The 72089-nt window shown below is 37.4% G+C and overlaps 1 protein-coding gene and 1 non-coding gene across 3 annotated transcripts; both read right to left on the bottom strand.

Moving 5' to 3' along the window:
* Window positions 1-34120: 34120 nt before the first annotated feature.
* On the bottom strand, window positions 34121-35179 carry LOC112320994 (E3 ubiquitin-protein ligase RNF167-like). 2 transcript variants are annotated; one of them, XM_045186182.1, is made up of 2 exons: window positions 35006-35179; window positions 34121-34888 (listed from the first exon to the last, which is right to left on the bottom strand). In XM_045186182.1, exons 1-2 carry the CDS (start codon window positions 35177-35179, stop codon window positions 34121-34123), a joined length of 942 nt encoding a protein of 313 aa, XP_045042117.1. The 2 variants fall into 2 exon arrangements, with proteins under 2 accessions (XP_045042117.1, XP_045042116.1); XM_045186181.1 differs by having other exon boundaries at window positions 34121-35179.
* A 28668-nt stretch (window positions 35180-63847) lies between these two features.
* LOC112321229 (U1 spliceosomal RNA) lies at window positions 63848-64010 on the bottom strand. The gene has a single exon (XR_002976508.2). It is a non-coding gene; the product is annotated as a U1 spliceosomal RNA (small nuclear RNA).
* Window positions 64011-72089: the final 8079 nt, after the last annotated feature.

Genomic DNA, 72089 nt, shown 5'->3' with positions numbered 1-72089 from the left:
TGAAGGAAGGGTAAAAAGGAGGATTTCAGTGTGCAATGTATGTACTCAGAAGATCTGTCAGCCCTGTCGCTTTTGAATTTTATGACAAAGTAAATCAAATATTATTGTTTTAATTGCAAGAGAGCTTGCCCCTACATTTCACAACTGCTCTTAATAATAAAGCATCACTGAAATTTCAATTCCTTACACCCTCTGAAAGCACATAGGTAAACAATTATGTATTGTAAAAGAGGAAACACAGGGAGTCATACCAAGCTACTTAAATCTCTATTTATTATAGCACTGAATAATTCCATTCACTATATCTGAAGTTACAAAGGAAAAATCTGGAGAACTAACAGGAAAGCATAAACTTCTTCTTACTATATGGGTACTTTTATGTTCCAGGCCCAGTTTCCTTTTCCAGCCTCATCTCGAAACACGCTTCCTGATTGTCAATCAACAGAACGTCAACGAAATCTACTCTGCACATGTCTGCACTTTGCATTTGCTGTTGTCTGTGTCTTAAAATGTTCTTACAGCACTGGACTCTCTGCCCAATGCTAATCCATCCCTCAAGGCTAAAATCAAACATTTTCTCTCCCCAAAGCCTTGCTTCACCTCTCCAGGAATAAATACAAACATTACACTGTTCTCCTTCTGCAAGTGATACCATCGTTTGTTTTATATCTGCCTTCTTCATCAGATTGAGCCTCCAGACCTTAAATGCAAGGACTATGTTCTATTCATTTCTCATCTTCAGGGTAGTATTTGGCTCATAGCATGACATCATAAATATTTAATAGAAGGATGGATGGATGAATGAATGAATGAATAATTGAGTGAATAAATGAATGAAATTGTGTTTTGTTGACACAAAATCTGCACAATTCTAATATATAACAAAATGTTTTTAGAATTATAATCTAAAAATCTTACTAACTTAGACAAAGTCCAATGAAATGTGCTTGTATGAATAAAGAATCAGTACTTTTTAAATGAATGGAAACTTTCCTGCAAGTGAAGTCTTAAATGCAGCTTCTCTCTTAAACCTGAATGTCACTCCATCATCCAGGCTGCTGTCCCTGCTCATTCCACCCTCAAAGCATTTCTACCAAAAACCACAGGCTTCAAAGAGCAGAGCTTGAAAATACTGGGCTAGAGTTATTACACATTTAAATTTGCCTTCCTACTTCCCAGTACATGGTCATCACATAAGCAAGTGTTTGCTGAAAATGACATTAAAATAAGAGACAGCATTAGCTTGGAAGTTCAGGTCTAGTCTTTTCTCTATTGATCTGCTTTTGAAGTCTTTCAATTATTTCCAAAGGTGACCCTTGCTGCCCTGGGATGTTTCCTTGGCAACAGGGATGACTGCATCTACCATGTAGAGAAAAGGCATCTCTGTTTGTTTTATACCCAACTACCACCCAAAGATGCTATGTTGCATCAAAGAAAGCAAATATTCCTCATTTTTAAGTAGCAGATTGGCTCTCCAGTTCATGACTGTACGTTACTCTGGAAAACAAGAGGTGGTAGTCATCATCTGGCAATAGTTTCTGCATCTTATGAAAAGGATACAACCTCTATATTGATGCATTTTTATTCTTCCCTACTTATCCCACATGCCTGCCTACGTGCACACAAACACACACATTGCTTTTTTCATTTTCTGAATTCAAGCTATTTGCTTGCTTTCAATTCTCTCCTTTCTGTATAGTAACTAGTTTACTTATTTTGTTTCTAGTAAAAGCTTCTTTGCACATCTCTGTTTCCAACATCCACCAAATTATAAATTGGAGTGAAGTGTCAACCTAGAAGACAAAAAGACTTGGTTAGAGCAACTGTCATTTGATCAACTCATATAACCCCATATTATTGCAAGATTAGATGGGAAAATAAAATAGGTCTTAAAATTAATGTTGTTTATGATCAATTCACCTTTAATTCTCATTTGCTTATATATTCTTTTAAATGGTATAGCAACATTTTATTTGTTTATGTTTTATGCCTTCCAAAAACAATTTGAGAACATTTCTCTTGCTGTCAATAAAACCTCTTTGTGCCAATTCCATACAATTGCACAGTCATATTACAAAGTAGCTGAAAACCCTAGTGTCAGACAATCCTCCATATCAGTGAAACTATTTTGTCTGGATTTATACTCACAAAAGGGGAGAAAATTAATGAGGTTGTACCAAGTTTTGCTGGGAGAAATTATTCTTATAGGATGCCTCCTGATATCATTTTTGTGCTAATTTCAGTAGTTAAGTAGCTAAATAAACTAGATTTTTAGAGTTCATAAGTGGCATATTAAAAAGATCACACTCATAACTCCATTTTTTTCAATGTAAAATGTACAGAAGCCTAAGCAGAAATTGCAAAAATACAATGACTTCTTTCATGTCCCAAGTATCCATGGAATACAACTTTTAAAATATTATTCAATGTGTAGTGTTACAAACCCATAGACTAAAATTCAGAGTGTAAATATTCAATGGAACTTAGAAATAATGTAATTCCTTATTTCATATGTGAGAAAATGAACACCAAAAAATCAGTAAGAAATATGCCCTTGCAAATTGGTTTCAAATCCTGGATGAGTATCAAAAAGCTTTTTTATTGTATTTGCTGATTGTGTTTTGTATACACAAAATGTTTATCATAAAGTTATTAAAGACAAGAATTATAGCTTGCTCTTTGTTGTTAAATATTTTATAATAAAATGCTCAACTTTCAACAATCTCTAGTATATGATTTGTGCACATGGTATCAGTCAAGAATGCTTCCAGCTAAAAGTAACAGAGAACACCATTTAGGGTGACTTAATAAATATTGACTCATTTTTCTGACATAGCCAGGAGTCTTGAGAGAGGCAGCTGGCATTGGTTTAGTGGTTTTAGCATGTTAGGTTTCGCATTTCTGAAATCCTCCTGGGAATTCCCTCATATCTGCCTCATAGTCACAACATGGCTACAATAGCTTTCAGTTTTCCAGTCTGCTTTCAAAAAAGAAGGGAGAAGTCATGCCAGCCATGTCTGTCCCTTATACCAAGTAACCAGAATCATTCATAAGTCTCTCAGCAAGCTTATACTCATGCATCAGTGTCCAGAACTAAGGAATATGGCCACTGTCATTGCAAAGGAGATTGGGAACATGAGAACTTAGTCTTTCAACTGCTATAACAGAGGTGACAATGGAGAAATGGATTTGAAATACCTGAGGGTGAGCTAGGAAGAATAGATGCTTATTTTTAGAGAGGCAGATGAAAGATAGGTAGATAGATAGATGATGATGATAGATGATAGATAGATAGATAGATAGATAATAGATAGATAATAGATAGATAGATGATAGATAGAAAGAAAGAACATTTTAAAAATCAGGAAAGGAAAAAAGAAAGAAACCAGTAAGTAGTTCAAAGAGGTACTAACAAAAAAAAATATTTCACTGCAATCTTAAAATGGAAAAAAATGAGGTATTCAAGATAAGAAACGAGGGATTCGATGCTGCAATTAAATGGCTTCCAAGTGCTTTCCATGGTGGGGTCTCTGAGGGATGCTCGGCAGACTAGTTTCACCAAAGTTTCACTAGTCACCAAAGCTGGCCCAGGGAGAGGGTAGAACAACCTCAGTGCACATTAAGAACTTGTGTGTTTTGCCAGTTGGTCTGTGAGTCGGTCAAGGGAAAGCTTAAGGAAGTTGTTGGTTTAAAAAAAAAAAAAAAAAAAACCTTAATCACTTGGAAGTGTCTAAAACTGTGAATAATTTAATTTTTGCATACTCTTCTTAACACAGAATTTGAAAGAACAATATTATTACAAACTATTTGTCCTTTGACTTTATAGTCACTTCCAAGTATTCTGAAAGTGATTATGAAGATTTATAGAAGCTATTACTTTTCCTTTGGCTCTGCGTAGTCCCATATGAAAGCCAAGTGGGTTGGATGAATTGCTACAGAATCAAGTCAGCAGGTCTAATTTCTCAGTCACTCTGGCCCATTTCCCTTCCTCAAAACAAGTGTGAAGGATTATGCTGCCTCTTCATCCTCAGTTCCTGCTGAAATGCAGTGAGATCTCTGGTGCAGGCTCTGCTATCTTCTCTACTGTTGTATCTCAAGTATCTGCAACCAGTGCCTGGTACAATACAGTCATTCAATAAATAGCTGTTCCCGAAGTAGGTAAAAATTAATTCTTTGTAGACCAATTACATACTTTGAGGTGAAATTCAAGAGATTCTGCAAAACTCTACATCAACATGAGTTGCATAGTGATAGTTAAATGACAGATCCTTCTTCAGATATAGTTCATTTATCAAAAATTTTTGACTATAAAGGTAGTAAGGGTGAGAACCACATGCTTATCTTTCTGTTCCCATTGACAAGCCCAGTGCCTACCATATTCTAAGTGTTTGTAAAATGATTTCCTGATCAGGGTTTATATTGAGTGATTACTAAAGTGATAGCAATCAATATTTTGCTTCAAGCCTTAAAATAAAACTATTTTAACACATTTCTAATGAACACGCAACCCTTCAACTTCATTATTAAGAATATTATTCACTTCAACCAGAAGGCTAAAGAAAATCTGAGAGGAAATCCATAAGACCCAAGTCAGAGTTAAACATACATGTGCACACGCATGTACCCATACACATATCATGTAGCTCTTTTATGTTCCATATTATTCCGGGCTTGTAAAATAAATTGTCCTCAAAGGGAAAAAATTGTAATTCAGCTAAGAACCTCAATGGGTTTTTCTCTAGGAACACAAGACCAAATAACCCTATGAAGAACAAGATTCCATAAAATCATATTTAATAACTTATATCTATGTTATTCCAAATACAATTTATAAAAAGTATAAATGAAGATAATATATTTCTTTATTGCTGGAGGATTAAAAGCATTGATTGGTTGAAATTAACTCCTATTTTTTAGTACCCAAATCAGCCTTAAAGCAGGGCTCACATTAACACCATAGCTCACACCATTCTACAACAGAGCAGCCGGTAAGGGACACATGGGCATTCCTAACAAATCAGATGTTGTATTGTTTAAAACTTTAAAACAGATTTACTCTTTCCGTTGTGATATTTTTACAGTTACATGCAAGCTTGGCTAGGTGAGCATGAGCCCATGTTAATATTCTGTGGCTATAAATATACACATTTCAAAGAAAGCACTATAATTTCTGCAATTCTTACTGATTTCAGCAAAGCCATGAAAAGTTCAGTATCCCTCTCACATAACTTCAAGCTCAAAGATATTTTTAGTGTAAACACTTTATTCCATAATGAAAAGGAACAACACAAAAAACAAGATCCAAAGCAAAACGTACAAAGACAGAAATATGTCAGCTGGAAAACAGAAGGCTGACTGAAGCTCTGTTATTAGGTGCATGCATATTTAAGATTGCTCTACCCTTTTGATGAATAGATGCCTTTATCATAATAAAATATCCCCATCCCTAATTTAAAAAAAGAAAAAGAAAGGAAGCAGACGGCTGGAGCATTAATTGAACATTACCTTTTTGCATAGTGAGGACAATGCATCATGGTCATTTCTGCCTTTTCTCACAGTGCTGATTTAAAACCCCCCAGCTGAGAAGGCAGCTGTGTGGAGCAAGGAACTGGTGAGCTCAGCAGGAGTCCTGTACCCTAATGCTACTCCCAGAAATTCACGCTTTCTTGCAGTCGCTGTGTTGTCATTAGTAATGCCAGAAATATGAAATGCTGTCCTCTCTTCTGCAGCAGTGGTACAAAGATCACAGCAACGTGTCTTTGAAGACTTCCAATGCCTGAAGCACCCTGTTTTTATTATTTATTTTCAATATAGCCTCCAAAGAGCAAGTATTGGCTACTTTTCAAGGTATTTGAAATTCTATAGAACTTTCATTAATCATAATGTTAATGGAACAAATGGCCAAACAGACATGAAAATGGAAGCATATGTGACAGGGAATGTTAAGATTGCTTTTTTCCACCTTCCTATGAAAAAAAAAAAAAAAAACTTCACTGTTATACTGCAATTTCTTTTCTAGCTTGCAACAATGAAACCCTTATCTTTTTTTAAAATTGTATCTTATGCATCTGATAAAAGCAGCAATACAAAATTAACTGCCACCTAAAATCAAACTACATTTCTTAAAAGCCTTGAAAACTGAATTAATTTATTATCTGTTTCCATGAGTGGTATTAAAAATGGTTTATGAAGTACTCTGGAAATCACTTCAAAATAATTACAGGGAAACTAGTGAGCAACAGAAGGGCTGAGGCTGCTGGCCATAAGACATGATTTATGTGACAAGATTGCCATAATTGAATAAAGTGTATCCCATTCAGAGCTAGAAGTTCTGGTGGGGTAACCTTCAAAATCAAAGGAAAATCAATTGCTTATGTTTCTGAAGGTATCATACATGTTAAATAATTTTTTAAAAATATATAAAAATATACATCACATACACATATATATGCCTCATATAAAATTGCATTTATATGTACACAGTATGCCCGTGTGTTGCTATGTATTTTCAGGGACATTAGGCTTCAGTAGCTAAACTAACATTTACTATGGTTCAATATTTTAAATAATTATAAAAATATTTAAAATAAAATTTGAGCACTTCCAATTTACATATTTTATTCAATTTACATTAAATATGAAAACACAATGAATGAACAAAAACCTTTACTTGAAACAGGTTCAATGAAAAGAAAAAAGAATATTCAGACATGATTTGGCTGAAAAAACTTCCATTGACACTAAGTAGTAAAATCAATATTTACGTTGTATTACTTAATAAAATTTTTATTTACAATATCTGAAAGCAACAATCAGATATCATAGTCAGTAAAAATATCTGATAAAAAGGAATACATTTTAAAAGCGTCTTTTACTTATACTGTACTTAGTTAATTTTATAAGTCCATTTTGGGAAAGATATAGAGTGGAAATAACACCATTCAGAATCAATTATCTAAAGATTATGTCATCCAATAGGTAATTATGTCAACACACTTGGTGTCTAGAATTTTATTACACTAACTTCAAATCAAGATCACATCAAGCAATATCTCAGATGCATACATCATGGACATGTGTCCTTATTTCAGAAAGTCTCCTTTGTATTTCAAATGGAGTTCCAACTAAAAATATTTGGAAAAATAGAAAACTAATGTGTTTTTATTGTTGCACAAATTAGCAACTTAAAGCAAGTCACCTCATGAAAATTTAATTGCACTAATTTTATAAATAACCGTGCCATTTAAAATGTTGCCTTAGTGTATTGTTGTATGATTATCAAAATTTTTTATTCATTATCCATTTATTTATATTACTTGTTGTTTTGGCTTCTGCTAATAGCTGAAATTTTTGCCCTGAAGAAATTAAGTATTTTGTCTACTGAAACACTATTTCTAAAGATATTAAATATTCGGTTTTAGTCTCAACAAATATGTTCAAGGCTAACCAAAGATACTACTCTGTACAGAAAAATGGACAACGCATGATGAGAAGTTGAGTATAATATGTCTACCACATTAATATCTTAAAGATGCATTTTTCACCATTCTCCAAAATAATTTCAGATACTCACAAAACACATATAAAAATTACTGACCTCACAAATAATTACAGAAACTCAAGTCAGTTAAAAATTGTATTCCATTTTTGCCTATTAAATAATTTTTAAAGTATGAAATTTATAATAACAATGGAGGTACAGTATCATATATCATTGTTGATAGTTCAAATGATGTATGACAATTTGGCAGGAAAATAATACCAATATTGAGAAATCAAATTGATACTAATGACCATGTCTGAGATCTTATTTTTATTTATACTGGTACTCAGTTGATGACATCACATTGAAAAAGTGAACATACTAAGTGCCCAGCAGTACATAAACTATTTTCTTCTCTATTTTCCTAACTTCCTTAAAGTTGAGTAAATTCTATTTCTAATAAAAGCCATTTTGTTAAAAATATGCAAAATGTGAATGTCTTAGTCCCTTCTTGCTGCTATAACAAAAATACCATAGACTGGGTGGCTTACAAACAACAGAAATCTCTTTCTCACTGTTCTGGAGACTGAGAAGTCCAAGATCAAGGTGCTGGGTGTCTGAGGAGAGCCCACTTCTTGCATCATAGACTATGGTCTTCTCGCTGTATTCTCACATGGTAGAAAGGACAAGGAAGATTTTTTTGGGTCTCTATTATAAGGACACTAATTCCATTCATGAGGGCTCTACTCTCGCAACCTAATCACCTCCCAATAGCTCCACCACCAGATATTGTCATATTGGGGACTGGACTTCAACACATAAACTTTCAGAAAACACAAATATTTAGTTTACATGAGTGAAGAAAATAAAATAACTTTCCTCAGTTAAATAGAATTAAAATATGTATTTTATGCAGTCATTTTCCTCTCTATTAAGCAAGAGAAAATGGACACATAATCATAATTAATGCTTATTATTGATTGACTTGATGGTCCTAAGTTTGATTGTTAATGATTGTTGATTGTAATGATTGTTAATTATGCACATAATTAGGTAATTGATAGTGTAATGGATTAATTTATATGCATAGGTAACTATTTGATACACTAACAGGGAAATAATTTATTTTTGTATTCATTCTTTTATTATTTCATCAATTATGTATTGAGTTTCTTTAACTTTCCAGACCTAGGGAGAGGTGTTGATGAAGCAGAGTTGAACATGATTGACTGCTTACTAGAAAGAAGCTCACTCTGCAGTGAGAAGATAAATGTGTTGTTAAACAGAGGAATACTTACTCTGCTCTCATACAGATAATGCTATGGTAGCTGTGCCAAGAGAACGCTTACTTCCTTGTGTGACAGAAGGTTAGAGTGGTCAGGGGTGACTTCAAGGAGGAGGCGATGCATACCACAAGTTCTTAATAACAATTATGTATTTGTCAGGTGAAGGAGAGAAATAAGAGTATCCCAAACTCCATATAAGAGCCTATAATTAAGAGCTAAAATGAGAAAGACAGTTAATGTTTCAAGAGATTGGAAAAGTTGAGACCAATGTGCATTTGTCATCAGTGAGGGATTTGCGAAGGAAGTGGTACTTGACCTTGACCTTAGAAAATGGAGAATGTATTGAAAGGGAGAAGGAAGATTAAACTTGGAGTGACAGCATAAGCATTTCTTCCAGTCTGTGACATGGTAAGTGACACAAACTGTGATAGGAGAGATTTCTTGTATCATAAAGAGCCATCTAATAACTTAGGAAACCAAATGTTAGTTTTGGGGAAATCACTCTCAGGGTCATTCTATGAATTACAGGTTAAATCAGAGCTCACATGTGTCAAAACTTTATTTTTATGGGAGTAAATGGTCACTTGTGGCAGTATCTTTCTTGAACCAAGGGAGGTTCACACCAAAAGTCAGCTGAAAAGCTTAGATGAGAACCTTCTGATCTAATCTAGTTATCCCACGAAGACACCACCTGTCTACTAAGATTGCCCTCACAGGACTACAGAGAGATTTCTCTGACACACTGCTACATTTTTATGTTCTCTGAACTCTGAGTCAGGCCAAAATGATAAAAGTAGGAGGAAATACTTCTTTGAAATTAACCAGCTTTAAAAAAAAATAGAGGAAAAGAGGATCAGTCAGATTTTGATGGAGAAAACGCATGCCAAGTTCTAAAGGCATAAAAATGCAAAGTGCAGGAAAGGATATATTTCAAACTTTAAATTAGGTCTGGAAATGTTGCAGGGATGGATACATATGGCAGGCAAACAGAACACATGCCAAAAGAGGCAAAAAGAGTGTGAGAAGGTGTGAAGATCGATCTGTGCATATGGGGAGCATTAGCCAAAGAGAATATCTGCACGGAAATGGACCACATTTGCACAGAAAAGAGAGCCCAGTGCAGGGAGAGGTTTTGAACATGTTGTGAATGAGGAATCAGAAAAATTACAGTTTGACATTTCACATGGTCTTAGACTCTATTTGATTTTTATATCCCCCCTCTGACTCTAAATGTCTTTCACTTCTTTATCTTAAAGCATCCCTTTCTTCTTTTCCATTCGATTAGCATAGAACATGTGAAAGAAGTCTGTTCCTCTCATAGAGTCAAAATGTAGACATAGGATGGAGTAGGGAAAAACTGAGACAACTGTTATAGAACAAACAAGGACTAAATAATAAATAAATAAATAAACTTAGACATATCTAGGAGGAATCAGAGGGCATGACCATACATTTATTTGTCTTATATCATGTTTAAAGGCACAATTTTTTCTATTAAGGGTTAGAGACTCGGCACAAACTGGGGGGAGGGAATCATGAAAATACTATAGAATGAGTCATATGTTAAGGGAAGTTTTTAAAAATGTAGTACACATTGAAAAGCATTATTATTCTGGTGGAATACTGTGCAGCAGAAAGAAAGAAGGAGCTCCTACCCTTTGTGACAGTATGGATGGATCTGGAGAGCATTATGCCAAGTGAAATAAGCCAGGCAGTGAAAGACAAATACCATATGATCTCACCTTTAAGTGGAAGCTAACCAACAAAACAAACAAGCAAGCAAAATATAACCAGAGGCATGGAAATAAAGAACAAACTGACAGTAACCAGAGGGGAGGTCAGAATGGGATACTGAGGGTATTGGGGGAAGAGTTGTCAAGGAACATGTATAAAGGACACATGGACAAATCCGAAGGACGGAGGTTCAAGGGTGGGAGGTAGAGATGGCTGGGGTTAGGGGGGGTGATGGGGGAAACTGGAGAAAACTGTACTTGAACAAAAATGTTAAAAAGGTAAAGAAAGATTTTTATAGGTTTGTGATCATAATAATCCTTTTTAAAAAAAGAAAAGTATTATCATGATGAAAGGTAGAAGGCACAGCATTCTTGTGTCTGGTTTCAAAGTGTCCTATTTATAGAGATAGCTCTATCAACATGTACTGATCCACAACAAAGCTATTTTCACAACATTTTCACATCATCTTACTTTTTTAATGTCATCTTATTTAAAAGCAAAAGCTCTTCTGGTGTATGAGTGGAGCAACAGGTTGATGCTCTGTCTCTCTTTCTCTCCCTCTAAAATTAATAAATAAAAAGTTTTTAAATGTATATGTCTGTAATAACTATGTAATGTTGTATAACAAATTATCTCAAAAGCTTACTCGCTTAAAACAACAAATATTTATTTTCTCACAGTTCCTGTGGACCAGGCACCTGCTAAGGCTGAGCTTTCTTTAGGTTCAGGGTCACTTACAAGGCTGCAGTCATGGATGGCAAGAATTGACTGAGAGAAGATATACTTCCCTGGCCACCAGTGATTTGGCTTCTGTTTCCTTACTGCTTCCTATTCCAGAATTTCATATAAATAGAATTATAAAGTACCTAGCCTTCTAAGACTGGCTTTTTTTTTTCACTTAGTAATGTTCATTCAAGATTCATCCATGTCTTTACAAGCCTTGATAGTGCATTTCTTTTCACTGGTGAATAGAATTTCATTGTATGGATATACCACAGTTTGTTTCTCCTTTCCCCTTCTGAACGAAATAAAGATTCCCTCCAGTTTGGGGCAATTCTGAATGGAACTCCTATGGACATTCATGCGCAGGTGTGCAGATGTTTGTGCAGGCACGTGTTTTCAAGTCATCTGGGTAAATACCTAGAAGCACAGTTCATGGGTTATAAAGTGAGTCTATGTTTAGCTTCAGATCAACTTTTGAACCTCATGATATATATGTGCACTAAATTATACAATTTTTAGCATGATATGGTTTATATCCTTTAATCATTCCCCCAAATGCACCTAGTAAACCATAAAAACATTGGGAGAGAATGAATTCAGCATTTCTGTAAGCCAGTATTTCCTAGATTGGCTTCTATTGGGGAGGGGAGTAGTGTGGTAGAGGATTTAAATGGAGACAGAAAATCTCACTGAAGTTGTAAAGATGAAAGGAATATTTGAGGAAGTAGCAGTCAGCAGTGGAGGGAAAACGTTTCATATCTGAATTTGGGTATCAAAATGCATGCTGGAAAGGAACAGCAGACTTTGAAAACATCAGTCCTGAGGAGAGAAAAGCATATGAGAAAAGAGAGACACAAAGTAACTAGGGAGACGCAATGAAGAGCAGGGGGAAGGGATGCATGAGAGGGTGAGCTGGACATGCACCCCACTGACTGGGGAGGCAAACCCCAGAATCATTAGAAGGATGTGCATTTCAGTGATGTGCTTCCCTGATGACAAGCCTAACAGCAATCTCAATTTCTCTGATTGACATGAGACTTCCATGGCTATGTTCATGGCCTGTTGCTCCACGTGCCTTCACCCTTTTTTATGCCAAAGTCTTTTACGAGAATGTTTAACAACTGCACTGCTCTCTGGATTGCCTCTCACTACACCCTTTTCACTTCTCATACAGGAAGAGACTTATTGTAAAAGTCACAAAAGTAATAAAGAATAAAAAGGATCCATAAAGTTACCTTACAGTCCAATCTTTAATGCAGAAATATGATGTTTAAAATGTAATTTATTATGACTTCTGAAATATTTCTTCTAGGAGCATGTGAATGAAGAGTGACTGAACAGGCGGTCACTAAAATAACCAAATATAAAAAATAGGGTGCAGAAATGCTTCATCAACAAATGCCATATCATTGTTGTAACCATCTCACACCAGGAAAAGCATGCTTCACTAAGACTTGTTGTGCTCATTTGCTACAAGGAAACCTCTTGATTTTCTCCTTTTTGATCTTGAAATAATTTGAGAACTATTTCCTTCTCAAAAATTTCTGACAGTCAGAAGGCCAAATTAGGAAGCTCATAACAAATGCATGATTAAGTACAGTCTTTGTTTCTAAAATACGTATTTTCCTTAGATACTTCTATAATATTCCAGAAGGCTTGGGTTCTGTTTTGAGTTAGCCTCACTTAAACGAGATCATAATTCCCAATTTTCACCAATATTTCTTCAGAACTCTAAAATACAATGAACAAAAATTATCAACTGCAAACATATGCATAATTGTGGTAATTTGGCATTAAAAATATATAATGAGCCATTTAACTTCATTTATAATCTTATTAAATGTCAGTAACTTTTTTATAAGGATGATAATGAGTTCTTTATAACTATTTCTTTACTTTTATCATTCCTACTCTGAGATTGTCTACATACGCTAATGTGGAGAAAAAATAGACTTTGCATCCTTTTGTGATGGCTGTCTTGTGATATATGCCTATTTGTATCAACCTGCCACTATTTCTTGATTCTAATCTGTTAGTTTCATATTCAAAAGTCTTCCAAAGTCATCATTGATATGAGAGACACAAAAGCATCCATATCTAAATTAACCAAAATTGATGAGTAGCTGAGTCTAAAGGCAGTTCTCCACTTCATCGAACAGTGAAAGTTGTAGGACATTTTAGTAAGTGGCATTCACTGCATCAGCAAAGGAGGATTCCTCTATTGTGCAGTGAAGTCACTAGATCATGGAACACAACACCACACACTTGCAAGGACCCTCAGTACAAACTCATCAGTATTTTCAAAACACATCACATTCCTCATGTGCTCTTTTGAGATACATTAGCAACATTACTAGATTCTTGGTTTTGAATTATCTCCCTGTCTTAATCCTTGACCTACTAATGTCTCAATATGCATTAAAGCAACAATTAGTTTCTTCTCTGCTTTTCTTTTTATGCTGATCAGGCATTTGGTACTCTCATAAGCATAATAAGACTCATTTTTCTTCCCCCTACCTGGTATGATAAGGTTTTTGTTTAAAATAAGTGAATAAAAATTACTGTACAAGGTTGAACAATTTTAGTGAGAAGATGATGGGAGGAGAGATGGAAGAAAAGAGGCATAGGTAAAATTTTTTAATTGGGAGACTATTGATGGTTCCAGATAATGTCATTGTTTAAACCTACTAAATAAAACAATTTTAACATTTTTTTTACATTTGGAAAACTGAAGTCTACAGTTTGCCTAATTTCCACTATTTTTCCTTATAATTGATTTTCCTGTAAATGATCTTTGTATTTTTCTGCCACCACCCATAGATTTTGCTCCTTTAAGTTTTAGGTTCTTGATTATATAAATCATTACTTCTCTATTTATTTGAATGTTCCAAAGATAGTGCCAAAAGTACATTTGTGTGGATTTCCAAATTATCTCTCAATTATTGCCAAATTGTTCCTTAATCCTGCGTTAATTTTCTTGACCCCTCATATCAGCCCATCTTTGAGTCCTATGTAATACCAGTAATATTAACTTCCAATCAGGGATGCAGTTACTAACGACAAAAATTTTCTAGAAGAATTTGGGCTCATACTAAGTAGAATCTGATTGATTATTTAAAATGAGGTATTTATTGATTTAGCTGAACCTACAAAGCCTAGAACAAAATGTTGCCACCAAGTAGTCTCTCTTTAAAGCAAGCTGCTGGATGGTTCATGGATTACTTGACAAGTTGTGGCCCCACACAGTGCTGCCGACATTGCAGAGGTTATAAAGAATATTGAGGACATTGGTTTAGATATGCAATGGCAGCCAACCAAGAGTGGCTTCAAGGGACCACCAAAGAGCTTGACCCATGCTTCTGAAAGTTTGGGGATATGGGTGGGTTCAGTGGTGATATTCGGAATATTTAACAGCTGCTACTATGCTGATGTTGATGGACACTGGAGCAGGATCCTGGGACACTGTGTGCTAGACAATATTTTTCAGTTGCTGGATGCTGGAAAAGTGAGACCTGGAAAGGAAGGGGGAGGGGCACACTGACTTGATTGGAGAACTCAGGATAACCTACCTACCAAACTTGGAAAAGTATGTTCACATGTTAACCTGTGAGGTTCTCCTGCCTTGGACAAAAAATCAGCCTTGATTAATACCTGATTGACGTGGGCCAAACAGAAGGTCAAAAGTGAACGTGATGCTGTTGACCTGAGCCAACAGCAAAAAGAGAGACAGAGACAAAGACAGAAACAGTTGGGGTGGAAGGAGAGACAGACATGGGGGTGAGGGTCTGGGGGAGAGAGAGAGAGAGAGAGAGAGATCAGGAATGTGCATCATTCTCATGCTGGAGCCAAGCAGAAAGAAGCATTAATTTCCAATCTTTGAATCTGATTATTAGTCTGATCTAGACATTTTAATGACTGAAGTGACACTGTTCTCTGACATTTTATTTGACCTCTTTATCACCTTAGTGTAGTTGAGTAAAAATCTGAAGCGAACCTGAGAGTTCATCCAGGGGCAAAGAGAAAACTATCCCACAGTCCAAATTTAAAAGATTAGTAACTTAGTGGCAGGAAATGTAGTTTGTTTTCTGTTTGCATCTTAACATTCATTCAGTAAAAGGATTACAATCACAAGGCATTCAATTTGAACTTCAACTGCCATTTGGACAAGGCTGGGCTTGTCAGATCAGTCAGGGGGAGGGGCCAGGGCATTTGCCTTGATGGTTTGTACTATTATATTTGGTTGGTTTGGGTTTCTTTGGGGAAGAGCACGAGAGAAGACAAGCGTATAGAAAACCAGAACTGCTCCATGCTAAGTTACATGTGCTCCTAACTGGAAGCTTTAGGAGAACACTTCAGACAGAAGCCTGAGATACTATTTTTATACAAGTTTTCCTGAGATGTGGAGTGTCCCCAGCATAGTTCCTGGGCAACAGACTAGCTGTAAACCCCATGAGGACAAGGGGAGTGTCTTCTCTTTACATAGAGACTGTAGTAGGTCTTGGTAGAGTGAAGATTCAGTACCACATCAGAACCTCAGACCTATACTTTGGGGGGTGTAGGAAATGTATTCCTGTCCTGAACTCGATGGTTCCAGGAGACCCTGGCAGCAGTCACTGTGAAATGTCACGTGAATGACTCTAAAAGGACAAAGAGATAGTGAACCCCCAAGGATAAGCTGAATTGGCAATTCCTAAACTTGTAGGTCTTGGGATCTCTTCACACTCTTAAAAACTATGAAGATATCAAAGAACTTTTGTTTATGTGGATTTCATCTAGTGATACTTACAATATTAGAAATAAAAATTGTGTTTTAAATATTTTATTGCTTGTTAAGTAATGATGAAAATATTATATTAATATACATAACATTTTTCATGAAAAATAACTGTATTTTCCAAGGAAAAATTAAAAAGTTGAGTGTCATTGTTTTACATTTTCACATATCTCTTTAATATGCAGCTTAATAGAGGACAGCTAGATTTTTACATATGATTATGTGTTTAGTCTGTTATGATATGTTGCTTTGGTTGAAGTATATAAAGAAAATTTGGCCCTACACAGATGTCTACATGAAAAATAATAGAGTATTTTAATAGCTGTTTTAGACAATTGATTATAGATCATCTCATTTTAAGTTATTATATTACACATTATCAAAAATTCACATTCATTAATAATAGTATTGTATTAATCAGCTCAGGCTACTATAACACAATACCACAGACTCCATGACTTAAACCAGAGAAACATTTATTTCTCTCAGGTCTGGAGGCTAGGAAGCCCAAGATCAAGGTACCAATGAGTTTGACTACTGGCGAGACCTCTCTTACTGGCTTGCCAACAGCCCTCTTCGCACTGTGTCCTCACATAAATGAGAGATAAAAAGGAGTTAGGGAAAGAGCACTCTCATCTCTCTACCACTTCTTATAAGGGCTCTATTCCCATCATGGAAGCCTCATCCCCATGACCTCATCTAAACAGACTCACCTTTAAAAGTCTCCACATTGGAGTGAGGTGAATTTTAGGGAGACAAACATTCATCCGTAACAACCACCAAGCTTATCAGATGAGCCTTTACGTATTTTGGGGCTATCAAATAATAGTGAAACAAGTTTTCCAAAATTCTTATCTTCATCTGAAATCTCCAATTTTATCTTTGCTACAAATACTGTCGTTTGTTTTCCTTGAAGTCACAGGCCCATTTAATTTATTTTTTGAGGAAATGTCTGCCAAACATTCAAGTCTGAAAATCATACTTTGTCAGCTCTTCTTTAAGGTAGAATGAGTGTTTCATAAAAAAGAACAACTAGTTCAGCTCACAACTGGAACAATTGTGTGTGTATTTTTTCTCAGAATCCATCCCACATCATCACCAGTATATTAAAAATATGTGTATTCAAGACCAGAGATTTTATAAAATTAATATTTTTTCCTGCTTCATCAAAGACATTCTCAAGTGAAACCAGCCATTTTTTAAATTTCGTTTTTACATGGCGACTGTGCCATGGTGAGGAATTGAATGACGACCACTACAGCTTGGGGCCATTGCCTTGATTCACACTAAGGTGACAGTTTTACACTCCACTGTTTTTATACCTTCACTGAAAAAGACATATTAAATCTTAATATCATTATTAAAGTAGTTTCTGACCCTGCAGTCCTCCTGAAAGAGTATTGACAATCTTCTAGGATCTACATACTACATTTAAGTTCTCCTGAGCTAGGTAATATGGCAGACAAGGGAGAAGAATTTAGTGGCTTATGTGAGGGAGAGCATCCTGGTGCCTAGAAGTGAATTGGCACAAGTAAAGTCATGTGGCTAGAAGTGACAAATCCAGCTCTAGAACCCAAGAACCCTGGTTCCAGGTACAATGCTGAATCTTCTAGACCACATTACATTCATGATTAATTGCTCTATTCCTTATCTCAGTGAGCCTTAGTTAAAGCTATGTAGACATAATCTAATAGTCCTTAAAATTGTTCAATATCTTACCCCTAAAAAGCATGTCAGATAAGAGTACTGTACTGATTTCATCCATAGAGTAAGACACCTTTTCTGTGAGCACCTGTTTGTAAGTGCATTCAAATGGAGAAAATTAATATTTTTCAGGAGAGAATTTGTGCCATTACAACCACAGTTTGGAGACATAGTCTTACTAATAGAACAAAATAGCCAAATGACTGGAAATGCTCAGAAAAATGTAATTGGTTTTTTGAAGACTAGATAAAAGAATAAAGTCACTTTGCCTTTCTAAAAGCATCCTCCTATGCCTGGAAGTGCTGGTGTTTATTTCAAAAAAGTGTGTGCCATTTATTAACTGCCCCATTGTGCACTTTGCTATGGCACCACTAAAACAAAAATACATCCTTCCCTCACCTCTTTTTGCTATAAAGGAAAAGTAGATGAAATCTAGATCAATTGGGTACTAAGAAGAGAAAATAGGGCAGAGATGTGAAGGCGGGTGTGGGGCAGAGTTGTAGTAAATTTTTGAACTCAGGAGGTGTTCAATGTTAGGGTATTAAAATTTTGCTTACAAAATGTTGCATTAGACACCCTTAGTAAGGTTTAGTAAATGAAGTGCCCAAAGCACCTCAGGACAGCTTATGCAGAAGGAGGCCTCTGTTAGCCTGATGGCTTGCTGGGAAGGTGAGGCAGCATGGCCCCAAGCCCTTGTCTAAGACACACACTTCCCTCCTCACAGTGCCAGCTTTCTCATTGTTTAGCGAATGGAACGCTTTACATGAAAAATCATGTGTCAGTTTTTGCTTTCACCCCCACCTTATTGACAAAAGAAGAAACTAATCCTTAGAGAAATTATGACTTACCTAATATTATATAACTGGTAAGTTTTAGATTCATAACCAATTAGTAAAACTTTAAATTCAGGACTATCTTCACCATACACCTAAGATTTGCATTAGCTAATGTCATCATTTGCCAAGACAATTTTAATTCACAATGGTTATCAATATGTCATAAAGATTCTTTTGAAATACAGCCTCTCTTTTATTTCTTCTCAAATAAGAGTAATTCAAAATTGATGTGCCTGCTGTGAGGATGTCGTTGTCAGTCATAGGCACATGGCAGAAAATGTACTTCCTGTTTTGATTTAACGTGGTGATTCACGAAATAACCATTGGAGAGCCCCTACATATGAATGTGTGAAGACAATGTAATTAACACTCTCAGCTAATTTATGGATAGGCAAGGTTTTCAACCTCTCTCCGCAATTCCTTATAGTGCAAGGAGATTTTTAGAATTGCTCTAAAACTGATGTGTCACATGACTCAGAGGAGTTTGTCCAGCTTCAGACTCCTCCAAGAATAATAAATGTCTCTGCCACAAGGAAATCCTTTGAACTTGTCAATTAATACATAATGTCAGTAGTATGGCCTCAACTGGGGGTCAATTGTAGTAATCCTTGTGCATTGAATTGCTGTTATTTTTAGCATTTTTTTTGTCAGTTCGACATTTTAAGCAGCAAATTACAGACATTTCTCTACCACAGTGTAACATTAAAGCCACCAGAAATTCCTTTTGCTCCTCAGAGCCTGAAAAAGCTGAATGCCCTTTACAGCAAAAAGTCTCCTTACTGGGGGACCATCAAACAGCAAGAGAAAACTTTTTGAAATTGTTGCTAATGAGCCACTACTTTAACTCATACCAACTAAAGTATCAGAATAAAAATATTTTATTATTACATTAAATGCAGTCCACAATTATTTTAGAATTTCACACAGTGGACAGAGAAATAACACCACTGAGGTTTGTGTGATAAAAGGGTAGCATATAGACACTAGCAACATAGAATCTAACTTTCTCCTTTAGATCTAACCATGTATCTGGATCCATCCTAACAAACTGTAGACTGAGGACATCCAGTGAAGACTTTAACAGAGCTTTGTGGTGAGCCGTGCAACTTTTTGCCAAAATATTTAACCTAGATTCGGGGTGACAAATGATCGCATCCACTGCAGCCACCATAAGGAGCGCAGAAGGAAATACAGCCTCCACAGCAGTCACACTGTTAGCGTTGGTAAGTGGAAAGGTTCATAAATTCCGTAAATATTGCCTGTTATGGGAAAAAGCAGCTGGCTTCTGAAAAATTTAAGAATGCTTCTAGGGGTTTGTCAACTATTATTTATTGAGCACTTACTATGTGCAGGCAATGTTCCTGACACTGGGGATACAGAAGTAAACAAAACAGTGAGTACACCTGCCCATAAGGAACTGACATCCTCAAGGATGTGAGGGGAAGAACAGATTTATTTCTTAGTTTCTGACTATGTTACCTACCATACTTATGTGTTATCAGATACTACTAAGAGCTATCCTGAAATAAGATAATCTTATAGGATCACATCTAAGGTGAGACCGGTATATTAAGAAGGGGAATTCATAATAGGGCGGGGACTGATAAACCTCCCAAGACAGAACAAATTCAAAGGCAAGCCCTAAAACGGAAATGAGCATCCAAATTTTTTGCCAATAACTTAATCTCACCTCACCCTTCCTTTGTGTGAAATGTTTTTCTATACAGAAATTTAGCAAATTCTCACGGCAACCCTAAGACGTGCATCTGGTGCCTCTTACCGACCCTCTTTTGCCTGTGAGAGAGTGGGGCAACTAAATAGGGATGTTTAGCAACTTTCTCAAGGTCATGTGAATTTAACACAGTGTAAATTTAAACGCAGTCTTTTAATCTCACATTCTGTATAACATGTTACCTTTCACAGGTGCCAGAGCTTTAATGAGTTGTTAAGGAATGTCTGAAAAAAAAGTGTTAGACCTTGATAAGAATAGTAAGACTTTCTTAATAACACTTCATTATTATTATTATCCAGGAAAGTAAACATTTCCTCTAATATCTCTATCAAAGAAAAAATAATAAGTGTGTGGACATGTTAAGAAATCAGGTGTTACAGTTAAGTACCTGGGCTAAGGAGGAGTTCCCTTGAGTATAAAGTGTAGCCAAAGCAGTTGAAATTTCATTGTATTTATCACTCATTAAAAGATAGTTTGGATTCTCTCTGTATGAATTCTCTCTTCAGTCCCATGAAGATGGGACTGAAAAAGGGGAAATAAAATAAAATTAGAGGGAAAAATCAAACACATAAAAAATGTTATTCATATAGCAAGACACTTAATTTGTACTGAGGAGTACTATTTCGTGGTATCTCTTGGGTTCTATGCAAAAAAAAATTTTCTAATTTGCTTTTTAGACATAAATCTAAAGTGAGCACACAGAAGATATACCCTCTCCTTTCTATTAGCCATCTCTGAAGTCAAGCCACCCACATGACTGTCCCGCCTTCATATGTCCTTACCTTCCCCATGGGAGCAGACTGTGGCAGTAAGATCACAGTGCCAAAGAAGAACGGTAGCCTTGGAAATCGAAAAAGGCCATTTAATTTTACATTTAAATTCTTGAAATAAAATTGAAATTTAATTCCCCTGTCATAGTAGACACATTCTAAGAGCTCGGTAGCCATAGGTGGCTCATGGCTCCTGCCCTGGGAGGCACAGAGCACCCATATCACAACCAGACAGACTGGCTTCAGCGCCATGACACCAACCTCACCTCCTCTCTATCCCAACCTCTCACGTGCCCCATGTTTTTCACTCCCAAAATCTGTTTGCCCTCGTTCTGGTCTACTTTTGATTTGCTATCTTTAATCTCTTTGCCATACTAGTCATAGAATGAGAAGTTTAGATATAAATGTGAATTTAATTGCATTTATTCTAACACTATTGTTTTACATATGAGAAAATGCCTATCTGTAGCAGTAAAATCTATCCTTTCATTCAATAACTGGTTAATTAGTGCCTGTATATTCTAGACACTGAGGACAAACCAAACCCTGACCCTCATAAAGCTTAAAATTGAATGCATGGAACATGTAATCAAAAGTAAACAAAAAAATACATATGGCTAGAAAGAAAAATAATGCGGGACAGAGGGACAGAGGAAGGGCGTGAGGGGAAAAACAAGTGAAGTGGAGGCTGTAGCTGCCCCACAGGTGGAGGACTAAGAGAGCTTCTCTGCAGAGGTGATAATTGACACAAGACCCAAAAATATGAAAGAACTGTCATGGGAAGGTATAGGGTAAGAGAATTTTAAACACAGGAAATAGCAAGCATAAAGTCCACAGAGTTGGAACAAGCTTCATGTGTCCAAGAATAAATAAGGGTGGAGTTGGAGGAGAAAACTAAGGAAGAAGAGAGTGAAGGGAGGTGAGGTCTGAGAAGTAGCCAAGGACCAGACCTAACCTCACCAAGGTCTAGTGATCATATATTAGTTGTCTATCGCTGTGCAACAACTTACCCCAAGATTTAGTGGCTTGAAACATTTGTTGTTATCTCACAGTTGCTATAGGTCAGAAATCTGGGTGCAGCTAGTCTGAATCCTCTGCTTCAAGGTTTGTCACTGTGTGCAGTCAAGGTGTTGGCCACCTGAAAGCTCAACTGGGATCACCTGAAGCCACAACTCAAGAAGGATCCACTTTCAAGGTCACTCTGAGAGAGAATCTAAACTATCTTTTAACAAGCAATAAATACAATGAAATCTCAACTGCCTCGGCTACACTTTATACTCAGGGGAACTCCTCCCTAGCCCAGGTACTCAGCTGTAATACCCGATTTCTTAATGTATTGCCAAGATTCAGTTTCTTGGGAGCTGTTGTACTGCAAGCCTCAGCTTTTCACCATGTGTTGGCCAAAAGCTTTGCTCAGTTCCTGGTCTTGTAGGAAGCCTCTCCAACATGGCAGCTTGCTTCATCATAGTAAGCAGGCTGAGAAGTAAGAGTCTGCTAGCGAGATTGAAGTCAAATTTTATTTTTAATCTAATCACACAAGTCCAGTCCCTCACTTTTTCCTTATTGTATTTGACAGAGCAAATGACTAGGTCTAGGCCACACTCTGGGGAAGGAAATACATCAGAGCATAAATACAAGGAGGCAGGAGTCCTTTAGGGACATTTTGGAAGTCTGCTCAACAAAGGTCTCCTGAACCAAGGTAATGATAGCAAGTTTGCCTTAGGGATGGTTAGGAGGCATTGAGGAGCTTCAGTCAGAAAACTGATAGGATCTTATCTTCAACTCATGACCTGGCTATTATATGAGGAAGAAACGTAGCAGGCCAACTGGGAAAATAAGGAGAGGATAAGAAGTGATTGTAATTGCTCATGTGGAAAGTGACAGAGTCAAGAAGACAGTGAGACACTGCCAATTTGCGATCTATGTTCGAGATAGAACCTACAGTATTTGCTGAAGGGCTGCATGTAAAGAGTGAGAGAAAGAGAAAGGAACCATAACAACAATAACAAAACAAAACCCTGAAATAAATGGACCAGTCTCCACAAAAAGATTTCCCTGGAACATCTTCTAAGAGAGAGAATTCATGCTTCTTTGCACTTTGCTCTTTTATTTTCCTTACATCTCCTTTAAAATTTCTCTGATGGTCTTCACAAGCCACTTCATAGTGTTGATGCTTAGAAAAATCTAGAATTTCTATACTTTGAATATGTTGCAATGATAGGGGACTTAAAAGTTGGAAAATTTTAGTTTACGTAATAGCTAATGAGCTTAGTATTCAATGCATGTAAAAGCTTTTGTTACAGGAATTGAAGGTATGACCCACCCTGACTCCAGGAGACCATAAGTGGTCCCACCTTTTTGCCTCAGGAGGACTGCAAGCAACTCAAGACATATCTGAGCCATTGTATTCCAGGGTGAGATGACCACCGCCCAGGACACAGCTAAAGATCACCGCCTGGGGCACAGCTTAAGACCACCTCCCATGGCAAGAATGCTGGAGTTGTTTTGTTTTAATCCAATTAACTCTTCCCTGAATTTCAAAACCCCTCACCACACCTTGTTTACTCCCTGCTATAAAAACCTTCTCCTGGAAAGAAAAGAGAAGATGGTCTGTTAGGGTATGAACTCACCATCTTCTCAGATCACCAGCCATCTGAATAAAGTGCCCATAAAGACTCAATCCCTGTCTCTGCTTATTGGGTTTGGTAGTGACAGGCAGCCTGAATTCCGGTGTCTTTTCTGGTTTCAGCAAGAGGAAGGCACAGTGCTAAGAGCTGTAGGGAAGTTGGGGTATAAAAATAGTTATCATTATTTATTCCTAAAAAGGTGACACTGTCTTTTTAAGTTTGTGTCCCAGTTCCTCATATTCACCAGCAGATTTAGCGTGCCCTCATCATTCCTATTTTTATGTAAAAATAGAAATATTTTTATTCTTTTAATCCAAAAAAAAACTAATAAAGAGTAAAGGAATTAATTTATGAAGAGCATTAGGAGGCTGACTGTACATTTTTAAAGTTTTGAATTTAATAACAAATTGTTGTATTCTGTGAGATCACAGCATGGATATTAGCTCTTAAAGGGAGAGTCTGCCTTACAGCACCTATTTCCCTGGAACCAGGAAATAGCCAACAGACTGAACAAGGTAATGCACATATTTTATGGGCCTTCTTGGTTCACTCAACCAATTGTCTTATGCTAACTCTGTGTGTGTCCAAATAGTAAATAAAAATCAAATAGGCCATAGTTAACATTGAACAATACATTTTTTCTTTCTCTGGTTTTAATAGCTAACCCAGATTGCTTTGTGACTAACCAGCACCTGATGATACCATCTTTGCCCTCAGCAAAATGATAAGATTTCACTTTGGAATCTGCTTACTTTCACTTCATGCCCCTTCCTTTTATTTCTCCTACCCACTCCCTGTACACAGGGTTCTAACTTAAGTGTGCATTTCTCACTGGGACTAGGATCACCCAAAGATAATTAAGGTCCATGGGAAGAAATAGCCCATAGAGCCTGAGCGTTTCCCATCATTCATCCTTGTTGTTACCAGAAGGGTAATCTCGACAGACAGCTGAAAGCATGACACCCTCCAGGTTACATGAAATATGTGCACTCATCCAATCTCTGTTACAATACTCATGTATATTCTATGAAAACTCAAATTTAACCCAATAACAAGTGAACACATTTTTCTTCACTATCATATTATATCTGTAAAAATAATGTTGGACTGCTCCTCATAATCATTTCAAATAGTTTCAAGATGTCTTAACTTTTCTGGGGTGCTGGGGAGTGGGAAGAGAGAGAGAGAGAGAAAGAAGGAGAGAGAGTGAAAAAAGAAAGAGAAGGAGGAGGAGTTGGAGGAGAAAAGAAAGGGAGGAGGTAGAAGGGTGACGGAGAGAGAGAATATGAGAGAACAAGGCTGGAACACTGAAGTAGAAAGAAGAACAGTGACTCCAGATTTAGTCTTAAAAGGGATCACAGTGAGACCTGCCAATTGGCTAAAAATTTGCCAGCTCTGGAATTATATACATACATGTTTGATTCTATGATATAGTTATGGACAAGTTGCTCAACCACAAAGAGATTGGGTGACATGCTTAAAGCCATAGTTAGAGAAAAAAATCTAAACAATAACACAGGCATCCTGAATGCCAGACTTATGTTTCCAAGGCCCTGACAGAGACCTGGAACTATCGTAGAAGGGCTACCTCAAAGATAAATACCTTCACATCAGTGCCAGAAAGGGCTCCTCAAACTATATGCATCCTTCTTTTTAAACAAAATTTAAACAAAATTCCTCCAAAGACTGTAACTTATTCCTTTAATTTTTGCTATCAATGTTGATGGTGAACAACTTGAAGTTTCCTTTAAGGAACACATAGAATGTTGGGCATGGATATACAAAAATGAATAAGACATTTTGAACTCTCCTATTTCAAACACCATCTGTGACTCAACTCTGTTTTCCATGTGCCCATCAATAGACACAACCAAGAGACCAGCTTCTCCATACTCGTTTTGGTGCCATTGTTCTCCAGCCCCCTTCACAACAGGTCAGCTCAAATATGCCATTTTTCTTTGTCATATATTAAATTTTTTCTTCTTCCCATTTTCTACATTTTCATCTCTCTCTTCTGCCACTTTTCCACGTGAACCTAAAGAACTTATATTTCTTTACCTTACCCCACACCTTCCCATGACCCTATATTGAACAGTCTCTTCTTTTTGTGTATAGAGCCATTCTACAGAGGAGCTTCCTTACAAAATTCCACTCACACTTCAAGATTCAGGCCAAATTTCACCACTCAACTGGCCTTCCTTTATATTTCCACTGACATTTAGCATGTTTACTTATCACATTATATTATAATTAACAATTTATATGTCTACGTTTCCCTCTATACCATGAACCCTTCGAGGAAAAAATAGACTCCAATTCATGTTCAACACCTACACTCACCGTCTAGCACTTTGTAGACATTCAACAGATTGCTGCAAACGAAAGAATGCACTATGTAAGTTAATGATAACAACACTATTTATTGAGTCCTTAAGTGACTCACTATAGGTACTATTATAAATACTCCAAATGATTTAATTAATCTCATTCTCATATCAGGCTTATGAAGCACTATTCCCATAGAGCAAATAAAGAAACTGAAGAACAGAGTTAGATAAATTACCCAAGGTCACAAAGCTAGGAAATGGAAAAGGTGGGATTTGAAGCCAGGCACTCTTAACCATCGAACAATATACTGACTGGAGGTGAAGGGTCAGAAAGCTTTTTTCTTATAAGACCACATAGTAAAGAATTTTGACAGTGAACTGAACATAACTTTAATTTTGCAGCAGTAGCAGGCAAATAGCTAGAGATAATATGTAAAGAATATATGCGTCTGTATTTCAATAAAGCGTTTTTGATAAAAGTGGACAATTACCTGATTTTGTCTAAGATACATGGTTTCTTGAGTCTTACTGTAGACTGCCTTATATATCCAAATACGTATGCTTAGATAAGATCTAGAAAGCACATTCAAGTACCTAAGTACTAAAAATAAACCCAGTGGGTCAAACATGGAAAAATAAGAGGCAGTCCTTGTCAGCAGCAGAGGAAAAAGAGTGGCAGCTGAAGAATAGCAATGTTCACAGCAGGCTATGGTTCTGCTGTTTGGTCTTACTTTTGGGGTGTTAATCTATTACAGTTGCTAAAACTTTCCTGGACTTCTTCATACTGTGGTTGCAGTGGCTGCCATTACTTCTCTTAGCAAATCAAACCCTATTTCTTACAGCCATACCACAGTAAAGAACTTTCCTGAAATTTCGTCTTGGGTTTAGTGCTTGGCATGGCTAAAGAGAGGGCTCCAGAGTGACTGTTGCTCAGCATTCAATGGTACATGCCTAGGAGATAAATCAGAATGTCTCAGTCTATTTTCTACCCACTCAGCAATGACTTCTCCCAATGCTGTGGTGAGTCATGCCACATGCAAACCTCCAGGCCAGGCTGGGTGGGACCCAAAGCCCACTGTCATAAAACAAAATAAATGTAAAATGTATATAACAGTATTTTTGCCAGAGGTCTCCATTTGTTTGGTTTGGAAAGGGACGTGGTATCCCTGACAGATTTCCAGAATCCTGAGGAAAAGCAATCAACTCTGCTATTACTTTGTAATTGATGCATTGTACCCACCAAATGATTAGTGGGTTTTTCTGCATAATGTTTGAATGAATCAGCCCCGCTTTCTAGCTCCCTGAGCTGTGCTGCCTGTTGACATTTCCTGTTGCACCATTCTCTGTTCTACACACTCTGGACAGCCGAAGCCCCTATTTTATTCTGATACCAAGTCTCCGCCTGTCCTCCATCGGACCAAAGGGTTTCCTTTAAGCAACTACCACTGTATTCAAGGATTTCTGTACTACTCGCCCACTTGCCTCTCTGCATTTGTAGATTTAGTTCCGGAACTGATTGGATCGATTTGCAGCATGCCTTGTTCCTCCTCACTGTGTCCCCGTCTCCTTGATCACCCAACCTTTGCTGCCTGACTTTGTGCTGCCCACTTCCTTGCTCTTCCAATTTGACATAAAATCCATTCTAACTGCACTCTTAGCTTTTACCCTTGCTTTTCTTACTTGGCTTTTTTCTTTTCTTCTGGTTTTGGTATTTTTATTTTTATTTATTATTTATTTATTTTTAGAGAAAGGGGAAGGGAAGGAGAAAGGGAGGGAGAGAAACATCAATGTGTGGTTGCCTCTCGCATGCTCCAAACTGGGGACCTGGCCTACAACCCAGGCATGTGCCCTGACTGGGAATCGAATCAGTGACACTTTGGTTTGCAGGCCTGTGTTCAATCCACTGAGCTACACCAAATAGTGAACCAAATAGTCAAACCAAAGCCAGGTCTGGTTTGGGTATTGTTATAACTATGTTGACAGCCATGCTCTCATCTCAACCTATGCCCTCCTCTTGCAGCAGGCTTCCCTGGCAGGAGCCACTTTCCATCTACCAGTTCTGACCATGAGAAAAGAACCTGGATACATCTTCTGAATGGCCCCCCACAGCCTCTTATCTTTTAGGTGTTGTTTGATCTTCCACTGGCCACATTCCACTCCATCTTCACATTTTTCTGTGCTTTACTACCTTCCATATGAATGGAAGACTCTTCAAAAGCCTTTTTTTGTTTTTTCATTTTTGGTCAGAATTCTGACCACCACCAACAAAAAATAGTCAAGTAACCCTGTTTACTCAATATTCAAAAAACCATTGGCTCAATTTGTGCAATTAAACATAAAGGAATATCTTGCTGTTTGCTGTCAGTCACTGTTTGCTGTCAATCACTATTTGCCTACAGAGATAGAAAAAAAAAATGGTTTTTTTTCCTATAAAGAACACAGGTACTTAGGTTGCTTCCAGTACTTGGCTATTGTAAATCGTGCTGCTATGAACATTGGGGTGCATAGGTTCTTTTGGATTGGTGTTTCAAGTGCCCATCAGCAAATTAGTGGATCAAAAACTATGGTACATTTACACAATGGAATTGTGTAGAGAAAGAAGGAGCAGAGAGAAAGAAGGAGCTTATACCCTTTGCAATGGCATGGATGGATCTGGAGAGCATTATGCTAAGTGAAATAAGCCAGGAGGTGAGGGATAAATACCATATGATCTCACCTTTAACTGGAACATAAACAACAGAAGAAAAAAGCAAACAAAATATAACCAGAGACATTGAAGTTAAGAACAATCTAATAATAGCCAGAGGGGAGGGGGGAAGGGATAGCAGGGAGAAGGGTTTTCAGGAACTGCTATAAAGGACACATGGACAAAACCAAGGGAGAGAGTGGAAGCAGGGGAGGGAGGTGGGTTTGGCTGGGATGGGCTAGAGAGGTGGGGAGAAAATGCAGACAACTGTAATTGAACAACTATAAAATAATTTAAAAATTGAAATAAATAAATAAATAAATAAAAATAAAAACAAAACAAAACAAAAGAACACAGGTAAAATGGGTTTAATGGTCCATTACAAGAAGACTTTGTTCAGTTACTTGCTTGTGCATTAAGGAGGAGCTCCAGAAAGTCCAAATTTTATGCCCACTAAAATTAACCCAAATATAGATTTCCCAGATATTATTTTAGTTTTTGTTGGATTTATTCTTTTTGTAACATGATCCAAAACCAGTAAGAATGTATTTGTTCTCAGTTGCTTCTCAAATCACTTCAGGAAATATCAGATATTGCATTTCTTTCTGCATTGTTCAAAGGCTGCCCCAGTGGCTGAGAGACAAAAGACATCTAGTGAGCACTGCTGCTCCTCTGGGAAAGCTCTACCCATCTACCAGCTATTTTAAGATGTTGAAGATGCATTACCACAGGCTGCAGTTACTCTCTGAACCCCAATTGGAATTGAAGTATCATCTCTCAAGGGTGTAATCCTAGGGTCCCATTTCCTTTTCCAGGCAAAGTAAACCATCTCTGACTATTAAGGCCACTGCAGGCAATCTCAAACAATCAAAGATCCTCTTCATCATTAAGTGAATAAAATTATCTTTAAAAAAAGCAATTTGAAATGTCCAAAAACAATAACCTACAGTGACAGAAAAAGCAAATCAGCCACAAATAATCACTAAATATGGTCAAATGTTGAATAAAGATCACATTTACTAATGGAGATCCTTTAAGCATCATATTTACGTAGTACTGAATGAAATATTATAGAAATATAGATATGATCTTTAGAACTGAGAATGAGATTTTATAAACTGATAGTGACAGGTCTTCATGCAGTAATTGTTATTTACTATATTTGTCTTCTTCCAAAATTAATTTCCCAAATGCCTTAATGCCTTTTTCAATCAAAAGACAATGGCTCCAGACCTGAAGTGCCCTCTCAGCTTTTAGTCCTTATTCATGGTCTCCATCCCTTTCAAAAGAGACCACTGGGGACCCTGACTGTTCAATCACATTATATTGAAAGGCCAGAGGGCATGTATAGTAAGTACAATCTGGCATTTTGTTGATTTTATTTTTAAGTTAAATAACAAACTTAGAGAAAATTATCTCCTGTATTTAAATTTCTTTTTTTTGTTTATTCTGTCTCTTGAACTGCAACAAACTTTAATCAATTTTGTTAAAGGGAAAAACTAAGCAATAGCTCTCAAAAATAAATTATTAAAGATAATCACCTTTACAAAGGTGATGTAACTGACCTGCATAGAGACAGAAGTTTTACCTATGTCTTCTGATTGTGAACATTTATTCATTTGGATCTCTTTATGTTCCTTCAGCCTCTTGGAACTAAGAGAGTTTTCTTGAATGATAACACTATCTGTCCAGTCCCACAGCCACGATCTGAGGTCAGGTGACCATCCTTTCTCACCTGGATTACTGACCTTTTCTAATTGGCCTCCCAGGCCCTAGTTTTGCCCCTTCTTCCCATGTGGTAACACATTCTTTACACTTTGCTCCTGATGTGAACTTCAAACTCTCTAACCAGTTTATTGAGCCCTTCAAGTTTTAGTCCCTACCCATACTAGCAGCCTCGTCACTCCTTACTTCCTGCTTATTATAGAATACGTCATGTTCTCTTCCTCTGTATTTAAGTCTGCCTAAATTCCCTTGACTCTTCTCATTTCTTGGCCAAACCCTTAAAAACCCCTGGGGTCTCAGCACAATTTTTATTTCCTTCCCCATGCTTTTCTAGGCCTCTCCTCTGAGAAATATTAGAGATATATTTTCTATCACAGTATTTTTCACATTTGATATCATATACTTAATATTCTCTTCACCACATGAGGGCAGGGCTATATCTGTCTTGCACACTATTTTACAACCAATACACAACTTAATGTTTACAGAGTGAAAGACTGATTGATTAGTTGAGTAGAAGGATGGATGGATGGATGGATGGATGGATGGATGGATGGATGAATGAATAGATTTTTTTAATGTGTGGAGTTAGAATGGCTATCTGAGAAAAGGTTGGATGCGAAGGGACATAAAATACCCTTGTTAACATAACTACAGCCATTCTCCCTGATCCACAGTTTTGCTTTCCATGGTTCAGTTACCCACAGTCAACAGTGGTCTGAAAATATTAAATGAAAAATTGCAGAAATAAACAACTCATAAGTTTTAAATTATGCACAATTCTGAGTAGCATGGTGAAATTTCTTACGGTCCTTCTTTCTTCCACCCAGGACATGCATCATTCATTCGTCCAGCATTTCCACACTGTATATGCTACCTGACCATTAGTCACTTAACAGCTGACTCAGTTATCAGGTGAACTGTGATGGTATCGCAGCACTTGTGTTCAAATGACCCTTATTTCACTTAATAATGGCCCTCAGGCACAATAGTAGTGATGCTGGCAACTCAGAAAAGCCAAAGTGCTTGTTATGTATTGTCAGAAGGTCAATAGAAGCCTTAACACTCCATCACAATGCTTCATCTCATCACACAGGCATTTTATTATCTTACATCCTTCATTGCTATAAGAGTGAGTACAGTTCAATAAAGTATTTTGAGTGTGTGCATGCAAGAGACCACATTCACATAATTTTCATTACAGTATATTGTTATAATTGTTCTACTTTATTATTAGTTATTGTTGTTAATCTCTTATTGTGCCTAATTTATAGATTAAATTTTATTATAGGTATGTATGTTAGGAGAAAATATAGCCTATATTGGGTTTGGTACTATCTGCAGTTTCAAGCATCCACTGGGGGTCTTGGAACATGTCTCCTCTGCATACAAGGGGACTTCTGTGTGCAGAAATATTTGATTACTTTCCAATTTAGAAAGTTGTTCATGTCACTGACAAACTAATTCTGACATAAATATTACTTAATATTTATATTTAATAACTCAAGAGGGAAAAGATGAAGATGTACATGACTTCACTCGTTCATCACAGATGTGAGGACTTATTTGCTGAATCAGATATTTCCTCAATTTTTTGTGCTAGTTCCAATATAATGGCTACAGACCATGATGCCCATTTAAGTTTAACTAGCATTGAAATTTTCTCCATTACTTTCTTAAGTCTAGGTAATGAACAAAATAATAAATCCAATCTTGATGGAGTATGGTGTGGGAGGAGCTTTTGCCCATTTCTGTGATGTAAACATTTCCTTCATGACCAACAAAAGTCTTTGCTTGCTATTTCTATCTCATCACTAACTCAGTTTAACAAAGGCCACTCTTTTGATATTAACTCACATGAAAGGAAGCTCATATAAATATTAATTAGGTACTTTCTATGTATGGCTCACATTTGGTACTAACCTTAGCATATTATATTAAAACAGAAAGGAAGCTGTGAAGTTTCTCACTTGTTATTCTTTGGACCCACCTACCTTTAGTAAGTCTGATGGTAACAGTATTCTACCCAGACCTGTCCTCATTCCTCCAGCTACTGAGGGCATTGGTAGCCAAAGGTTCTCAGCTGCATCTTCCTCCAGGAATTGTCCTTATCCAAACAAAGCTACCTAGTCCAAGATTATGCTTCTTTCTCTATAATGGCCTGTAGGAAATGACTAGTCACTTCAGGGGCTTGTGGACCCAGCCCCTTTTCCTTGACTTGGAACACACCTGTGGTGCTATTCCAACTTCAGTGCTCTCTGGGAGATCTGCTGAGGTTTCTGGTAACTCTTCTTCCTGCCCAGTCTGTTCCTCAACTCTTCAATCACCTTAAGCACACTAAACTAGAGCTCAGCGTCTGTTCCTTGGGGGTTCCAACATATTACAGCCCTCAACAGTGTGTAATGTTTATCCATTTATGAATTTTAATATAACCTCATACCAAAGGATGTATGTTCAGATATATCAAAATAAAAACACTGAAGCATAACATAGTAAATAAAAGTTAATCAATTTCAATAGTATTGACAATTGATTTAATAGGGCCATCTCAGCTCTAAAATTGTGATTTTAAATACATCTTTATAAAAAAATAAAACTATACATTAATGTAAATAGATCTCTTCTGATAACAATTGATTGTGTTTTCCAATAGAATTTTTTTTCAGTGTGTTGTGTTTATTTTAAGGATTGCATGAAACAGAACATTCTAACCTAAGTAACAGTGTTATACTGAGAGTATTTCATCATTTGTATTGTCAATGTAGTGTCTAGAAGTTTTAGGTAAGTTGAAATTGGTCATACATATGAGAACTAGCTTAGCTAACATTAACAATCATTAAAGAATGAAAATGACCTTAATTTCTAAAAAGAAAGGGCATATTTAATGACCCCCTATTAGCTAACTACCATCTCAAATAATTACACAAAGCAGTTCCAGACACAGGAAATATTTGGCATGGCCGAACAATTAATTATTACTCTCAGGTGAAAAGCATTTGATGTTGCATGTTTCCTTTATTTAAATAGGTTTTTAATTCCAAGCAATGAAAAGGCAAAGCTAGATAGCATTCTCTTTAAATTCCACCCCAATTATATTCGAATGGCTAAATAAGCACATGCTATTCAATATAAAGCAATTAAATCTATTGTATTTACACAGCCATTTAACAGAAAAAGCAGAGGAAACGTGACCCAAAACCGAGTTATTTTTTGTCATGACCTTACAGGCATTTTAATGGTTTTGCACTCTTTAGGCATCAACTGATGACAATTAAACATTTAGATAAGTGTTGATTACTTCATTCATATTCATCCCAATCAAAAATGGTTAAAGGGAATGCACTGAAATTTTTCCAGATATGAAAAATCACATTATGAAACCAAATAAAAATGTTAATCATCCCAAAGTAAATTTAAGATGCTCTAAGAATAATTTCAAATAAAGTATTGAATTATGTTGTCATTCTTGATACAAATTGTAAAAATACGCTTTTTCGAATTGTTTTTCACAGGTTTTACACTTATTTTTTTGTCCACAAAAAAATGTTGTTAACCCAGTAAGTGAAGACCTAACCTCTTTGCATCCCCAAATCCCTCAAAAGGATGGCGTTGAGTAAGGGAGAAACCCAGGAAGCAAATGTCTCCTATTCATCAACATAGACAACTGAGGGAAGAAAGAGGGGCTGTGCAAATAGGTGTGGGGTGGGGGATTATTAGACCAGGATGGCAGCTGAAGAGGAAGAGGGGATTGGAGGTGAGGGATCTGTTGAAGGCCCAAGAAAAAGGAGGGGGGCTGGGCCTAGAGAGCCAAAGGATGTAGGAGGTGAGAGGCCAGAGCCCAAAAGTGGGGTCCGTTCTGAGACAGGATGCTGGACCCTTGGCGCCCCTTCCTCATCGCCTGCTTGCCCCTGAGTTTCTTCCTCCTGCTGCTCCTCTCCAGGACCCCGACGAACAGGCTGCTTGCAGATGGGACAGGTCTTCTGGGTCCGAGTGAGCCAGGGGTCCACACAGTGGCTGTGATAGGCATGAGCACAGGGAAGTACCCTCAGCTTGTCCCCATCCACATATTCATCCAAGCAGATGGCACAGACATCAGGTTCGTCTCCATTCTGATAGTCACGTGTAGGAATCTGCTTCAGTTGCTCTTTGGTCAGTCGATTTTGCTGGAGCTGTTTCTGGTGCTGGATACAACGAACTATCATCACTGTTCCTGCCAAAATCAGCAGTACTCCAATTCCTAAGAAAGGAATGAGGTAATAGCCCATGAGGAAGCTATCATCTGGGACCAGGAGCACCTGAGCCCCGTTCTGGTAGAGGAAGAGGGCACGCAGGTACTCAGAGCTCCTCTCCCCAATAAACACAGACGGGATCCAGATCTGCTGCTGGATTGCCATACTATTCCACATCATGTTCACCAGTTGATTGGAATTCACGTTGTGTACCACAGCTGCATCATACCCAGCCTTCTGAGCATTTAGGACCTTGAGATCAAAGGTGCAGTCGAATCTTCGCAGCAGTGCAATAAAGGCTGGCCCGCTGTCCAGGGCTAAGGGCGGTGGGGCAATGGGGCTGCAGGCGTTGGCTGGGTGAGCCTCCACAAGGAAGCCCTTAAGTCCCTCCTGCCTGAGGGTGGGTCCAAAGAGAGCTGGGAGGTCTGCAAAGTCCATGCTGGCAGTGTGGTCCAAAGTCGCCCGAATGAGCCCCCAGATGGGAGCTGCTCCCCACAGCACAGTGGCCACAATCACAGGAAGCAGGCAGGCTGAAAGGTGCATGTCAGTGGGAGGGAGAGCTGAGGGGGCTGCTTCCCAGCACCAGGGGCAGAAGTGGAGTTCCGCGCACTCTCTGCCCCTCCTCCAGGATCCCCGGGGCCACTCACTCACTGCGGTGTGCCACTTTCCAGCTACATAAGGGCAGGAGGAAGGAACCCCGATTTGGGGAATGAGATAGCCGACCCTTGTAGGGGAGCTGCGACTGAGACACTAAAAGTACCCTTTTTTGTTTTTTGTTACAGGGATAAAACAGGGAAAGGGAATGGGAGCACGAACAGGTGACAAAAAACTTCCAGAAAGGTGAGGAGCTCAAGGAAGTGGGCCTTCCCTCCAGGTGGGCGTCTCCCCACCCCCTGGAAAACGGTTTTTGGTAAAGAAAGGCCCCTACCACAACTGGATGCTCAAGGAGAAGGACTTCCGATCCTCTCCTCCTCCCGCAGGTCACGGCAACAGAGTCGGTGCCTTCCGGTCTCGCGAGAGTACTCGCCACACCTCCCTCGTAGCGGCTGGAATCTTACTGGTCTGTTGCGAGAGACCTCCTGACTCAGTCTGGCCCTGCTCGCGAAAGAAGCTGGAAGTTTTCTAGACTATGGACTTTAATGTAGGTTTTGTGGCAGATGACTCTACTTTAAGAATGTGCACCATATTTATAAGTGTGAGTCCTTTATTGTCCCACCTCCCAAACAAGTATCTGAAATCTGAGATAATTCACAAGTAAATGACACATTATGATACAAATAAACAAGGATCATCTATTTTCAAAGAATTTAACATTTTAATCATTTCATCCTAGTGATCCAATACAATCTTTTAAACTCGTGTCTACTAACATTTCATTTTATTTTATTTTTAGTAGTTAATGACTTTTTTTACTGTTCAAGTACAGTTGTTTCCATTTTCCACCCGCCACTCCCCCCAGCCCCAGCCATCCCAATTTCCCACCCTTGTTCCTACCGCTATTTGGTTTTGTCCATGTGTTCTTTATAAATCTTACTGAAAACCCTTTCCCTTTTCCCCCCATTATCCCCTCCCAACTCCCTTCTGGTTACTGTCAGTTTGTTCTTAATTTCAATGTTTCTGGTTCTATTTTGCTTGCTTGTTTGTTGTGTTGATTAGTTACACTTATAGGTGAGATCATATGGTATTTGTCTTTCACTGCCTGGCTTATTTCACTTAGTATAATGCTCTCCAGGTCCATCCATGCTGTCGCAAAGGGTTCATTTCAAACACAATATGGAGATGGGAAGGAAATTTTACTTCTTCATGGGGACCAGTTAACCTGCCAGGTGTTTGGACAGCACATTTTTCTAAGCTGTTGTAGAAGTCTGAAGGTTTTGTTGTAGAATTAGACCCACATGGGCAAGGAAATAACCAGAATACAAAATTGTGGGAAACATTTTCTTGTGATCCCATTTACAACAAGAAAAGTATCCATTAGTTCTTACATTTTATATTTCAAACAACTGCCCTCTTGCTTTCTTAAATATTATACCTAGAGGTCAAAGCCTAGATTAGTAAAGGAAATTATAGATCACTTTAACTAAAGATGTAGCAGATTGGCCAAGTCAGAAATGGAAAGGCTATATTCTGAGCACACTGCAACAAATTGTCCCTCCAGACTTGGGTGGCCAGAATCTCACGTTACAGGATTACCTTGCCATTTTTGTACATTGGTTCTATTTACCAAAATATTCTCCCTCACTTATCTCCATGGTCCTGCATTTTCCGATTTGGGAGTGTCACAGGTTATTAAATGCCGCTCTGCCTGCTTCCACATAATTCTTCTGAGATTAAGCACAAAACAGTAAACTCCAAGTACACATATGTTTGAAGACAATGCTGGTCTTAACCACTCCTTCCGGATTTTCAAAGCGGTGTGGAGGACAGGAGGGAGCAGTCTCAAAGTGATCCTGTCAACATTAGCTAGTTGCCGACCTCAGCCTAAAATGATTGAAGAACTGGGAAGATTCTTTTGGAATAAGTTGTCAGCGAACTATACTGATCCACACACACACACACACACCCATGGGGAAGCAGAGGTGGTGCTTCCCCGTAGCCTCACGCTATGGGAAAGTGACTTAGAGAGACTTGTGAAAATTGAATCCGAGTAAAGGGGAATCCCAGAGTAAATGCAGCCTTGGTTCAAGCTGCATTTCCACAGCCAGAAAAGTTTCTCAGAGTCCAAATGTGGATCTTGCTATGGGAAACCCTCATATGGGACACCACAGAGGGTTTATCCGAAGGGATACCAAAACAGAGGGGTGAATACTGGAACTTAGAAACCGGGGAGTAGTCACAGGTGGCCAGCCCAGAAAAGATATTGCCCTCATCAGGTGAGCATCCTAGAAGACTCAAGAGAAAACATTGACAAGGAATTCACTAAAGTCTTGTGTAAGTGAAAATGAGTCCACTTGGGATTGTTTATTGCACTGGCAGACACCCACAGCAGTTTGCTACTGCGCCTAGGACCTGCGGCTCTGTAAGGTTGATCCCTTTGTGATCAGCCTTAGAGAGGTCATGAGTAGAGGCTAACCAGAGCAGGAGGGAGCAAAGGGAAGGGAAGCCAGCAGAGTACCCCACCCCCAAACTTTCAAAGCCTGATTTGGACCCAAGGTATGGGAATTTTGTTTTTATCTACTGCCTCCACTAGAATGAATGGCCAAGGATCATGAAGACAGAAACTGCTTTTCTGTTTTATCCAGATGTATCCTCATTCATCGGGAGTGGGTGGAGGGGGGCAGGCAACTGATTGATGTTCCCCTCTCACATTGATGTCTGTCTGTCTCTCTCTTGCTCGCTCTCTCTCTCCCCTCCCCATTCCTGTCTCTCTAAAATCAATAAAGAAATATAAAATTATTCTTGCTCGTAAGCTTAATTCTTTTTGACTTCTGTGTAACCTTAACTCAGATTTCAACTCCTTTAACAGCTATTGTGAGAAATTCAATTGCATCCAGAATATGGAATTGGGCTAGGATTATTGAAGCTTCATTTCAAAGAGATCCCTAGGATTCTACTAAAAATAAAATTTCACTCAACTGTCTCATTTCCCAAGTGCATGTTTTCTTCCCCAGCCATTGGCTGTCCTTTGACAGCCATGCCCCTAGCAATGCTGCATGCCCTTCCTGCTTTTCCCCTCTTTTATTAGGAGCCCCCTCTGCCCCCTGAAACCTGGATGTGGAAAGCATGATTTTAGCAGTTGATCCCCTTACAATAAATACTTTGAAAAGCTGCTAAAAATATTTTTCTCTGTATGTTTACACTACAGAACAAGAACATCAGATAAATTACTGATTGAAAAAATAAAAATAAAAATAATAAACATTGACCTGTCCTAAAATCACCAATGAAATTAGTGACCCCTGTACTTTAATGGTGCATTTTCTGTTTGTTTCTCAAAATGGGAGCCTGACTTTATATATCTTGCTGCTGTGTTCTTTCAGTTTTTGCCTCTACTGCACCTCTTCTGTGGTCTGGGTTTTAAACATAAGGCCTATGACATAGCACTGGTTCCACTGATTGGCTTGCTTATATATGTAAACCATACAAACTTCAGTAGTCATCAAAAAATTAGAGTAACGTTTTTTACTATTACTAAATTGTGTTTAAAAACTTGGCACTGAAACATACAACATTAGGAATTTATAGGAATGTGTTAGTTTAGATTTGTAGAACTAATGTAAAATGTGTTAAAATGGTATTATTCTAAGAATGAAATTACAGTGAAAGATTAATTTAAAACCTAGATTTATCTTTAGGAATTAGTCATTATAGGGAAAAAAAAGTATTGGTCCTGAACCAAAAACTTAATCTAATGTACAAAAATTGTGTGAATATCACTTATTATTTGAAAGAATGATCCCTGGGGAAAAATAGTGTTTCTTTATTTTAAAATTTAAGTTCCTGCATTGATGAAAATTACAAACCTGAGATTGTAATACTAGAGCAAAAAGAAAATCAGCTGATGTTTACTAACAATAACCAACCTAACAGGACACGCCTCAAAATAATTGTTTTTCAGTAAAGAAAGAAAGGTAGATATAGAACATTGCAGATAGTTTCTTAAGGGTAATGATACTGTTTCCTCTATGTTAAACTACAAAACTATCCTCCCACTTTTTTCTTTGACTTGGGTGTTGTCAACATAGGACTTCTGTTTCTTGTATGGTCTCTAACATAATGGTAGTTTGTTGCCCTTGACTTAGAAAGAATGTGGTCTGTGCCCTCTAGGATCTTAAACCTTCAGGCAACTTAAATGAATAAATATACTTTCAATAAAATCCATGCACCCAAGCCATATGTCAAACACCCCCTTGAGGGAATTGGATAGGACTCGAAGCCAGTGGGCTGCACTGTGTGCCCATGCCACCACACGGACACTCGCTTTGCTGCGCCTCCATCAAGAACTAGAAGATGTAAGTGACAACAAGTATGGCTTTTAATTTGAATCTCAGAGTCCAAATTCAATCAGAAGGACAATAAATATGAGCATAAATGGTTTTCAGGAAGCAACAAGATCAATCCCAACAGGAGTAAGGGTCTGCAAAGTGGAGCCTGCATATTCAAGATAGCCTGGAGCCAAAATTAATTAGCTTGACCCAAAATTAATGAAAGTGTGAAAAAAGAGCATAAATGAGCCTAACCTTCCAATCCTGAACATGACGCAAAGCCTCTGCTAGCTAGAACCTTTGGTCACTCAGAAAGCAAGAAGCCCCTTTGTGGTGTTGAGGTGGCCCTGCATATTCACACGGTCACCCAAATAGTGGCTCTGAGGCACAGAGACATGCCGTTGAAGACTAACTCTGACTTTTGTCCAATTTAATAACTCCTTCCTTCTCTTCTTAGGAACAGAAATAGGTAACTTCCTTTTGCCTCTTTCTGTTGGCCTGCCTAAGTAGGAAATCCTGGACATAATCTCCATACTCTTGTATTTCGTGAAAAAGCCTCAATGATAAATAGTCCCAGGAGAAGTGCTCCCACTGTCCAAGAAGGAGTTTGTCTCTTTCTGGACTCAGGAGGAGCTAGTCAGTATTTCTTTTTGTCTTTTGGATAGTAATTTAATTTTCTGTCACTCATGTAGGTGGTGTTTTCTATGACTTAGTGATGCCACTTTATATGGCTATCCAACCAATAGGAGCATCAGATGAATCACTCAGAAGGGTGCTGAAAGAACCTTTTAGTGTTTAGGGAAGAATATCAAGGCTTCAGAGTCACAGAAAGCCCTAAGCATGGGGCAAACAAGCATTTACAGAGGCATGGTTGCCAATGGCAGAAGCGTAAGCAGCTTAAGCAAAAAAATAAGAAGATATTGATTTATGAAATTGATGGAACAAATAAAACAACAAACTTGGACAGGAACGGGGAGTGTAGGTGCCAGTTCCATGGGAACTGTGTACAGTGCAGGATTCTACTGTACTTTATTTCTGCATCTCTCTGTATGTTTGCCTCATTCTCCCTGACTGAAAAACGGCTGTCTTCCCACAGCAAGAACCAGGGCCAATGACATGTCTCAAGTTCACCTTCCTTCTATATACTCCCCAGTACCAGTTTAAGTGATAGACCTGTAATGCCAACCCTAAATAATGGAGACTGCTGTAACAAGGTGGTCTGGGATGTCTCATAGAGCATCTTCCTGATACTTTGCTTAAGATTTCTGGTGCATGCATGAAATATGCTATATATCATTGCCCTTATTTGACTGTTATGCTAGTTAATACAGGAACAAGATCTATTCTTATATTTGAATTTTATTCATGTCTTATGCTCCTTAAAAAAAGCATAAAATTTTATGAATCAAACTTTTGAGTATAAGTTGAATACTTTTAGTTTCATTGCTTAACATATAGATAAATAATAGCTTATTATTCAACTTTCCATATCATAATTTTAATTTTTACATATTACTGTAACATATACTTATTTATTAACTGAAGAGCTTATTTATCAAATGTGAGATTCCAGCATTGTGTAATTTTTTTCTAATGTCATTACAAGCCAATCATTAAAGATAAATTTAAGCACAACTAAATGATTTTTTCACTTTTTATTTTCAATAGTAGAAAAGATTTTGTAAAAGGTGAAAGATTTATACTATCTGAAGAGAAACCAGAGTATCAATAGTAGAAAAGATTTTGTATAACACCCACAATCTGGTTTCCTTCTTGCTTATGAATATTAAGTTAAATTTCAGTCAGTAGGACTTTTGGATTGGTGTTTAACTAACTCAGTTGTATTTTTTACTTTCTGTATTCCAGTTAAGGTATGCTATAATGATGGTAACAAGAAAAGTTATATTCATGTGATATTAATAACAAATATACTCCTCAACTCACTCTTCATGGCTTCCACCATCTACAAGTTCCTATTCACTTCTCTTTGGTCTGAATTTACAGAAAATCATTAAGAAGCCTACAAATCATTATATGTCCAGTTCCAAAATTTTAATTTCTAGAGGAAAAAATAATTCAGGTTTGTTACTACTCTTAAGGGAATTTCTCTGTTTATTAGTTTCTCTGCTTATTTTTTTAATAAGAAATTTTAGATGAAGGAAGGAAGAAGAGATTCACTCATGTTAACATATTTATAAGAGGATAATTCCATTAATTTCACAGATTTTTCTATAATTGTGGTTTGAGACTTGAATGCTCTCAAGTCACATTCTACAAACTGATTGTCTGCTGGACTCTCAAAGGGGTCAAAGGGCACCTGGAGAAAACAGATGGAGTGGGCATATTATCCCTGCTCCTTGCCTCAGAGACTGGTTTACAGCTACAGAAAAAATAATCTGTTGGCCAAATGCAGATAAACATTCAAGCATATGCATCTTTTTTTAATGTGTAGAGTTTTTTTTCCTCACATTCTATCCACCTCCCTCACAACATGGATGCTGCTCCACGATTCTTACGGGAACATACATACTTCATGGAAAGTAATTGAAATAAGTCTTTATTACTTTGAAAAAAGACTTCAAAAAGTGTAACTCTTAGTTTTTTTACTTGTTTTAAATTTCAGCTTTATTGAGGTATAATTGAGTAGAATTGTAAGATAATTAAAGTATAAATTGTATATATCAAGATACAATTTGCTATGCATATGGTCTATAAAAGGATTCCCCATCTACTTAATGAACACATCTATCCCCCTATGATCATTTTTTTTCTTGAGATACTAGTGGGCAAGAAGATGCTAGTGGGCAAGAGCTGCTGGGCAAACAACTTACTTGGCTGGTACTCTCCATGTCCTCTCAGTTAAGTCAAGCCAGTGCATATTTATTAGGCACTTATTGTGTACCTAGAAGATGGAGAAATAACAGGAGAAGTTCCCCTTTCAAAAGAAGACTATATAAGCTGAAAACAAAACCTTCATAGTACCAAAAGATCATCTTATGGATTAATTCTCTAATAATGAGAATAGACTTTACATTTTTCTGAAAGATGAACTAACAAAACAAAACAAAAACAAACATAGATATAGACAAGAGAATGGTGATTACCAGACAGAAGGGGGTGGGGGAGGGCAAATTAGGTAAAGGGGGTCAAACATATGGTAATGGAAGGAAACTAGTTTTTGGTGATGAGCATGCAACAGAGTACATAGATATTTAACTATAATGTTGTATACCTGAAATTCATATAATGTTAATCAGTGTCACCTCAATACAATTTTTTTAAAATTAATCTGGGGACCAGGGTCGGCTTCAAGGGTATGAAACATGTGCAGTCAGTCACACAGGGCCTTGGACTCAGTAAAATCCTAAACATGCTCTTGTCCTCTTGAAATTCTTAAAAATTTTTCAACAAGGGGCCGGTATACTCATTTTGCAATGGGTCACTCAAATTAGGTAGCTAGGCTTGCCAGGGATAGGCCTGTGCCCTGTCCCTAGAAAAACATAATATGTGTTCAGTGGAAGAACAAGGTGTTGCCTTGTTTGTTAATAAATTGTGCAGAGGAAATTGAAAAGGGGAGCTAGCGGAAACCAGAAGCCTTCTGCGGATATCCCAGTACAAAGCGATGAGGCTTCACCACATGCAGCAGTTGTCACAGCAGAGCACTGAGAGTGACAAGACGTGGGCTCTAGAACCTAGTTTTTACTACATCCAAAGCAAGTTTCTGAGGTTTGCTTTTCCCACAGGTTGCTGTCATGACCTCCAGCTTCACTGAGGACTTTTCTAATAATATTTGAATATAAAGTTCTCCCCCCAAAAAGAAAAATGTAACTGTGGAAGAAATTGCCTATATATGTATATATAGTCATCCAAAACCATATGGAATTTGAGAAACAAGGAAGGGAAGCCCACAAAAAGAGAACAAGAAACTACATTTGTCCCGAAGAAATAAAGTTTGGGGACTAGTACAAATTCTACCTAATGAGCAGCTGATCCAACCCAAGAAAAAATGTCCTGTTTCTTGAATCAAATGATTCCTTCCTCAAGCATTTAACAAAAACTACAGTTACAGTTTCTGGTCACAGTTAACCCCATACCGGTACTTTCTTTCCCCCTTTCATTTATAAATCCAAAGGACTCTCTTATGCATGGTTTTGGCTTACTTATATTCAACTCATGACAGTGTTATTTAAGAAGGGATATGTGAGCTTAAGAAGATTTGTGAGCCTGTTAAAGACAATGTATTATTAGAACGCATGATACAGCGTGATGCCAAGTCTATACACTCCACAGACCTATAGCCTAAACTTAGCCTTAGGCTTCATTCCATTTCAAAATGGCCTTGAAACTGGCATGGGGTCCATTTCTCCCTTGAGTCTTTTTAATGTCCAAAATGTCTTTAAGAGGATAATAAATATTAATATATGTTTGGCAAAAGATATTACAGTCAAGTAGATACTGAATTTGGTCTTCAGAGCTGGAGCCGTCTGCCCTACTGGAGCACTCTGAATATTGACTTTGGTGTTTCCTGCCCTAATTTGGTTACTCACTCCAGGAAAGGAGCTCTGGCCATGTTAAATGCACTGCCAATGGTGGAAACTCAAATATAAGTATATGGCCCCTAGCCTGGCTGTTTGATCAAATCCTGTTACCCAATATATTGTCGATATTATCGATCTTGTTAGTATGTCTCATAACTGTTTCAGAAACCACCACCAAGTTATACTTCAAACATTTTAATCTATCACTAAAATAAAAATAAAAGTTCTTGGTTTTATATAATCTTAAATCAAATCTCAAACGTACAAGAGCACCCAGAATCTATTGGGTCCTAAATTAGGAAATGTCTGAAGTAACCAATTGTATTTTTTTTTTGCTTGTCAACGAAATGTTATTTCCAGTTCTTTTATTATTATTTTTTTTAGAAAATAAAAAAACTCTGCATTCATTCAGACCTTCAGTCCCATATCAAATATCAGGCCATCTGTGTACCATATTATTGTGTATATGTTTCTAAGGAACATCACTGCTTTACTCATCTATTTATGCCTATTTCAGCTCATTCTGTTCTTAATTTGATTTTTAAATATTTTTTATTTTGGCACCATTTTAAGATGTCCTAATTAATTCTATTTACTTCCACATCTTTATCATGAAAATGAATGTAAATGTGAGGGTGAAGTTCAGGTTTAGAGAATGTAGTTTGGCAAATAACTTTTCCCAAATTACAATCCCTTTTGTCTACCAAAACAAAAGAGACGTTGATCTCCCAATCTTGTCTGTCTGCTTTTGCTGGTCACACATTCTTAGCACTTCCCAACCTTCCTTCCATTTTCTTGACATTACTTTTTGTGACAGTTCTCTCAAAAATGAAAGAACTGGTTTGGCAGATCTACCTCTTCTCCCAAATAACTGAACAAGTACTTACAGGCTGAGAACAGGTGTGTCAACAGAACAGTGAGTTCAGAGAGGCCAGGAAGCTTTCTAAACTCCTCTTCTATCACTGTGTAACTCCAAATGTTAGCAACTACTTCAATAAAAGGAAAAGCTTTCATTCAACATTTAGATAAGAATTTACATTCAGCCCTGGTTGGTATTGAGACCCAGGCTCAGTGGATTGAGCCTGGGCCTGTGAACCAAAGGGTCACTGATTTGGTTCCCCATTGGGGCACATTCCTGGATTGTGGGCCAGGTTCCCATTTGGGAGTGTGTGAGAGGCAGCCACACATTGATGTTTCTCTCCCTCTCTTTCTCCTTCCCTTCCCCTCTCTCTAAAAATAAATAAGTAAAATCTTTTTTAAAATACATTCAACTAGACCAGAAAGGGGTATCAGAGTATCTTCAACTGACAATGCAGAGATTATAAGATACTTTCTTATGTACATCAGGTTAGGTTCCATCACTGCAGCCTAATATGAAATGCACCCCCCGCAAAGGGGCTAAATGCAGCTTTTGTAGCAGAAAAATTGTAAACTCCCTTAAACTAACCAGTTTTGTGTAATGTCAGCCTTCAGAATGAATTTAAAACTCAGTTCATGCCAAAATAAGTGGACATCTGTCGTGGCTGTTGCACCCACTTTGAAGGCCCAACTGCACCCCAAGAACAACTTGCTCCTTCACGGGAACTGCCAGATTGATCAAGCTCACCACAGGCCACAACTGAAAAGAATATTCTATATGTCAATTCTGCATCCTCCCTCCCAAGGGGGCAACGCTATGATTTGGTGTTCCATGCACCACTCTAAGTGTGAAGCCATTAAAAAACAAAACCTTAGTGAAGCAGAAAACAGATGGCCTGCAGTCTCAGCTTTGAAAGCCAACAGGGCATTTGCTCCCCAGAGTGAGAGATGCACCCCAGGGCACACAAAGTGACTTACGGGACTGGAAGAGAAAACACAAAACATCCATTTTTATTTTTCTCTTGACCTTTTTAAATTCTGTTACCTGTGTATTTGTAATGTACACAGTGATACATGCACAATTTGTAATTACATATAGAAATATATACATACATATATATACACACACATAGGTGTAAGATTATAAATATGTATGATGAAAAGGTTTTCAGGTCCAGGCTCAACAGGGCAAGAGTTCTATACAAGGATAGGAGTTTTCCTGGCACACTTGAACCCAAACCTTTTCCCCCCTCAAAATTCAAGACACTTACAAACCCCTTCCCACTACAATATCTCAGAGCATTCACATACATTTGGGAGAAGTCTTCTACATTGATGGGTTTTTTTTTTTCAAAGGAAGTTTCAGGGGAGAACACTGTACATTAAAGAAGAATAACACTCCCACCTTTCCATAGGATCTTCAGTTGGCAAATAAAAACAAAAATGGAGCAGGACAAAATGTTATTGGACAGCCTCGTCGATAGGGAAGAGATGAGGGAACTGGATGGGTGAGAAAATGCAACCTTTGTGTCATTGCAACCAGAGACAAAATATGTCGCTGTCACATAATTATAATGCCAGGAATCTACCAGTCTAGTGGGACACACACAGCCAAGGGATGTGAGCAGGTGATTCAAACAAGAAGAACAAAAGGGGCCTAGGTCAAAATCAATATAAAAATTCCATTCTAGTCACTCTTTCCAGGCATACTTAATGCTACCATTAATACTCCTATAACCATGCCAGGCTGTACTTCCCTTTGACATGTCTACTGGGGTCACTGTTGGTATTGTTAGGCCCATCATGTGTTTTTAGAAACTATCAATTCTTATTTCAAAAATATCAATTCTTATCAAAAAATTGAACAGATTTAGAAGAAATTTCAAGTGCAATTAAAAGATATCTGAAACAGTTGTCTCCAAGTGATATTTGAAGTCATATTCTCATATAGATAAGCTAAGTGGCAGCTTTTGATGAATAATTTCTGAAGAAGGTTCATTAATATGTGATTGAGTCACATATTGGAGAACAGCCACATATCTTGATGAAATATGATTTAAAAAGGTGTTTTGCCCCACTATGTCATCCTATCTCTGTGATGCCAGGCTAGTGTATGTATTATTTATTTTTGTCAGATTTGGACCACATGGAACCAGAAATCTTAGTCATTTCATTTCATCATTTTTTCATTATTTCAACCAGCAGCTGACAAACTATAGCTCATGGGCTAAATCTGCTTTGCTGCCTGTTTTTTTTTACAGCCTGTGAACTAAGAATGGATTTTACATTTTTAAATGTTTGAAATTTTTTTTCAAAGGAATATGACATGAGCCCTGGCTGGTGTGGCTCAGTGGTTGAGTGCCAGCCTGCAAATCAAAGGGTCTCCAGTTCGATTCCCAGTCAGGGCACATGCCCAGGTTGCGGGCTAGGTCCCTAGTAGGGGGACTATGAGAGGCAACCACACATTGATGTTTCTGTCCCTCTTTCTGCCCCACCTCCCCCTCTCTAAAAGATAAATAAATAAAATATTTTTTAAAGAACATGACATGATAGGTGGAAATTATATAAAATTCAAACTTCAGTGTCCATAAATAAAGTTTTATTGAAACACAACCATGTCCATTCCGTTCAATGTTGTCAGTGGATGCTTTGCACCACAAAAGCAGAGTTGGATAGTTGTAACAGACTTATGGCCCCCAAAGTCTAAAATATTTACTCTCTGGTTCTTCACAGGAAAAGTCTATTGAGCCCTGACCTAAGTGGACCAAAATCTGGAATTGTTTTCCACATTTTCTATAAAGTGAGGCTACACTTGTCTTTTTAGGGTTTATTTGTTTCTTTTAATACTTTTTCAAAGGAGATAAATTCCAAATGGTTTTACTGTAATTAGGCAGGAAAAGAAAGGCAGATTTATCTATGCACACAGAACTATTCTAATTGCCCACATGGGTCATTTGTACTAAGGCCCACCTTTACCTTAATTAATTTTACTGGGTAATTAATATTGCTCATTTTTTCCACAAGTGTACCACCCTCTGCAGCACCTTATCTGAACAGATATGACCACAGTTGCACCTGAGCCAGACTTCTTGATTTAAGTCTTATCAAAATGAGCTTACGGGCATGTTAAAACAGAATTAGATTGGCAGAAGTGAAAAATTTCCTCTAAATGCTGGCACTCCTCTCCTTTCCTGAATAATACCCATATAAACAGCTTTCTCCATGGCAATCCTTGGTTGAGGGTAATTTCAGAAATACTGCTAGTGTGAAAATATTCCCGAAATATGGTTCTTCACATTCAGAGTGATCTAATGGGACATCTGGCTATTACACAGCAACTTCATCACTTAAAAAAAATCACAGGAGACATAAAATGACAACAAAACAAAGCAGATATGATAGCACAAATAGTTAGAACAGCTTGGAATTGTACCTTTTTCTCTATCTTATGATCTTCCTTTCCACCTTTGATTTTTCTCTGCCTGGAATGTTCTCTTCCCTTTCTTTCCTGGCCAAGTGCTGCTACAGATCTGAGCTCACCTCATCACCATAATTATGCCTTTTCCCTGTTATTCCAAGGCATTTTGCATGTGTCTTTATTAAAACACTTTTTATATGATATGACAGCTACTTTTTTCTTTTGTTTTATTTTTAATATGTCTGAATCTTTAGTTAGATTGCTGGTTTCCTGGAGGAAGAACTCATGCCCTTTGCATCTTTGGTCTCTGTACCAGCCTAGTGTTGGGTGCATAGGAAGTGCTCAGTACAAAGTAGTTGAAGTGACTTGACTTCTTTCTGTTTTACCATTTGAAATGTCCTTCAAGAGTCAGTCATTTCTCATTATCATCCCTACTAGTGACATATTAATTGTGATTGTACTCAAAACAAATATTTAGCATAAAATTTAAAAACTGATCTAGTTCAATAATTTATCATTAGAAATTAAAATTTTATTTATAGGGAATACCGTAGTGGTTAACTTTTAGAGGGGAAAACCTCTCTCTCTCTCTCTCTCTCTCTCCCAGCTCTTTGACTGCCCATCATCCAAGCCTCCTCATAACACCACCCAGCTCTGTTTAGAAATTACCTTTCTCCCATGTGCAGTACAGTTATGGGGAGAGGCTGTGCCCACCGACCACAAAGGCCAAACAGGCAGGCCATTTGTTCTCCACCCCCAGGCAGTAGAGGGAGCTGAGAAGACCTCTCTCCAGTGCCCTTGACTCTCCAGAGGGTGGCACAGGGTGCTGAGCATGGCGATAGCATCCCCTCTGCTCCTGCGGGGTTACTTCTGCTACAGGTACAGACCCCAAACTGCTGGTTTCTCTCAGTGCCTGCCCGTTTTCTGGACCCAGACCTCCAGCCTTGCTCTAATTGTCTAATAGTACTTGTCCAAACACTTCCTTTCTGTCTAAGAAGACAACCGTTGCTTTCTCGGACTTGCAAATAAAAATTCTGACTGATAAAGGTAGTATCAGACAAGACTTCTCAGGCTAAACTCAAATTTAGGTGAATGTGGAAAAAATGCCAATGTATTTAGTGAATAATTATCATCATTATTATTATCATAGCAATCATCATCAGTATCATTCATATTTGGTGCCCCTTTACTATATGGCATTTAGTCCTCACCAAAACTCAATGATGAGACAGTTTCCATCATCATCATCTTCTACTGATAAGAAAACTGAGTCAGAGAGGGGATAACTCCATTCTGCAGAGTCACATGGCTCAGAGATGGAGCTTGGCTCCGAACCTTGGCAGTCTATATTTGTATTTTGTATTCTCAATAACATAGGAAGGATGGTATAATTCTTGTTATTATTGTTATTAGTAATAATATCTAATATTTAGTATGCACTTGCTACATACAAGCACTGATCACCTATTCCTCACAATATCTTATAAAGTACCTTTTAACTTCGTAATGTAAAAATCCTAATTTTACTGATAGAAAACTGAAAAAAATAGTGAGATTTAACTACTGGTCCAGTTACCCATGGCTAGTAACTGGTAGGACCAAGTTTTGAATACAAGCAGTCCTGAGCCACACTCCCTTCTGACCACGACGGGAGCTTTGCAATCACAAGAGGCTCGAGCTCTAAACCTCTTGTTGCATAACCGAGCTATATGACTTGAATAGTGACTTTGTTTCTTCACCTGTAAGGTGTAAATAATGTTTACAAACCTCTAACATAACTTACAAGGCTTTTATGAGGGAAGTGAAATGCAATTTTAAACTATTTTGAAAACTGTTATGTTTCAAAATATAATGAACATGTGAAATTGTTATGTTTCACATGAACAGTTACTGGATTTTTTATATATTCTTAAATTAAATTTTATTTTTTTATTCTCATTCAAGGACATGCTTATTGATTTTAGAGAGGCTGAAGAGAGGCAGAGGGAGAGGGAGAGAAACATCGATTGGTTGACTCTCATACACTTCCCAACTGGGGAACCAAACCCACAAACTAAGCATGTGCCCTGACCAGGAATCGAACCCACCACTTTTTGGTTTTCACAAAATGATACTCCAACCAACTGAGCCACACTAGCCAGGGAAGTTACTGGATTTTTTTAACCTGTACTTTTGAAACTTAAAGGGCATGCTGTTTATTGTCATTGAAGTGAACTATCTAAAAGAAATGCAAGCATGAATGAGACTCACTTATAAAATGTCACTAATTACACTTTAGAGAGCTAGAACATTCCAAAATACAGAGGGCAGCTCTTGAAACCAGGAATTACCTTGCACAAATGTGAATAGTGCTGAGGTTGAGAATCCCTGGATTAGCCATTGTTATCTATTTTTTTTGAAATAATCATTTTTTATTTTTCACATACAGTTAATACACAATAATACACTAGTTTCAGGTGTACACCACAGTGACCAGACACCACATAACCCACCAAGTGATCATCTCGATAAATCCCACGCCCATCCGACACCACGCATAGCTACCAGAATATGACTGACCATGCTCCCTCTGCTGCGCTCCACATCCCCATGAGCATTCTGACCACTCCGTAACAACCAATTTCTGCTTCTTAATCCTCTCGCCTTTGTCACTCATCTCCCCAACCTCTCTCCCATCTGGCAACCATCAAAATGTTCTCTGTGATCATTGTTGTCTAGAACTTGGTTCCAAAGGGGACTTTTAGCAGAGAACAGTATATTTCTGTTTTGCTTTGTGCTTTTCCCTGGAATGGCATCTGGAGATTTTAAAAGACATGTATCCTTTCAGCTGCATGCGGATAATTGGGAATTACCTAACACAGTTGCTTTTATACTGGGCTTCTTATCCAGATGACTACTTATAAATGCTGCCAATAAATCCCTTGATACATGATTATAAATTTCAATCAGGCACATTGAAAGGAAATTCAAATAGGAAAATTATTTTTTCTTTCTCAAACATCAGGACAAGCACAAAAGTATTTGGTAAGGACACTAAAGTGAAGGGTGGGAAATAAGATGAAGACAGAGGAATGAAAACATTTTCCAACTTTACTTTAAAAAGCAGAGCTTCTGCCCCACTGTGAACTTTGATAAACTGCGGGCCTTGGCCAGTGAGCAGACTCAGGTAAATGCTGCCAAAACCAAGTCTGGAGCCCCTCCCATCATTGATGTGTTGCGATCAGGCTACTACAAAGTGCTGGGGAAGGGAAAGCTCCCAAAGCAGCCTGTCATTGCAAAGGCCAAAGTCTTCAGTGGAAGAGCTGAGGAGAAAATCAACAGTGTTGGTGGGGCCTGTGTGCTGGTAGCTTGAAGCCACGTGGAGGGAAGTTCGTTAAATTTTCACAAGTGGGGAAAAAAAGCAAATGAGAGAAAATAGAACTCAAAAATAAGATTCATCTTCTAAGCAAAGAGCAACCTTCTTATTCTAACGTCCAATTTGTTCTCTCAGTACATGTATTCCAAATGACTAGCAGTGTGACTGCAGCACAGGGTACTGGGGTTCAGATTGACTCCCTGGTCTCCACCCTCGTATCCAATACAGAACTGCTGTTGGGATACTGATTAGTCTACCGCTGTCCTTGGTCCTGAGCCTTAATTTTCTAATCCTCATCCCCATTGGCAGGGTGGGTCCCAAGGCCTCTTTCAAATCTAACATGCCATGATGCTATGTTAACACCTGCAGTTATTTAGACCATCACCTACTAAGGCTGGGCTTCCAGAGAAATGTCTGAATACACATAGAATAAGTTCACTGTTCACTTAGGTGCATATATCTGCAGTGAAAACATACAGGGATCAATAATTCTCTTTTCTTTGCCTTAAAATCTAAAACTACATTATGTAATCGTCAAGGTAAGCCTCAACATAATTTGGAGGCTATGTCAGAGATGAATGTTGCAAAATTAACTGTCTCATTGCCCTTCTACATTATAATAGATGTTATATTTATATGTTTAAATATTCTAAAGAATTTATTGAGACAAAATCATAATATTTTATTGAAGAAATTAAGTAGTAATACTAACACACTTACAGTAAGAAAGACATTGACCAAATATCTAAACTTTACTCATTTGGAAATAAGACTGCAAGTGAAGACCTTTAAAAAAAAAAAAAAAGACTGCCAGCTTTATTGCCAGATAGTAGCTCTCATGTGACTATTCCCCAACTCTGTGAAATAATTTTGTAGAATAATATGACAATTAGGAACAGGAGTTCTGCAGATATATAACCTGTCTTTCTTAGCTGTGTGATCTTGGACTTCCCTTAATCTTCTGCATCTTAGTTCTTTTATCTGCATAATGGGGTTAATCATAGTAAACCCATAAGATTTTCATGAAGATTAAGAGACAGGATTCATGGAAGTGCTTAAAATAATACAAATTCAAATATCTTAATAATTGCACTCAATCATTTATTATTATTAGCTTTATTAGCATCCATAGTGGCATTATTGTTTTCCATTTTGGGCATCTTATCTTGCTTCCAGAACTTTGCCTCTGCTGCTGATACTTCTCATAACATCATGTTCTTCAAACATTGCTGTCTGTACTCAATGATTACTATAGAAATTCCTGTATCTAGTCTGGAAATAGGATATCACCCATATTGGTTTCAACCTGAATATGAAAACATGATCCTTTTTAATTTCCTATGTACAAGTAAAAATGATGACAAATTTTAATAGGCTGTGCTGGAGGTTAGAGATCATGGATAAGTTATAAGGTAAGAAAAATAATTTATGGCTCATAAATCTAGATCCATCCTATATCTTTTGAACACATCTCTCTCTCTCTTTCTCTCCCTTCCATTCTCTCCCTCTCTCTCCCTCTCCCCACCTTACACCTGGAAACCACTTCCACTTCAACAGTCATATCATTACTCCCACCACACGTCTAACACTATCTTCAGTGGGTTGGCATCTTCATGCTTTAAATCTAGCAGCAAACTCACTCCTAACCCCCAAGTGAAAAGATGCTTTGTACCTCACCTCTCTTTAATGTCCTTCTCCCAAAACTCTCTTTCAAGGTAATTGATGATTAAGAAAACATTCAGTATCTATGGAAATTCCAGAAAGGGAATGGTATAACTTTATAAACTCAAAAACACAGGTAATATTTTTTAATTAAAATATTCATTCTCCAAACTTAGAAACAGAATAGATTCAGATAAAACTGATGATACAGTCCTATTTGGAGAAAAGGTTTATCACTATTTCTAAAATCTTACTACTTTGTATCCAAAATTCAGGACATGAATATATACAGAAAATTTATAATGGTGCTTATTACTTGAACTTTCTATTGGAACTCTTACTATTCCAACTTAGACACTGAATAGATTTGAATAGCAAAGGATTAATGTATTATAGTAGTTCTAAGTTGGTATGTTTGTCAGAATCTGGGTTGTTCATTCTCACCTGGTTCCCCTCACTAAGGTAAAAAGAAGATATACATATCTACTTCATGAAGCTACCATACTCCAACATCAAAACCTGGAAAAGAAAGCACACCAAAAAGAATAAAAGAAAAACAAAGGAGAAAAAATGTAGAGAAATATAAAAATAATAGATCTCTAATGCTTGTTGTCTGTGGTTAAATAAACATGGTTTTGGATTGTCATTTCCCTGTAAATAAAAAGCTAAAATTAATCAAATATGATATATTTTAGTGTATGTTCCTGTTTTTTCAAAAGCCTGCATTTCCTTCATTTCCTAAGAGAATACAAATTAAAACCTTACCTCAATATTTGAGATAAAATCATTCTTAATTTTAAAATCTCTTAGTTAATTTTACTTTTTCAAATTATACCTTTGAGCAGGTTCTATCAAAATCAAAGTTTGGATTTATGACTTGTTTTGGATTCTTTGTAATTATAAAATTATATTAATCTAACAATAATTATGGAAGGGCCCATTTATGTTGAAACTAGAAAAAATACACATCATTTAAATAATTTTAAATACTTTTTTCAATTATTAAATAATACGACTAATGTGGATTTGCATGGGTGTGAGGATGAGTCAAGAATAGTCAGTAAGAGCAGCAGAAATCATGACCACTACAAGCCTGCTCTTCCCTGAGCCAAGTGACTCTTAGGACTCAGTGCCTAAGCAAGTGGCCAGTTTGGAGATCGTGAATCAGATAGGAAATGAGGATTCAGATCCCGTGGAAGGAGCACAAAGCAAGAAGGACAGATGCCCACACAGATGGAGGAATAGGGGAGAACCAACAAACAAAATATTCAAAGGGTTTGGGGTTTCCTGGATACAATAAGCTAATTGAACATAATGTTAGGGAAAGAAGCAAAGAATAGAAGAAGCATAAGATCTGTGTGACCACAGACAAGTCATTAACCTACACAACCCTCACTTTCTCACCTGTTAAGTAAGGAAATTGGAGTAGATGAACTGTGAATCTCTTGTTAGTTTTAAAATCAATAATTCTAATAAATCACTTCCTTTCACTCATTTGTACTTGAAAACTCTCAATTATATTGACTAGTGGAGGGAAGTAGTAAAATGCAAAGATAAAAAATTATGTATAATGAGTTCTGACTGTCATGGTATGGGGCATTTATGTCAATGACTTCCTATTATTTTTTAAATAATGTTTTACTTTGCAATTACAGTTAACATACAATTTATATTAGGTCAGGTATACAACATAGTGATTAGACATGCATATAACTTACAAAGTGATTGCCACAGTAAGTCTAGTACTCATCTGACATCATACATAGTTATTTCAAATATGTTCCAGTTATACTCTTTTAAAAATTAATAATTTTAGCCCCAGCAAGTGTGCCTCAGTTGGTTGGAGCACCATCCTGTACATCAAAAGGCTACAAGTTCAGTTCCCAGTAAGGGTACATACCTAGGTTGCGAGTTTGACCCCCAGTTGGGGCACATACAGGAGGCAATCAATCAATGTTTCTCTCTCCCTTTTTCTCTCTCTAAAATCAACAAACACATAAAAATCATTTTATATCAGGGCTCAAGTGAAAAAGATGAAAGGTGAGCGGGAGACAAAACAGTAAGAGAAACTAAACATAATTATTAAAACTGTGTTTTTATCATAATCTTCTCATAAGTCATTTCAAAAATCCATAAATCATAAACTATTTTATCTTGAGCCATTGACCTTCAGACCCATTCTGCACTGATTTTTTTAAAAAAATCATTCAAGTATCAGCAAGCCACTATTTCTTGAAGAATCTCACTAGTAACATTTTATTAGCAGAAGTGTCTTTTTTAATAAAAAAGGCTTTGTAAAAAAAAGTATAATATTTTCCACTTCCCACAAATTTAATCTAAAGATATATGTTGCAAGATCATAAAATAAAGATAAATGTGACATTAATTTAGGTAAGATAAAATTATGAAAATCATAACCATTTATTTAACCTCATTTATTACTTAACCAATATTTTATTAGTTTAGTGATTGTCCTGCAGCCATAGAACTTGTTTAAATTTTGACCATTTGAAGAACAAAGACTATATTTCCCACTTTCATAAATTGTTCCTGTGGAAGTATTTTTTTTCTCTGAGTCTCAATTTCTTACAAACTATTCAGAGCAAGCTAGATTGTACCAACTGCTGGTTTTCACTGGCCGTATCCAAATCATCAAATAGAATCTGGACTCCTCAAGGTACACTGTAGTAAAAAGCATTGTTTCCTATGGTATTTGTCCCTCCCCACCTGGCTTATTTCACTTAGTATAATGCTCTCCAGTTCCATCCATGCTGTTGCAAAGGGTATAAGCTCCTTCTTTCTCTTTGCTGCGTAAAATATGATCTCGCCTTTAACTGGAACATAAGCAATAGAAGAAAAAAGCAAACAAAATATAACCAGAGACATTGAAGTTAAGAACAGTCTAACGGGAGAACCAAGATGGAGGCATAGGTAGACACACTGCGCCTCCTCGCACAACCAGAACTGACAGATAATCAATCGGCAAGGGGGTCTGACACCAAGGAAATAAAAAATAAACATTCATCCAGACCGGTATGAGGGGCAGAGACAGGCACCAGAGCTGAGAGGACTCACGTGGCCGTGGTGGGACCAAGACTGATGGAGTGTGGGACAAACAGCGCAGGCAGTCCGAGCACTAGCAGACCCTATGGCCCCACATTCGCGCACACATAAACCGGACAAACAGCTGGGAGCGAAGCAGACCACGCAACCCAGGGCTCCAGCTCGGGGAAATGAAGCCTCAAACCTCTGATTGAAAACGCCCGAGGGGGTTGGGGCAGCAGCAGGAGAGCCTCACAGGAGAGGTTGTTGAAGAGACCCACAGGGGCCTAGAGTGTGCACAGGCCCACCCACTCAGGAACCAGCACAAGAGGGGCCCAATTTGATTGTGGGTAGCAGAGGGAGTGACTAAAATCCGCTGGAGAGTGGAGCGGGCGCCATTGCTCCCTCTTGGCCCCTCCCCCACGTACAGAGTCACAGCGCAGCCACCAGCGTTACCGCGCCCTGGGGAACACCTAAGGCTCCGCCCCTTAAAGTAACAGACGCACCAAGACAAAAAAAAAAAAAAAATGGCCCAAATGACAGAACACTTCAAAGCTCCAGAAAAAATACAACTAAGCGAGGAAGAGATAGCCAGCCTATCAGATGCACAGTTCAAAACACTGGTTATCAAGATGCTCACAGAATTGGTTGAATCTGTTCGAAAACCAGATGAAAAAATGAAGCCTATGCTAGGAGAAACAAAGCAAAATGTACAGGGAACCAATAGTGATGGGAAGGAAACTGGGACTCAAATCAACGGTGTGGACCAAAAAGAAGAAAGAAACATCCAACCAGAAAAGAATGAAGAAACAAGAACTCGGAAAAATGAGGAGAGGCATAGGAACCTCCAGGACATCTTGAAACGTTCCAACATCCGAATTATAGGGGTACCAGAAGAAGAAGAGGAAGAACAAGAAATTGAAAACTTATTTGAACAAATAAAGAAGAACTTCCCTAATCTGGCAAAGGAAATAGACTTCCGGGAAGTCCAGGAAGCTCAGAGAGTCCCAAAGAAGCTGGACCCAAGGAGGAACACACCAAGGCACATCATAATTACATCCCCCAAGATTAAACGCAAGGACCTACATCCAAGGCTACTGTATCCAGCAAAGCTATCATTTAGAATGGAAGGGAAGATAAAGTGCTTCTCAGATAAGGTCAAGTTAAAGAAGTTCATCATCACCAAGCCCTTATTATATGAAATGTTAAAGGGAGTTACCTAAGAAAAAGAAGATCAAAAATAGGAACAGTAAAAATGACAGCAAACTCACAGTTATTAACAACCACACCTAAAACAAAAACAAGAGCAAACTAGACAAACAACTAGAACAGGAACAGAACCATAGAGATGGAGATAACATGGAGGGTTGTCAGTAGGGGAGTGGGACGGGAAGAGGTGGGTAAAGGTTATGAATATACAGAGAATAAGTAGCATAGATGATAAGTGGAAAATAGACAGGGGGAGGGTAAAAATAGTGTAGGAAATGTAGAAGCCAAAGAACTTATAAGTATGACCCATGGACATGAACTATAGGGGGGGAATGTGGGAGGGAGGGGGTGGGCAGGATGGAGTGGAGTGGGGGGGGAAATGGGACAACTGTAATAGCATAATCAATAAATATATTTTTAAAAAAGATAATAAAAAAAAAGAACAATCTAACAATAGCCAGGGGGGAGTGGGGTGGGGACAGTGGGAAGAGGGGATTACAGGAACTACTATAAAGGACACATGGACAAAATCAAGGGGGAGGGTGGAGGTGGGGGAGGGAGGTGGGTTCAGCTGGGGTGGGGTGGAGGGATGGGGAGAAAAGGCATGCAACTGTAATTGAATAACAATAAAAATTTTTTAAAAAAGCATTGTTTCCTTTGCCCTACCTTTTTAGTACAAATCTGCATATTGTTACTTGGATTACTTTCACATTGTACTTTATGTTATTTAAACTCATCATTTGGCAAGCAGTCTTCTCCCATGCTGGCTGGCTGTTTCCACTACTTTATTTTTATGAATGTCAGAATATCATTTTGTTAAAGGAAATATCACTTTCATTAACTATTTCCAACAAATGAGGTGGTTGAAAAACATGTTATGTGCAAGCTATGGGCACTAATAATTTTCATCTTCTAGCAGGAATGAAAGCACACATAACAAGACATTTTTCTTACCTGGGATTAGAGCAGCATACTCAAGCAAAGAGAACGCTATAAGGCAAACCTTTTCCTGGAAAGAGAGAGTATTCCCTCTTAAAGTACAAGCAAAAGGGCAAGAGTTCTGAAAACTCAAACATACCTTAACCACGCGATTTTCTTCTGTTTCTTTTTTCAGAGTCTGTATTACTTAACTAATGTTTGTCTTTCTCGATCTGTTCTTTAATGTCCCTATAGTGTTCATCTTAGAGTGTACACACAAAATGTTCAGATTTTCATGGGAGACAGTAAAACATCATTTTACTTTGTCACTAAATAATTGACTATTATGTATATTCACATCCCGAGAACTTTGTAGGTAATATTTTTAACATGTCCTTTACATAGGCATGGGAAAATCTATTTTCTATTTTTTTGCTTGACCTCACTCTCAACACAAAGCTCCTTCCACATGTAACTGCTCCTATAAATTGTGAATGTTCCTTTTACTCACAGCAACAGAATTTCCTTTCAAAATATCCTTCTTTGACATTGCTCCCAGGGAAAAAAAAAAAAAGAGTGTCATGGTAGATAAAGCATAAAAAGAAATTTTTTTGAAAATGCTTCAAACACCAAATATGTTTTGGAAATTCTATCCAAAGGTAAAGAAAAAATAATTAGAGATTTACCACTTCTAATTAGCAAAGTCCTCCCCATTCCCACATTACTGAAAGAGAAAACTCCATGAAATATTTGTTGACACAACAAACAGACTGATGGGAAATGACCAGAAGCCATTTATGAATATCAGATTTGGTTTGACATTGCTCATCACCAGTATAAAGAGGTGGACTAGGGCTACTGGGTTTGTGTACTGCAAAGTCACAACCACAGGATAGCCTACAGTGTGAATGAAGCCTCAAGTGAAGTTTAGCCATGGATACAAGAAGGAAAAATAGTCACATATCCATTCATACATACAATCATGTACCTATTCTGCAACCCAGATCAAGTTTTTACTTTTCCACCTGTAGGCACTCTGACCCTACTTTGCCTAATAAGTTTATTCAAAGCAGATGTGACAATATCCTAGCAGCAGGATTAAGCTAGTGGGCAAGGCAGAATCAAACAGCAACTGCCACAGAACTGGTGGGAATTCTAAGCCCACAACACTATCCAGCAAGGCTCTTAGCTCACTAGAGTCTTATACCCTGTTCACACAAGGTGGATCATGCCTGAAAAATACTCCTGTAAAAATTCCAATGTCACATAAATACAAAAAGTCCTAAACTTTGTAAAGAACCACAAAAGACACTGAAAGCCAAAGCAATGCTGGGGGGGGAAAAAGAACAAAGCTGAAAGCACCACGTTTTTCTGATTTTGAACTATACTGCAAAGCTATAGTAATCAAAATAGTATGGCATTGGCATGAAAATAGACACACAGACCAATGGAACCAAATCAAAACCTAAGAAATAAATCTCCACATGCGTGATCAACTAATATTGGACAAAAGAACCAAGAATACTCATGAGGAAGCACAGTTCCCTTCTGGAACTCCAGAACTGACAGCCACCACAGTGGAGTCTGATTTATTGTTGATAAAGTTGACTTCCAAGGGCCCAGCACCCCAAAGTCATGTTCAAGTAGGAGATAAATTATCCCATGGGGGACTGTGAAGACAGGCCTTTTCTCAAGGCTCAGACTTTCCTTTAAATAAGATTTCTGTGTTGTTTTTTTTTTAATGCCATCAAGTACTTTATGATCATAAGGCTTCAGATGCCATATATTTCCTGTGGTTTATTTTTTTCTCTGCTCCTTGAAAAAAATGTTTTTAAAAATTTCCAGGATTCGGCTAAGAAGTAAAAAACAAAAGATGTTTTCCAAAGAGGAAAAAATAACTTACCCACAATTGATAGTTCTTGCTATAACCATGTTCAAGAGTTTGGTGGCAAACACACAGTACAATACACAGATGATCTATTATAGAATTGTACACTTCAAACCTATGTGACTTTACTGATCAAGGTCACCCCAATAATTTCAATAAGGATGAAGAAAAATTAAAAAATTAAATTAAATAATTTTCCCACAATATTTTGTTATAATTAAAAGAAAATTGGATCAACCCCTCTCCAAAGCTCATTGACTTCTACTGCTGGCAGACGATTGAATGGTGGCAGGTCCTTAGCTTGGTGGGACATTTCTCTTCAGCTCCCAAATTACATGACTACTGGGAAACCTGCCAAACTGGAGTGTTTCCTGCCAGATCTGATTGATCTCACAACTTCATCTTAATTGGAGCTATTTCTTATATCTGACTATTGGGCAGGGTCATGTTTGGGGACAAAAGCTTCTCTAGTTGCTCACAATCAAAATAAAAAGACATTTCATTCAGCCTCTCTTCACTGTATTTAACAGCAAAAGCAATGTGATTTCAAAATCAGTGTTCACAGTGCATGGTGCTTTAGTGTTACTGTTGACATTCAAGTGGAGACAAGGACCACCGGGCAGAACTGAGTGAACCTGTACCCACCACTGGTTTGTGCTGCCAGCACCTTCCTTCCTATCTTGCTTGAAAAGATGACCTTAAACTCGTACTTCAGCTCACATAATTCTCTGTGCAGAACACTAGCATTAAATAATAACATTGGAGTCAAATTATATGTTAACTGAAGGATTCATGACTGTATCCTTAGCACTTAGTGCTGTGCTTGGCATGTTCTGAGGATCCCTGATGAGATGAGGAGGTATTTAAATAGCATGCACCTACCCCCACTAGAAAAGTTCCCAGTCCAAAAGATTTATTCAGTCACTCCATAGGTCCTAAGAATATGAAATCCACCCTATGGAATAAGTTCATTAAGAGAGGAAAAGAGTGGTTTCTCTCTCCAGGATTTAATATCAGAGAAGATAAATATAACAAAGGGTTGGCAATTTCTAACGTTCTGTATTTAAAATGGCAACGACAAGCCTAGGTAGACTAAAAATGGCATGAGTTTTCCTGCCAGGCATGCAAGGTACCTACCAATTTGAGGCAAAACGATCAATCACAGGGAGGATGGCACCAAAGCAGGCTTCCTCCAATTCATCACCATGCCTTCTGTTGGCTCTGGCATAAAGATAGCATAAGGGATTTTTGAAAGCAAAAGAAACAACCAATTAAAAAATAAAGAGTTAAAATATAACAAAATAAGATTTCCCTGATCTACACTGAAAGTGTACATAACTATGATTAACACAAGATAATTTCCCTAACTCTTCTACTGTTTGAATACTGGGTTAGCTATGTCTACCTATTAATCATACTACAAATATGATAGCTAAATGATAGATAGATAGATAATAGATAGATAGATAGATAAGATAGAGAATGATAGACAGATAATCTACCATAACTTCAAAACAGGTTGTGGAGTCAATACCATTATGTTGACCAGGAAAGAAAATTTGCTTAAATTAAGTTCTTTAATGGATCATGCACAAGGGAACAAGCAACACTGAGTACCAATCTGCATGCCTGATCTCATATTTTGGTCCCATGTGGCTTCTCTTTCAGATCTTACTTGTCAAAGTAATGAGATAAAAAGATAAAGGCTCATCCCTGTTCGCCTAATTCTGATGTGCTAAAAGTCCAAAGAAGGAAAGAAGTCACAATATTAAAAATCACAGGAAAAGAGGAGCATATGCAAATGAAAGAAGTTATTTTATCCAAGGACATAAAATTAGCATACAAAGTTTGCAAAACCCCTTTGAATTCAAGGCATGAACACGTGACTTTCATCAATGTGTGGGGGCCCGTACATTTTAGAATGACAATGAAGACAAAGGTGAGAATTCACCTGTACTGAACCATTGTACCTGAACAGGGTGTAATGTTGTCAGATAAAAAACAGGATACTCAGTTAATTGTGATAAATAATAATATTTTAGTTTATCATAAATATTTCATGGAATATGTTTTTGCTAAGAAATTGTGTTCATTTCAAATCAAATTTAACTGGATGTGCTATTTTCTATTTGCTAAATCCAGCAAATTTCTAAACACAACAAAAATATCATTTTGCCTGTCATAGAATTATAATCAAATGCTCAAATTGTAAAAGGTACTCAGAAACAAATACAGTTTCCTGTAATTCATGGCAAAATCTGAACCGTGAACACTGTCTGTATTTTAGATTCATAGCAACAAAGAACATTAGAAAAAAGTAATCAGAATTCTCTCTCCACTACCTGGCCATGCTTTTTAAGCACCGGCTGGTGCCCGTGTTTTTTAGAGTGAATCAGCACGTATAGGAATCAGTTGCCTCATGAAGTTCTAGGGTAGGAAATAAGGTGAGGTCAATGTACCACTTACCTGAGAACCAACTTCAGGAGAGGGTACAAAAACTCAGCAAACTAAATACATTTTATTGCAATATTTTTAAAAACAAAGTTAAGGCAATAAAAAACATGATAAAATATCAAAAACAAATAAACACAAGATCTGATCCTGAGGTCATAGGAAAATTGTCACTTTCCCCATTGATTAGTAAGCTCACATTGCACTCTTTCAGCTTGCAGTTACTTCTACGGTCATACTACCACGCAGAAAAAGGACTATATGCTTAAGATGAGGGCGAGCAGACATCCCATGCTTCCATCTTGGAAGACAGCGCTTTCTGGCTAAGAGAGGTTAATTGTGCATTGCACGTTAGGACTCAGTCTTACAAGTCATGGAGTCACTGTTTATCCATAGCGCCTTTTCATACAAATTAGAAAGAAAGGAAAACAGCCTTCATCTATGATGGCTACAATGGAAATGGTGTCTCTTTCAATATGGTGCTTCTGTGCACTGCACAGCTGGTGATGTCAGGGTAGCCTGGGCTGCTTTCAGAGGAATCTCAGTTCAGCTTTCAAAGATGACAACACAGCAGCTGGACCAGAGGAGATGACGAGAGAGAGCCATCAAAGGAGCAGACAAGAAAAGTGTCAAGGGGGACATGAGTGTTCACCAGTGTCTTCCAGTTTAACGACAAGGGTTGGGATTAGGGAGAGGCAAGTGGGATAAAACTTTCTTACTGTTGGCTGTAAATGTACATGAAAATGAAAAATAGTAAAACTGATATTTATTTAATGCACTGTAACTTAAAACATTAAAAACATGTAGAATTATAATTTTTATTTCTTCATTAAAAATATCATCAAGGGCAATTGGAAGAATGTTTTCTCCTCACCGCATAGTTTATAATATGGAGCGAGCATCATTTCTATGCCTTGGAAAATTGTCATATTTCTTTCTTTTTTTGTCAGGAGAGAGAGCAAACACAGTCCCCACTACCACAAATTATGCGGTCAAGTTTCCCACATTTGGGGAAATCACAGGGGTTAGAGCATCTGGAGTGCAATGGGTCAGCCTCGCCCTGGGAAAACCACCTTCGTGACCAAGGCATCTCCCCTGCCAGGTAAGAATGTCATATTTCTTTCTAAATTTCAATGTTTGGCTTTCAAAGTGTTTTCCTTTATGCTTTTATGTCATGAGATATCTCCAAGAGTTCCTCTAATGTGATTTTTTTTTTGCCAGCGTCACTTCCTCTAAAACATCTTCATTCTTTTCATCGCAACCAAGTTCTTCATTTCTGTCGGTGAGTTCTCCACTACTAAGCTCCTCTGGCTGCACGTCCAGTGTCTCCCAAACAGTGGGTGTGTCAAGGTTTCTGTGGTCAGCGGGGCCTGCGACTCCACTTACTTTCTAAGAGAATTTTACTCCCAACATTATCACTTCTCATTTCTCTGCTGGGCTTTCATCTCTTTTGGCCAACTTCCTCTTCCTGCTATCTGGCTTTATGAAATATCTTGTGGGTCTATCACTGATATCAAGAAGAAAATACAACTACATGCTTTGTTCTTGGTGTATGAACCAAACACCAACAGACTTTGAAAAGAGTGACATGATTTATCATTGATCAAGACACCCAGCAGTTATTTATGTATTAATTTGTGGACTGAAGAGCTAATAGAAAATGTATCCTTTAAGCAATTAGACACAGTTAATATACTGTGGTAACTGAAATTTGAACCATACTGTAGTAACTAAAATTCATGAATATTCAAATTATGAAAAGTAAGAATTGCCTATGTTTTAATCTCTCTCTTAATACTCCTTCTGAAGTTAAAACAAGGATCGGCTAAATATAAAACAAGTTACATAATTGGATTTAGCAGATTTTTCTCCTACTCCCATTCAAAGTATATTTTATTTAAAGTATATGTTCATAGTTTCTCAGTTACCTTCTCCTTCCAAAATAATATATAGTCTAACAAACTTGTCTATATAACATATTCATACAGTTGGACAAAGGGAATGCCTAGGTCCTATTCTCCCTCCCAGAAAACAAGCGCAGGTATTGTCTAACTGCTCAGCAACCATGCTGAGGTCAAGCTCATCCCCACCTCTTTATGGCACATTTCTCTATATAGATTAGAGCCCGGAAGATTTCATAGTCTTCCTTGAAGTAAAGTTTCTGCGGGTGACCCAACATCTACTAAGCTGATAAAGTCACTGAAACCTGAAACTTGGAAGATAGTAGTCAGCACCGAGTGCCCCAGGCTCACCTGCAGTCTTCTGTGGTGGTAGCAACAGAGGTTTCTTAAGGTTCAGTCCCTAGTGTTACTGATGCCAAGAAGCAGTGATAGCAGCAGCAGTGAATTTCCACGGGAAGAGTCCCATGTTGTGGTGTAGCACACAAGCTTTGTTACCTGGCCCTCCTGGAAGTTACCTCACCAGCCTTGTGCCTCATAATAAATCCCTTTCTGCTTAAACAAGCTAGAGTGGAAATTATTATTTGCAACAAACGCCCTGAGAGATACAGATATTAATTTTCAGACTAGCTCAAATGATGCTACAGAGCCAACCACTTTCTTTCCTATGTAGATTTCCCAGAGATAAAAACAATTACAGTGAAAGAGAAATTATCTCAGACAACTTATTAAAATAGTTCTACCCAAACCCAATGAACTATAGTCTATCTTCAAATCATTAATATCCTAAAATTAAATCAATGAGTCAGAGAAATTATATATCTGTGAGTCAAATGTGTTTTGTCTTTCCCGTTTCATTAAAAATTGACTTTCTAAACACCTAGGTTTCTAGTTCCATAACCATGATAATGATCTAAAACCCATATCTTCTATTGATGGCATGACTTACAAAGCAAGCAACACAGAGCAAAGGAAAGAGATGAGAGAGAACAAAAGTTGTAGGAAAAACAATTTAAAAAAATGACTTTGTCCCTTCCAAAGAGGTGGACCACAGATAGTCCCAAGAGAAGAAAATAAATAAGTGAATGTGTTTTAAAATGTCACAGAGACATTTCTTTACAGTTAAAAGCTCATGTTTAGCCCTGGCTGGGGTGGCTCACCCAACTGCAAAGCAAAGGGCCATTGGTTCAATTCCCAGTCAGGGCACATGCCTGGGTTTCAGACCAGGTCCCCAGTAGGGGGCACACGGGAGACAACTACACATTGATGCTTCTCTCCCTCTCTTTCTCCATCCCTTCCCCTCTCTCTAAAATTAAGTAAATAAAATATTTTTTTAAATGCTCAGGTTTATTTTTTCAGTCTCAAATATTGAAAGTGCCATATTATTTACCACTTTCCCACTGCCATAAATAACATTTAGAGTTAGATCCATGGAGCTAAATGTCCTACATTGTTATCCAAGGTCTCGTTCAAACTGCCTCCATGTGTCTTAGTCAACCATTGAAAGAGGAGTCTTCAGTTCCCGGTGTATTAAGATGAGAACTGTGTTCTAACTGTTCTCTAAGATTTCTAGAACTGTTCTCTTAGATTTAAGAAATCTAAGATTTCTTCCCATGTTAACCTGAATACTTTCTATGACTTTGAATATAAAATTTATATATGCCAGAGACAAAAACGTTATCAGCACTGTGAACCCATTGTATGCATCCAATGAGAGAAGACAGACACCATGAGAACAGAGGCATTAAGTTCTCCACAGGATTTCTAAATAATCAATAGTAATAATAAATTATAATCTAATCCTGTTCTTTACTAATGGTATATTTTCAGCTAAATGAGCTCCTAGTTTTCTTGTATTTGTTGAGTGATTATTATCTATCAAACATTCCCAACACTTTATGTGTATGATCTTATTTGTTACAATATTATGAGGCATTGTTCATTTTTTGCAGAAGAAACAACTGAAGCAGAAAAAGGATAACTAAGCTGACCCAGGAAATAAAATTTCTGAGAAAAAGTCTGGGATTCAAACCTAGAAATTTGACTCCAGAGTCTATGTATTTAATAACAATATAATATTTTCATCCCTATAAAACTAACCTTAATTTATTCCTGAAAGTCCTCCCACCAAGTGAAAACGAGATAATAAAAATTAGTTCTATTTATTTTAATGGGAAGAATTATGATATAGTCCATTCAACAAAGGATAGTTGAAGAATTTTGTAAATAGAGGAATGCATCAATTGAACAAGAACCAATTTACATAAGTTAATAAAAAATCAAATTGAAAAAAGTTAATTTAGTATGTATTTACATAAAATATGGAAAGAAAATACAGAATAATTGACATGTAATATCTTAAAATTTCATAGCAGTCACCAAAGGAGAATGGGGGTGACGGCCAATGGGGGGGTGGCATACTTTGCAAGGTGCAGTCTTCTTTCTGCACCATTTTGTTCACAAAAATTTTCAATTTGGGGGTGTAGGAATCATTTTTACCTCACATTAAAATTAAGCTTAATATTATAACAGAAAAACAAATTTAAGAAAAAATAAAAGCTAAGCATGGCATTCAGAAACACATAAAACCATACGTGCACAGAACAGACTAAAGGATGAACAAAGGTGCATCCTTTTCATTTTCCTCGTTTGACCACACGACACAAAGGACACAGTTTAACTTAGCCTTAACTATATACACAAATATTTACCTAATGTTTTTTAATATTTAAGTAGTATCATAAAATATTGTTCTGCAGGATAATAATATATATTGGCAATCTTCTCAGTACTAGAATTATAAAACCATTCTTTTTAATGGCCACATCTGTTCGATTAAAACACCATGCATAGAATGTGTACACCAAATTTTATTTAATCATTCCCCATTGCTAAATGTTGTTTCCAGCTTTGACTATTATAAACCAAAGCCCTAATCAACATTCTTGGCTATGTGTCTTTTTACACATCAGACAGCATTTCTCTAGTCTTTATTTCCTATTGTAATTGCTGACTCCAAAGGTATTCAAGCTTCCATTACTCAAAGAAATTCCCTATTCCTTCTTAAATATATTCTTAGTTTACTCCCCAACCAGTTGTATGCCAGCTGTGTGTGTAAGTAATGTGCATGAACTAAATCTTAATTCTATAGTCCCCTGGAAACTTCTCTTTTTACAGACAAAAATTCCCTGTATATTTTTCTTTATGTGATATTGGTTTCAGAATTTTCATTGTTGTAGTACTTCACAACAGTGTATTAATCCTTTCAACCTATGCCAACCAAAACTGTTCAAAAGTTGTCCAACTTTTTCTATCAGGATTCAGACAGTGAATATTTTAGGCTTCGAAGCCTAGTTCCTCTTTGTCACGACTAGTCAACTCTGCCATTGTGGAACGAAGGCAGCCCTAGACAATATAGAAGCAAATGACTACATCTAAGGTCCAATATAACTTTATTGATAAAAACAGGGGGTCAACCAGATTTGACCCACAAGCTGTAGTTTGTTATAAATTATATACTTACTATAATTTTCCTTGATCTGAAAAATAGAACTGATGGCTAGTGAGGGGTGATATGTGTGGAGAGGGAAATTAAATCTAATTTAGAGCCCAGCACACAGTGTGTGCACACTAAAAGTTTGTTAAATTAATAAAAAGGATAATTATGTAAGAGATATGGGAATAATTTAACATCTAGTAGAAAAAGAGAATGCATCTGAAAAAAATCATTGCAGATAAAAAATTAGTACGAGGATATCTACTCAGAGCTCTCATTTTGATGCAAGAACAGGTGTGGTATCTAAAACTGGAGTGGGAATGCAGGGAAGAAAACATGTTGCGATGAATGCAGAGATGTAGAGAGGAAGCTGTCTGAAGAAACTCAAAATGTGGTAATAAAATATAGAGCAGGAAGGTACAGAATTGAGAGGTATTCTATTTTCAAGGCAATAAGGTACAGAATTGAGAGATATTCTATCACATAATTTTGCATTTTCTGATTACAAGTGAGTGGATCATTTTCTTTCCAACTGAAAATTTCTTTATAGTTTAGCAAAGATTAATATTCACTCAAATAAGCTCAAGTTGAGTGACTACCATATGCCAGGCACTGAATAAGAAGCTCTCCACAACTGTGTCATTGAATCAGAACCACCGTATGAAGTCACTAGGGTCTTTCCCCCATTGTACTATGTGGCCAAAATGTTTATTTACTTTCTTTCTATGGCTCTAGTTGTGCTTACTTGTCTTTAACTTAACAATTTTGTTAGATTGTATTGTGACAGCTGTCCTATCAGCATACATTTTTTCAAAAACATCAAAATTGATGAATTTTTGTGCAGCCATTTTAACATTGAAGATGGGAGAAGATACGCAACATTTTCAGTGTATTATGCCTTGTGATTTCAAGAAAGTAAAAACACAAGTGAAACACACACAGAAAAGATTCGTATGGAAAAGGGGCTGTCACTGATTGAACGTGTTAAAAGTAGTTGCAAAGTTCCTTGGTACTATTGACATTTTAGTCAAATTATTCTTTGCCGTGAGGCTGTCTTATGCATTGGAAGATATTTAGCAACACCCCTGGCCTCTACCCACTAGAAGCCAATAGCAGGAGAGAGCCGACACACTCAAAATATCCAGATCAATAGAGTTATTGGTGAAAATGAAAAATGTGTCTTTTATTTTACAGAAAAAAAACTAAACAGACTTTTTGGCTGACCCAATATAAATCTGAAATGAGAGGTGAAGGTAGGTAAAGTGGCTGAGCCAACGTCACAAAGCAGATGTACTACTTAGAGTAGTTCTCACTACTCAAATAATTTCAAAAAATTAAATCAAAACTCTTGGGTGTTTATTAATAACCCCTTCGTTTTCTCTCATAATTCTGGGAGATGGCTGGTGGGTCCTTCTGCTTCCCTGATTGCTACCGGGGCTGCAGTGATCTGAGAGAGGGACTGAGTCAGCTCCTGCACATGCTGGAAAATTGTCCTAGCTGTCAGCTTGGACCTATCACCAACCTCAGTTTGTCTCCATGTGAATCTCCATGAGGCGTGAGTTTCTCCCAGTGAGTTGTTTGGGTTCCAAGAAGCAGAAAGTAAAAGGTGTAAGAGTTCTTGCATCCTGAGCTGCAACATCTTTTCCATCACATTCTATTAGGCATAGCCAGTCAAGACAAATGCAGATTCAAGAAGGCAAATAAGCTCTGCTTCTTGATGTGAGGAGTAACAGATGTATATCAGGAATGAAGAAATGACTGGTAGCCATGTTTGGAAATCACCATCACACAATTCATAATAATATGCAAGCAAGAAATAAGCACAATACAAGTTATTTCTCACTTAAATGACAGTCTGAAATGAAGGGTTTCTGCTCATCAGGCAGCTCTTCTCCATGCAATAATTCAGGCACCAAAGTCCTCTCCACAGTTTACAGGCTCACAGTCATTTTTACCTAGCAAGAGGAGAGAAGGAAAACATGGAGAAGTAACCCTACTTCTTAAAAAGTGATACACATTACTTCCAAAGACAATCCATAGTCAATAAACACATAGCCACATCCAGATATTTGTAAGGCTAGGAAAATTTTTAGTCACTGGTTAGAAAATCATTTCACACATGTTTCCCTCCTCTGCCTAAAAACCCAACTTGGCTAATCATTTTGCCAAGGTTAGTAAGAGGAAAAACTAGGGCTGGAGCCAAGATCTATAAAATTCTAGAGCGGGTTCTCTCCATTACGCCTATAGTACAAAGGATGCCTACTGTAAACCTCGTGGGAGGGAGACAAATGACCAAGTATGAAATACGCTATAATAATTACTGTAGGTAGAATATGCGTTAGGTACTGTGGAAAAAGAATTTGACACAAAAGAAAATGAAGAGTGGCAGCAAATAACATTAAACAAATTAAAAGGAGGCAGATGGGCAGAGATGCTATACATAATGATGGAAAAGCAACCACTGAAGGATTTTAATGAAGGAATGAAGGGTAAGACTTCAGAAATATCATCCTGTTCATACAATTCAACATAAAGAGACACAATGGATTATCAATGGTACCTTAAATTCTTTTATCATATCAAAGATTATATTTCTGGAGAATAAGATATTTTCATGAAAATGATTTAAATTGTCTTTACTATTGATGTCTTCAACATCATTTTTCTCATAACCTGTCTATGCTATTCTTTCCAGTATGGAGATCATTCTTCTCAGTAGAAAAGACAAAAGAAAAATAGAACTTGAAAAGTGTTTTTTTTCTGACAAAAGATTTTATTCTTTTTTGTTTGGACATAGCTTTAGGTATCTTTTTATACATCCATCAAATTTTTAGCATTATTTCTAACTAAAAGGGCTAAGAAAGATATCACAAAGCATTTGAGATAGTCATGAAAGATGAAGCAATGGGCTGATAGTGAAGTGAAGGGCATACAATTATAAAATGCCATGTTATCTTTTTGGAAAGAGTGGGAAATAGATTTCTTCAAGGATAAGCTTCACAGGAACATAATAAAAACATTGCAAATATCTTTTTAGGTCATATCTAAGATTTCCAGGAATTACATACTTAGAAGATGGATTGTGTTATTTTAAAAATGCAGAAGCCATTAAACTAAAAAACTCCTGCACAGTGAAAGATATAATCGTCAAAACAAAAACCCAACCTACATACTGAGAAAAAAAATCATCTATCTAATAAGGCATTAATATCCAAAATATGTAAAGAACTCATACAACTCAATAGCAAAAAAATGAGCAGTTTAATTTAAAATGTGCATAGGAACTGAATAGGCATTTTTCCAAATAAAACATACAAATGACCAACAGGTACATGACAAGATGCTCAACATCACTAATCATCAGGCAAATGCAAACCAAAACCACCATGATATATGACCTCTCACACCTATCAAAACGGCTATCATCAAAAACTAAGAGGCAACAAGTGTCGGTACAGACGTGAAGAAAAGGGAGCACTTGCACGTTGTTGGTGGGAATGCAAATTGGTACAGCCACTATGGGAAACACTATTGAGGTTTTTCAAACAATTAAAAATAGAACTACCATAGGACCCAACAATCCCACTTTGGGGTATATATTGAAAGGAAATGAAATTTCTCTCCTGAAGAGATATCTGTACTCCCTGTACCTAACAGCATTATTCACAAAAGCCAAAACATAGAAATACTGAAATGCTCATTAGCAAGTGACTGAATAAATAAGAATGTATGTGGCTGATAAACACACACCCTGGAATTTTGTTCAGCCATTAAAAAAGAAGTAAATCGTGCCTT

Source organism: Desmodus rotundus, chromosome 1 (assembly GCF_022682495.2).
Source record: "Desmodus rotundus isolate HL8 chromosome 1, HLdesRot8A.1, whole genome shotgun sequence".
NCBI classification, from domain to species: Eukaryota; Metazoa; Chordata; class Mammalia; order Chiroptera; family Phyllostomidae; genus Desmodus; species Desmodus rotundus.
This window is presented reverse-complemented; position numbering and strand designations above follow the sequence as displayed.

Bases quoted from the DNA above. Each gene is read 5' to 3' on its own strand.
- LOC112320994 (XM_045186181.1), bottom strand. From the start codon at position 35,179: ATGCACCTTTCAGCCTGCCTGCTTCCTGTGATTGTGGCCACTGTGCTG.